Here is a 72,089-nt window from a genome sequence, read left to right as displayed (position 1 = left end):
AGGATCAGGACCATCTCCTTTGCTCCTTCCCTGTCCCACAAGCAGGCAGTGATCGACCTGAGCAGTGCTCATGTGCTGAAGCTGGGATGCGATCGTGGGGCTGGAATTCAGCCCTGCCCAGCCATGTCGTCCAGCCGTGCCCATCACAGGAGAGCCCGTGCGAGAACCTGCGCCCCACGCGCAGCGAAGGCTGCGAGGGCAGCACAAGATGTGGTGCCTGCCAGCAGCGTGTGTCGAGGGCTGCCTGCTTCAGGAGGGGTCTGCAGCAGCTCTGGACCTTGAACTCGCGTGTCCCCGTCTGCATTTGCACGCACACCTCATGCACCCAGCAGCTCCCCCTGCAGCCCGCTGCCATTCTCCTGCTGGCAGCTCCCCCTCCCTGCCCGCTTGCAGGGTCCCACATGACAGCACCGGCGGGTGACCCTGGCTCCAGCTGCAGCTGCCAACATCTGGTATCCCAAAGCAGCTCCAGCCCCAGACCCTCTTCCCACCCTGCAGGATGAGGACCAAGGGACTCACTGGGAGGAAGGGACGGAAGGGGATAACAGGCTTGGTTTGGGCAGCAGGATCCAACAGGATGCCGGGTGCAGGCTGCTCCCCGCAGTGACCTGAGCCTGGGCACGCTGTGATTCTGTGGTTCCATGACTGATTCCTTGTACGTGGCCGTGTTTCCCGCAGCTTGAGGAGCAGCCCGAGAAGCCTTGGTCAGCGCTGGCACAGGCTGTGCCCGATGGCAGCACCAGACCGGGTGCCCTGCAGCCACCGAGGGGTCAGAGGGAGCGCCCACACCTTTGGTCCCGAGCCCAAGCCCATCCCTGCCCACAGCTGCAGAGAGCCTGAAAGAGCCGCTCCGCCAGGGCAGGGAGCCCACGTGAGGACAGTTGGGGTGCCCCAGCACCCAGCACCAGCCCTCATGGCCCCTCCAGCTCTGCGAGCTCAGAGCAAGTGGGAACCACTTGTCTGCCAAAGCCACGTGTCATCACAGTAAAGACAAAGAGAGACTGGGTCAGGGAAACGTCAAGAAATGTATTTGCAAAACAAAAAAATGAAACAAAATAAACAACAAAGAACAACTGTTCTTGTCAAAAGTACAACTCTTCTACCTAAAACTACAACTATGCTACCTAAAAGTACAACTCTTATTCCTAAAACTACACCTATTCTACCTAAAACTACAACTCCTATGGAAAAAACAACCATCTTCTTAAAAAACAACAATCTTTGAAGGAAACAGGAACTCTCCTACAGAAAGCTTCAGGCTCCACGAAACTTCCCTCTCCACCAGCCCTGGAAACAAGCAGCACAAGGTCATTTCAGTGAGGCTGCTGATGGTCGTTGTGTTTGCCACACGCTGGGGACAGTAGGACTGACTGCCAGCAGTGGACGGGGGGCACATTCTGCCTTACCACTGCTCAGCCCAAATCCATCGCCTCCTCCTCCTCCACATCCACCTCCATCGCCTCCTCCTCCACCTGCACGTCCACCTCCATCGGTTCCCCATGCAGCCCCACTTGGGTCCTGCTGGCGGCCTCTTCCTGCAGCTGCTGCATGTGTTGGAAAAGCCTAAGGCAAAAGCCAAGCAGAAGAGCGCATTGGTGCTGCCCAGAGCAGCGGAGCGCAGCTGTGGGACAGGGCTCTGGGCACCCCGGTGCCCTCTCGCTGCCCGGGCAGAGCCGGGGGGCACTGGGGCCCCGGGCACGTCCCCAGCAGGAGCTGGCGGGAGGCCGGGGGCTCCTTGTCCAGCAGCACCCACCAGCTCTGGCAGGCTGGCTGGTGCAGCTGCAGGATCCTGCGCCGGCTGCGCTTCAGCGCCTTGCGGGGCGGTAAGGGCTTCAGGACCTGCAAGAGCAGAGAGGGCAGGGGTGAGCGGCCGTGCTCCCTGCCTGCGGGGCCAGGGCACAGACCCGGCCCCGCGCCTGCCCCGGCACCCACCGCCTCCTTACTCTGCGAAGGCAGCCCTTTGCATCCTCGCCTCCGCAAGGGCTGAGCTCGGCCACCAGCAGGACAAAGGTGGACTTCTTTTGGGGCTGCATTTCAGGTACCAAGATGGTATCCAACCAGCAGGCACCAAGGAAAGGGGACTGGGAACGAGTGGAAAGGGCTGGGAGTAGGGCAGAAGGGGGCAGACCAGGAAGAGGGCAGAAGGGACTGGCGTACACGGATGGGAGCAGAGGAAAAGCGTGGGTTCAGGGGCGAAGGTCTGTGCTGTTATCTGGGTGTGGGCAGTTGCCGTCGTAACGCGGGTTGTGACATCACCCCAGAGTTGCAGAACGGCTGCGAGCAGGGGATGGGGACGAGCCCTGAAGGGGCCGCAGCTCCATGGGGAACATTGGGCAATCGTTACGTGACCCCCTGAGGCGACAGAGACACACTTTATAGAATCAGAGAATAGGTAGGGTTGGAAAGGACTTTAAGATCATCTAGTTCCAACCGCCCTGCCATGGGCAGGGACACCTCACACTAAACCATGTCACCCAAGGCTCTGTCCAACCTGGCCTTGAACACTGCCAGGGATGGAGCATTCACAACTTCCCTGGGCAACCCAATTCCAGTGCCTCACCACCCTTACAGTACTTCCTCTTTATAGCCAATCTGAACTTCCCCTCTTTAAGTTTGAATCCGTTACCACTTGTCCTAACACTACAGTCCCTAATGAAGAGTCCCTCCCCAGCATCCCTATAGCCCCCCTTCAGATCCTGGGAGGCTGCTAGGAGGACTCCAAGCAGCCTTCTCTTCGCCAGGATGAACAGCCCCAACTTCCTCAGCCTCTCTTCATACGGGAGGTGCTCCAGTCCCCTGATCATCCTCGTGGCCCTCCTCTGGACATGTTCCAACAGTTCCATGTCCTTTTGATGTTGAGGACACCAAAACTGCACACAATACTCCAAGTGAGGTCTCACGAGAGCAGAGTAGAGGGGCAGCATCACCTCCTTCCACCTGCTGGTCACGCTCCTTTTGATGCAGCCCAGGATGCGGTTGGCTTTCTGGGCTGCGAGCGCACACTGAAGCCGGCTCATGTTCATTTTCTCATCGACCAACACCCCCACGTCCTTCTCCGCAGGACTGCTCTGAATCTCTTCTCTGCCCAACCTGTAGCTGTGCCTGGGATTGCTCCGACCCAGGTGTATGACCTTGCACTTGGCATGGTTTGATGAAGTCTAAACTCCCCCAGTAATTTCCCCTGGAGTTCAGAGCACTTGATCGTCCGAAAGGTAAAAAGTTTACAGGATAAAAATGTCTGTAGTATTAAAGAATTATCTAATAGAGAAACTGCAAAACAGACAATATTTAAAACTTTTTCTTTTAATAGTCTTTTAAAACTACCACTGAGTGGGCTAGCAATTCAAACACTAATACCTTGTGTCTTTGTCATCCCAGTCATCCTGTAGTCCATAACAGCTGATTCACAGTGAGCTGAAATGTAGAGAATAAAAATTTCAGATACCATAAACTACTAATGGATCAAAGTGGAAAAGAAATTATAACTTTTAATGGTAAACCCTTTAATGCATACTAAACACTTCCCTAATTTGACCATAACGGAGCTAGTTTTGAGACTGTTATGAAATTCCAGCAGATTCTAATCTTTCATTTACTGTACTATTTTTACAGTAATGTAGACAATATTTTATTACTAGATTTACATAGTTTATTTATGCACTATTTCCTTCAGGCTCCTGTGGAGCTTTTAGAGCCATTCTGTCATATACCATAGACATGACCAGTAGAACACAGGTCTTAAACCAATGTTATGTAAGTGAAGGAGGCATTGACTAGCGGAACCAGAGAGAAGGGTGTGCAAAATGTTGCCCCAAAGCAGCAAGGGTCATAGCCAAAGAATTACTCAGGTTGTTCATGTGTCTGTACCTGAACTGCTAGGCCATAGTGCTCCTGAGGGATGATTCACTCTTGTATTTCATGCTGGTAGCTTTGACACAGGTAGTCGTGTGTGAGAAAAGCTGCGTGCTAAATGAAATTGTCAGCCTTCTACTGAGTAGAAATTTAAAGGAAAAGCTACTGAAATTTATTTTAAAGCTTGGTCTCTTGTCTTAGATTGGTTCTGTAGGGATTAATTTTGCCTTTCTTATTCAAACCATGCAGTATTTGTAAATAACGGCCTCAGACATAGAAACAATGTGATTGTTTACTAAGTAAACTGTCATTGGCGAGAAAGAGTGATACAGTTAAGACTATATGAAAAAGGTATAGTTTTCATTTGTATGCTATTACAGGAACACTTTTCTGCTGTTTGCTTAATAATGAATTGACTAGATAAACCTTAAATGCACTTCTTCTCTGAGCACTTCCAGTTCTGAAGATGAGAAACACTGTTGGCCGTCTTGACAAAGTGGAAACGTGCAGTGTCGAAACATCACTCGCTCATCATCCATCCAAGGTGACCAATTAAAGCATTCTATCCATTCATTCAGCATACAGAAATCAGTCAAGTTATTTAATTAGTTAATGTTTTTATTAATGACATAATAAGCATCTATAATATATTAATTTCCATCTAAAGATGCAAAGGAAAGACACAATTCCTTCCTTGAAGCCCACAGTCTGAACCAGGAGAGTCCCACAGACTGCACCAATACATGTGGGCAGCCCCAGAGGAAGTTCCACCTTAACAGCAGTTGGGGAATTTGTTTTATTTATGTAATGGGTACTGTGGTGACACAGAATTTGAAAGAGTACTCAGGATGATTGATCATGTTGAAACCTGAATATATAAACTTACAAGGTTGGATGAGACCTGCCTTACAGCTGGTATGCTAAGGCGTCTGAAGGGAGGATGGAAGCAAAGGAGAATTTTCTCTATTAGCCAGAAGCTGGTAGAAATTTGCAGCTTTTAGAATACACTGTGACCTGTATTGCTTGTTTTTACCTGACAATATTTACACAAAGGAGTCAGGAGGCTCTCCTTTCTGTAGCAGAGGACAGAGATGTTTGAAGCTTCTAACTGATTTTACTTCAGCATATTCTCACACAGCAACTGCAAAATCTGTGTAAAAGTTCCCTTTCTTATTATATAGATTAATTTTTAGCTTAAGCATTGAAGGTGACAGGAGACTGTCACAGAAAGGACTCAGTCGGAGATCAATGTGATCAGACAAAAGCCATTTATTATAGAAAAATAACTCTTTATATACTATTGCTTAAAGTTGTTTACACTAACTTGGCCCATTGTGATTGGATACATATCTTTAAGGCCCTTAACAACTAACATATAATTGGTTAGCACAGGTGTGAGAACCTGACCTTCAAAGTTTTCCAACAGTCCTCAATTTAGCAACTCAGTAAATTCCAGCTCCTTCTTATCTTGCTGAGATTCTCACTCCCAGTGCCTCACTCCCATCCTCCTTCACCTTTAGTTGTCCCTTGGTTCATGTTGAACTCCACGTAGGCACTTGCTGATCTGGGTATGTGGCCGTTCTTTGCCAGAAAATCATCCACAGGAGACCATTTTGGTTTTAATTAAGTTGATTCTTTTCTATTCTCTTCAGAATCATATACCAGCATGCAATGAAAGTTTAGTGAGTGGTAGTATTTGAGATCTGTCTTAATTGAGGTTATGGTATGGAAAAATGAGAAATGGCCTCTAAATAAAAGGGAGTTGAGAGAATGTTGTGCTCAAAATAAATAATACAGACTTCGGTACAAGGCCAAATTGCCTGTAGAGTATTAGTAACTTTTACATTTGCTGCAGAGACAGCAGATCAGCAGTTAAAAGAAGCTACTCAAGTACTAGATCTACTGATTAAAGGAAAAAACATTCTTAAATACTGATGAAGAACCAAGAGCCTGAAACATTGCTTGGTTTTAATTGCTCTGTTTAAATCATAGTAAGCGGACATGGAGCCAAGTAACTGAAAGCACTGAATTAATTTAGGTCTGAGCCATACTAATGTTTTTTTGCCCTTTTAGCACCAAGTGGTATTGGACCAGCAGGAGGTCACAATGAGGTTTCATGCATGATGGTGACTACTACAGGATTTATGACTGTTACCTTGTTAACAACATAGGTGAATAACATTTACTGGAATTATGTCTGGGATTCTTACTTCTATGCATAAAGTTGAGATCTGGAAAAAAGAGCTTTCAACAGAGAAGTAAAGGTAATTACACTACAAAGAATATGGAAGATTCTTTTAAAATCCTTGAAGGAGACTTTCTAGTTCATAAACATGGTGAGATATTGTCACTGAGAGAAAAACTGGAGAAGCTGGTTAGTGCTTTTTACCGCCTTTTTAATTTCTCAGTAGTGAAGTCAAGAAAGGAAATCTCTCTTCTGTGATGAAAAGCCAAGATCTGTCTTCTCAAAGACTTTTCCTCTTCTCACAGAGTGTACTATATAAAAGTCATCAGTCTCATTTTAAAAGCTCAGTAACCTGGATGTCAGATCACTGTATTCAGGGGAGGGGCAGAGGGGTCCGTGACATTTTTCTCCAATAAGCTGTTCAACATCTGTGTAACCTGCTCTAGATGGCCCTGCCATGGCAGGGGGGTTGGAGTAAATGATCTTCAGAGGTCACTTCCAACCCTAGTGATTCTGTGATTCTGTGGTCTGACTGTAAATGTAAAGGTTTGATGACAGTCAGCTCTCTGCTTGGGCTAACAAGGGGCAAGGGTCCACTGAATAAATAAAAAACCTGGAAAATTTAAGTAAGGTCAGATGCACAGGCACCATACTAATTAATTAGAATCAATTAGGAACCTTTAGTATTAAGAAATACTGCTCCATGCCATGCTTGAGGCAGCTACCTCGCTTCCGTTGGTGGTCCTCTGGGACTGAACGTGCTGAGCAGTACTGAGTTATGAGCAGTTACCACTGAGTCCATAGCACACTTAGTGAATAATCCAGCTAACAGGTGTAGGAGTGATTGAGTTATAGCTGAAATACAAGAGCAGAACTGAAAATATTCTTTACCAATTTCCTTATAACTCCCAACTCTCAATGCAGCAGTACTCATTTCAGTACAAAGATGGTTTTCCCTACTGTGGACTCCTCAGGCTTACTGAATATCCAAATTGTCCTGGTCTCCACCAACCAACCTCGTATTTTAGAATCATATAATCATAGAATAGTTAGGGTTGGAAAGGACCTTGAGATCATCTAGTTCCAACCCGCCTGCCATGGGCAGGGACACCTCACACTAAACCATGTCACCCAAGGCCTCATCCAACCTGGCCTTGAACACCGCCAAGGATGGAGCATTCACAGCCTCCCTCGGCAACCCATTCCAGTGCCTCACCACCCTCTCAGTAAACAATTTCTTCCTTATATCCAATCTAAACTTCCCCTGTTTAAGTTTGAACCCGTTACCCCTTGTCCTGTCACTACAGTCCCTGATGAATAGCCCCTCCCCAGCATCCTTGTAGGCTGCCCTCTACTTTCTGTATTCTCTCCAGTCTCTACAATTTTCCTTTTAACATTATCCACCGCTTCCCCAGCTGTTCAAAATGAGGTTACACAATGCGAACACACAACCTAATTTGCTTGGTTCTCAGCTGTCTATCATCTGTCCTACTTTGCTTTCTGATTGTCCTGGGTTCAGCAGCAGCAGTCACTTTTTCTCCTTCTTAGTAGCTGGTGCAGTGCTGTTTTTTACTTTCGGCCTGGGGATAGTACTGATAAAACTGATGTTTTCAGTTGCTGGTCAGAATGTTTACTCTGACCAAGGACTTTGTGAGTCTCATGCTCTGCCAGGGAGGAGGGGAAGCCGGGAGGAAGCAGGGACAGGACACCTGACCCAAATTAACCAAAGAGGTATTCCATACCACAGCACGTCATGCCCGGGGATGTAAGTGGGAGTTACCCAGAAGGGCACGCTCTGCTCAGTTGGATTCATTTCCGGTGGGTGGTATCGTATTCTCTTTCCTTGTTATTTCTCTTATCATTATTATGATTGGTGGTAGCAGTAGTGATTTGTGTTATACTTTAGTTACTGGACTAAATAAACAGAAAGTTTATTTAGAGAACTGCATGTTTAATTCTGCTCCAAGAACTTCCAGGAAGACATATTAAACTGCCTTATGAATACAACCTGGTCCTTAGATCACCCCTTTAGCCAGTGGCTGCAACACCTTACAACGAATGTTAAAGGAAAGGTGGATTCTGTGGAAAAATGAATCTATGAAAATACAACAGGCAAAGGTAGATATAAAATTTAAGCATAATAATGCATGTGCATGAGGAGGGTGAATTAAAGATTTACCAGTATCTCATAACTGTGACCCTTTAACAAACAGTTTTGCTGATCCCATTCGTGTTAGCTCAACTAAGTATTCTACATCTTCCTTTATAATTTTTTTGTTTGGTGAATTTTTAGGTGCTTTTTTCTATGTCTGCCAAGCGTTAGGAAAAAAAAAAAGAAAATCCCGACAATCTCACTTCCTTATTGTACATTTTTTTCTGCCATATATTACAGTAGAGTTATGCCACAAGAGAAAACTATGAAAATAATAATTATATCTAAACCACAAAATATCTTCAGAAAAAATCTGTAACTTGATTTTGTTTCTGATTTAAGACATATGGGTAGCTTCTCTTCCCAGCACTGAAAACTCAAAAAGAGAAATGAAGACCAAATCAAATACTCAAATCTTTTTATTTTGCATAGCATGTTGCACTTCATGCAGAAGGATCCAATTAAAATTCAAAATAGCAATTCAGACTTAATCACCTTCCATACTGCATAGAGTGTGCTCACATTTGTGCTTATCTAAGGAGCAGTTATATACATGGGAATGAAGAAGTATTTGACACTTATTAATACAAACTAATACCCATGTGAGTCACACAAGACTACAGCCAAATAAAAAAGCTTCTAGCATTTAGGGTTATGTTCTGTCTACAGGGACACCAAATTTCTACTCATGTGTGAGCGTTTCTGAAGAGATAACATTCCCCTATTTCACAGAACTTATGCTGGCTGGTAATGTACAGGACAATGGACTTGTTGAACTGTGTGCAGCTAGACTTTTGTATTCAAGATACTCTTAATAGACACAAATGAGAGGAAAATTAGTCTGCAAACACAATGAAGGGATAGAGCTGTTGTTTAATTTTACTGATTTAGTCATCATATTGGATCAAGTAACTGAAAGGGTCAAAGTCCGTCTTCAAAGGAAACCCTAATGGATACTATGGATCCCCTGGATGAAAAATTGTTTGGACTAGCTTTGTGATGTTAAGTATCGGCTGAGCATGTTAAGGGACAGGCTCTGACACCTTTATGTGGTATGCATTTGAAAAAGAATCTGACCAGTTCATAACAATCATCCATATACTTTTGTACATAATATTAGATTCTATAAATAGGAGCACATTAATACATTTCTTTGCCAGCAAAAGATTGTTGTATGTGCAGTACTCAATAGAATTTAATCCGATCTAGATTAGATGTCCAACTGATGAAAAAATAGATAATTCTGCCACTTCAAATATCTGGGCATTTTCCAAAATGTCTACTGGGGCTTTGTTAAGTTCTTTTCAATGCCTAGTTTTCAATAATTCAACAATGAATTGCATTTTCTCATAGACTTATTAAAAGGTTGGAGGAAAGTGTCTCTTTTATACCATGCCTTATTGAAAGGCAAATATTATCTTGGTCTTCTTACAGAAGTCATATCTGAACTTTCTGAAATTATTGTTAACTCATTAGAGATAAGAGTATTTTTTAATATGCTATATTCGCTACTTTATACTTTCTAATAGAAAATGTAAATGCTCATTCCTTATCAGAAGTGTAATTCATAACATTTATATTTAATTTTTATGCCAATTAATTCTATTCTTCTGAAAGATTTAATATATGCAGTAATAATTTTCAGTCTTGATGCAATCATTCTAAGCACAAAGTGAAAAGAACTTTAGCTAAGATTTTCATACATCTGTACATCTTTCTCTCACTCTGTGCATTCTGCAGGTCCTGAGTGGATTCAAGGTGATAAGCCCTTGAGAAAACCATAATGTGATTATCTTGCAGAGAAGTGGTAGAATAAATAAGATTATCCCTAACAAGCTTAGCTACCGATGAGTTCAAGCTGTATTGATACAGAAAGTCCTGACACAATTGTAAGGTAATAACAGAAAAAGTACATGTTTGCAAAGGAGAGAATATTGCTTGAACTGTGAAACCTCCCATGATTAATACAAACTCACCTACAACATTTTACATACAAGCTTTACTGAATTTTCCACACTTCTCTCATAGACTATTCTAGGGTGGGCTGTAAGTCTCCTTACACATACCAAAATTGATAATATTTAAAGTGTGGAAAATTTTAGCTAAATTTACTTTTTTTTTTTTTTTTAATTGACTTTAAGAGTTTTACAACATTTCTTTGAATTTGGAGTTATCCTTGGTCTTGAGGGATTTTTGAGAGGGAACGGCTTTGATAAATCATGTAGATCATAAAAATAGACCAAAGTATGTAGGGCTGTCCTTCTAGACTCTCCTAGTCATCCACTCTCATGTTACATCAAGGACAGATGACATTATGTTTGATTTGTTTGCATTCTTTAGGTAACATCAATTTTGACTGTTTCTTGCTTTCATCTGTCTTTGCAACAGTTCACACATTTATTGCTCTTCTTTTCTCTTAATTACTCCACCTCCATTGAAATGAGTGGAAAAACTATTGCTGTGAAAGATAGTCTAATCTGCAGTACTTAATTTAGCCTTTTGGTTAAAAAGGAACATATGTAACTGTTCTATCTCGTATATTATTATCAAGTAACATTTTATTATGATTAGATTTCTAATAGTATTGATGTGAGGAGAGAAAACCCCAAGCATATACAGAAATTAAATTTATTTCAATATGAAAAAAAAATATAAGCCAAGGTTTTCAAATATTGATAACATACTCAGCTTGCAACACCTTGGTTTCCAGAAGCTTAGTTTATATGGGTTTTTAAAGACCATTGTTATTTTGTCATGTCATAATGTAGGAAGTTGGAGGCAGGAGGCATTTTTGGCTAAAGGATCCAGTTTTAGATAATCAGTTTAGAGCCTGAGAAAATCCTCCAGATTATGATAAAATCCGTTTTTCTAACTGATATCTAAGGTGAGGGATGTTTCCTGAGATGCTTTTTCCTTGAGCTATCCGCTGCCTTGTGCCAAGGAAAGAAAATATTTTAATTAAAAGCAACTGTGGCTTTAAGGCTCAGTTGTAAGGAGATAACCTACATTAGATGTATGTTTATTATTAATACAGAAAAAGTAAAATGCATACCTTTTCTAACTCTGCAGTTGAAGTGTCTGAAATAAATATCTGTAAAAAAGGTACAAGATGCAAGTAACAAAAGCAAGACATACAAAATAAAATGATCAACTGTTCTATAGAATATATTTCTTAAAAAAAGAATGTATAAAGAAGCCAACATCTATCTGGACAGAAAGGAGAACCTAATGGTACTGCATTGCAGGTTTTATGTCCTAGAGCTTCATCCTATTATAAAATAGTGGAGGCAATGTCTAAACTTTACAGGTAATTCGTCACAGGTTGCTTAGCACACAGCTAGAATTTTTTCATTGATGTCGTATAATTTAAGTAGGGATCATTTTGATTTCAGGCATCTGAAAGCCAGAACTAAAGCAGTCCTAATAACAGGGTTTACCAACCATATTATTCCAGGAGTAAAAAGAAGCGGGTTTTTATAGATTAGATTTTTTTTTTTTTTTTTTTTTACATAGAATTTGTTAGTAGTAGTGTCTAATGTGCATATATTAAAAAATACTGATCCTAAAGAGCTGTACCTTTTTGCATAACTATGGAATTAAAATTCATAATGCTATGTTTCTTATGTAAATCAAAGCTAGTTTGTTTGGGTTTTGTTTGTTTTTTTCTTTTTGTGAGAGAAGAACAGCATATGAATTCCTCTAGCAGCCAGCAGACACATAGGGCTAACCTCTGTTGTTCCTGCTTTTTTCTGTCCATCTGAAATTCTCTCTTCCAATCAAATGAGAATGAATAATATTAAGATAAAATTATTGCAGAAGGGAAGGACATGTAAAGGAACATTCATTTTTTGCTATATTGCTTTATGAACCAGGAACTGAAACAATTCATTTCTCAAGTAGTAAGTAAAAGCCTTTAAACAATTTCTAGTAGAAACAGAACATAATATGTTCACATATGTATATATTCTTTGTTGTTGTTGTTTAAAAGATATGCTGGAAGCGGAATGACACAGTGATATCTTTCCAGTTAATTTTAGTGTGAGGTGAGACTCAGACTCCTCTTGTTCAAAGGAACTAACAAGTTGCTGTTAGCAGACCACTGCAGAGGCTTTGGACATTGAATGCCATTCATTAGTGTCTGTAGAGAAATATGTGGCCATATAGACAATCGGCATCCATGGTGAGGTTACATAGCTGCCACCTGCTACTCTAATGAGATGGAAAGCAATTATAAATAATTACCACTGCAAACTCATTAAAATTCTACAGGTTTGTTCAAGTCATAATTGCTGCAGAACATTTTCGTGCATCTCAAGAATTACAGTGAAACTCAGCATTTCAAATCAGGAATTGGGAGAGAGTATGAAGCACAGGTTCATTTCAAGGCAGACACTTAACGGCTACAAAGCATTATGGTACAGTATTGAGAAAGCATTTTGGTATTATTGGAATGCCAGGGATTTCAATATCTAACCATATTTAAAAGTCTTTCTGTATATTATTCTGAGGTTATCATTTTTGGATATGCATGTACACACATGGGGCCTGAGTCCTTTGAAAAGTACAATTATCAGGATCTTTTTAAGTTTTTGAGACAATATAACAGGCAATGTAATGCAAATTGCCGAGGTGAGTAGCTCGAGAGAGGACACCTCCAACACGTGAGCAGGGGGGAGATCAGTTCCAGGAGCCTCAACTCAGAGCAGCCAGAGCCACCGAGGGAGCCTCAAGTCCTCGGCAGGCCTTGCCCAGGAGCCGGCAGCTCAGCTGACGCGAGCAGGGACTCACAGGGGGCGGAGCCAGGGGGAGCTGCACCAGTCCTGACTGGTTAAAAACCTGCCCCTGGGAGCGCGAGCCACTAGGGCGGGTTGAGGCAGTTTGCACAGCAGCTCGCGCTGGCAGGCGTGCGGGATGGTGAGTACCCGTCATATGACCAGGGCCCGGTCTGGGAGCTCTTCTCTGACTGCTCCGGTGCTGGCCAGCGTAGGCACCCAGACAGAGCTGATGAGAGGGGAGGCTGCAGTGCAGAGCTCGGAGTGTAGAGAGTGCCTGCGCTTGTCTTGTGAGGGAACGGTGCACAATGGACAGGACTGCACTCGGTGCTCCCTGGTGGAGGTCCTCCTGCAGCAGGGGCTGAGCTGCGGGATGCTATTAATAGACTGTAAGATGTCAGGGAAGCTGAGAGGAAGCAGGACTGCTTGTTCCAGGCGCAAACTGTGCAGGGGTCTCAAGTGTCCCCTGTAGCTCATGGAGGAAAGAAGGAGGCTGTCAACCCAGGAAGCTGGGAAATAGTAACAAGAAAAAAAAAAAAAAAAAAAAAAAAGGGGAGGAAGAGAACAATTCAAAGCAAGGGGCCTCCTCCTAAACCTGTTGTCCCCACCCAGAACTGCTTTGCTGTCCTGCAGGACACTGATGAGGAAACAGACTCGCACCAGAAACAACCAGATGATACGCTGGTAAAGAAGATCTCTACTGGTGCTGCGAGTTAAAAGTGGTGGGTTGTAATAGTAGGCGACTCTACTTTAAAAGGGACAGAAGCACTCATCTGTCGGCCTGACAGAGTCTGAAAGGGACGTGGTGTTGCCTACCTGGGGCACAGATCAGGGATGTTGCAGAGAGGCTGCCTGCTCTAGTGAGTCCCACAGACTATTACCCACTTCTAGTGATCCATGTGGGTGCTAGTGATGTTGATAGCAGTAGCCTGGAGAACATAAAGAAGGACTACAGAGCCCTGGGAGAGGTGGTTAGGGGCTCTGGAGCTCAGATTGTCTTTTCATCAATTCTCCAGGATACAGGGGAGGACCTTAAAGAAGCTAGGAGGATTGGCCAGGCTAATAAATGGTTAAAAGAGTGGTGTCATAGTCAGGGGTTTGGGTGTCTTGAACATGGGACCCAAGTTTGTAGGCCAGGTCTACTGGGGCTGGTGAAGCTGCTCTGATAAAGAAAGGAAGAGTGGTTTTGGTAGGAGGTTTGCCAGACTGGTCAAAGATGCTTTAAACTAGATGTGTTGGGGGAGCGGGACATCACTGCATTCCAACACACCCAGTCAGTTGCCAGCACCTATAATAAATGTTCAGAGCAATGTAGAGATATTCCAGCTGCTCCAGCCAATGAGCCGGCTTCATTGGGAGCTCGGCTCAGATGCCTCTCTACAAACGCCTGTAGCATGGGGAACAAACAAGAGGAATTAGAGATGTGTGCATGTCTACGGGGGTATGATATAATAGGCATCACAGAAACATGGTGGGATGGCTCCTATGACTGGAGTGTTGGAATGAAAGGTTACAGGCTCTTTACAAAAGACAGGCCTGGCAGGCGGGGAGGGGGAGTTGCTATTTATGTTAGGGATAAGATGGAGAGTATGGAACGCTGTCTGGGGACAGGTGAGCAGTCAACAGAGAGTTTGTGGGTCAGGGTTAAAGGGAGAACAGCGATGGGAGACATTACTGTGGGGATCTGTTACAGACCGCCTGATCAAGAGGACTCTGTGGATGAAGCGCTCTATAGACAGATAGGAACAGCCTCATACTCACAGGCCCTTGTTCTCATGGGAGACTTCAACCACCCTGACATCTGCTGGAGCAACGGTACGGCCTGGCACAAGCAACCCAGGAGGTTCCTCAATTGTGTGGAAGACAACTTCCTTCTGCAAGTAATAGAGGAGCTGACAAGGAGAGGTGCCATGCTTGACCTCGTGCTCACCAACAGGGAAGGGCTCGTTGGAAATGTGATGCTCCAGGGCAGCCTTGGATGCAGTGATCATGAGATTGTCATGAGGATCTCAGAATTTGACTGTGAGAAGAGCGTGCAGCAAGTTCACTGCCCTGGACTTCAAGAGAGCAGACTTTGGCCTCTTCAGGCACCTGCTTAATAAGGTTCCATGGGATACAGCCCTAGAGGGCAGGAGGGCCCAAGACTGTTGGTTGATATTCAAGGATCACCTACTACAAGCAAAGGAGTGTTGCATCCCAACTAGAAAGCAGTGCAGCAGGAGGGCAAGGAGACCTCCTTGGATGCATAAGGAGCTGCTGAGGAAAATTAGAAGGAAAAAAAAGGCTTATAGAAGGTGGAAGCAAGGACAGGTGGCCTGGCAAGAATACAGGGATGCTGTCCGGGAAGCTAGGGACCAGGTTAGGAAAGCTAAGGCCCAGCTAGAATTAAACTTGGCTAAGGATAACAGGAAGGGATTCTATATGTATGAACCGAATAAAAGAGACTAGGGACAACGTAGGCCCCTTCCGGAAGCTATCAGGAGAACTGGCTACCCTGGATCTGAAGAAGGCTGAGGTTCTTAATGACTTCTTTGCCTCAGTCTTCACTGGCAAAGGCTCTGACCGCACCGCCCAAGTCTTGGAAGGCGGACGCAGGGACCGTGAGAATGAAGACCCTAGGCCCACTGTAGGAGGGGATCAGGGTCGAGACCATCTTCAGAACCTGAACGTGCACAAGTCCATGGGACCTGATGAAATCCATCTGCAAGTCCTGAAGGAGCTGGCCAATGAAGTTGCTAAGCCACTGGCCATCATATTTGAAAAATCATGGCAGTCAGGTGAAGTTCCCGATGACTGGAAAAAGGGAAAGATAAGCCCCATTTTCAAGAAGGGGAAAATGGATGACCCAGGGAATTACAGACCAGTCAGTCTCACCTCCGTGCCTGGCAAAATCTTGGAGCAGATTCTCCTGGAAGGCATGTTAAGGCACATGAAAAACAACAAGGTGCCTGGTGACAGCCAGCATGGCTTCACTAAGGGGAAATCCTACCTGACCCATTTGATGGCCTTCTATGATGGGGCTATGGAACTGATGGACAGCGGTAGAGCAGCTGACATCGTCTACCTGGACTTGTGCAAAGCGTTCGACGCTGTCCCACGCAACATCCTTGTCTCTAAATTGGAGAGACATCAATTTGATGGGTGGACCACTCAATGGATAAAGAACTGGCTGGATGGCCGCATGCAAAGAGTTGTGGTCAATGGCTCGATGTCCGGCTACAGACCAGGAACGTGTGGTGTCCTTCAGGGATCAGTGTTGGGATCGGTCTTGTTCAACATCTTGGTCGGTGACATGGACAGTGGGGTTGAGTGCGCCCTCAGCATGTTTGCTGATAACACCAAGCTGTGTGGTTCGGTTGATACGCCGGAGGGAATGGATGCCATCCAGAGGGACCTTGACAGGCATGTGAGGTGGGCTGATGCCAACCTTATGAAGTTTAACCATGCCAAGTGCAAGGTCCTACACCTGGGTTGGAGCAATCCCAGGCACAGCTACAGGTTGGGCAGAGAAGAGATTCAGAGCAGCCCTGCAGAGAAGGACTTGGGGGTGTTGGTTGATGAGAAAATGAACATGAGCCGGCTTCAGTGTGTGATCGCAGCCCAGAAAGCCAACCGCATCCTGGGCTGCATCAAAAGGAGCATGACCAGCAGATTGAAGAAGGTGATGCTGCCCCTCTACTCTGCTCTCGTGAGACCTTACCTGGAGTATTGTGTGCAGTTTTGGTGTCCTCAACATCAAAAGGACATGGAACTGTTGGAACAAGTCCGGAGGAGGGCCACGAGGGTGATCAGGGGACTGGAGCACCTCCCGTATGAAGAGAGGCTGAGAAAGTTGGGGCTGTTCATCCTGGCGAAGAGAAGGCTGCATGGAGACCTCCTAGCAGCCTTCCAGGATCTGAAGGGGGGCTATAGGGATGCTGGGGAGGGACTCTTCATTAGGGACTGTAGTGTTAGGACAAGTGGTAACGGATTCAAACTTAAAGAGGGGAAGTTCAGATTGGCTATAAAGAGGAAGTACAGTAAGGGTGGTGAGGCACTGGAACGGGTTGCCCAAGGAGGTTGTGAATGCTCCATCCTTGGCGGTGTTCAAGGCCAGGTTGGATGAGGCCTTGGGTGACATGGTTTAGTGTGAGGTGTCCCTGCCCATGGCAGGGCGGTTGGAACTAGATGATCTTAAAGTCCTTTCCAAATCTATCTATTCTATGATTCTATTCTAAATGTTGAAAAGGAAGAAAAAGCAAAATACTTGCCGTGCAATAGGTTCTTTAGAGTTACTCCTAGTGGTGTCATAAGAGACTTCATAACACTGTGACATTTGTGGGAGGCCTCTGATTTCAGTGTCAATGGGGTAAAATAGTCTTTCCAGGTAGGAAAGCAGTAAAGCAGTAGGTGAAGCCACTTACATGACAAGAGCTCTTGAAGTTTGCTGCATCTTCTTTGAGGGATCGGGTTTAGGCCCTTTAGCAAACAATGCACTGGTAAATTCATAAGCTTGTTATTGTTAGGACTGTTTAAAAAGGTCGTTCACCCTAGCACATGAAGACATTACAGGGTCCCACTTCTAGCAGTCATAGTCAATCCCATATCCTGTGCCAAGCCTATAGTAAGGAAGTTGGGTGTCATTAACAAGATATCAGTAACATGGAAATTAAATGCCTATTTTGATTTTTTTTCTGTGTTCTTAATCTAAAAATTTTAGCTGGAGAGAAGATAGAGTACAGTATACTTTATACAATATACATATACCACAGACTGCATACCATCTGAGCCAGAACTGAGAATCTAGCTCATAGATACAAATCTTGTAATACTTACACAGATGCAATTTTGAAAACACGAGTGAGTTACAAAAGAAACCACAAACTCTTCCTCAGTGTTAATAATGAAATCAGCTTTAAGAACTAGAACATTTTGATGCTCTACAGTAATCTGAAGTTTTGTGGCACCTTCTGGGAGGTACCTCATTCCTGAGATACAGCTTTCCAGAGAGCTGTCACTTTCTGACAGGTTAAGGAACATTTGTCCAAGGGAGGCAAAGAACCAAGATCAAAGAGATTGGAGGGGCAGGAATGGGAGTTTTGCCAACACTAAAGAGGGAGAAGGCTGGCTTCCAAGTTGGGCTTCAGTCTAGGTACACACTTCTTGCATCGCCTTACACAGGATGTTGAACTTCCGGCCTTTGGTTTTCTAAAGATAAAATGCAGATGCAGTAATAGCCAACTGGAATGTGAGATAAACTGAAAAAGCTTCAGGTACAGTTCACATAATTCATCCTTTATGCTAGTAGAGTTACACTTCTGTATATGATCATAACTGAGGCAGTTACAACTGGGCTGGGTACAGGATTCCATACCAGAAATATCAGGTTTTGCTGAAATTAAGTCTAGTTGCATATCTTTATTTCACATTACCTGAGAAATGTTATGCAGCTTTGTGAAGAAATGCTGTATCTTAAACAAGAAGTATAGCAGCATTCAATATTTTCAGATTTTAATTCTTCATTGTCTTAATAATAAGTTTCTTTTATGAAATAAATTAAGTCAAAGCGTATGCCAGAGGACTGATATTTTTGTAAAGGCACTCATCTAATTTTCTTCTTATTTCAGACTTGAACGTTAATGATGGCGCTATCCTTTTGCTTTTCTTACAAATGTGTTAGTCTCCATACCAGCAGACAAGTCATACTGCAAAAGTGTGCTGTCATAGAATAGTAAGGGTTGGAAAGGACCCCAAGATCATCCAGTTCTAGCCCCGCTGCCATGGGCAGCGACACCCCACACTAAACTATGTCACTCAAGGCTCTGTCCAACCTGGCCCCGAACACCGCCAGTCATTTGTCATTACAGAAGACAATAGCTACATACCATAACTGCATGTTTTGGCATTAGTTTATAGGCATTGAGTATGTAATCCCATGCTATGTTATGGCAGCCAGGAAAGACAATACAGCACATCAGCAAGAGAATGAAAATGGTCTTCAGCAGTATGTGCAAATTCAAAGAGTGAAATATTACTATCTGTGGGTCTTTTGTATTTGTATTCAAAGTGTTGCTGCACAATAATAGTTGAAAGCAGTTTCAGAGATCTAATGAATTAGATTTTTCCTTGGCTCTGTTCAAAACACTGCGTTCAGCAGTTTCCACAATGGCAAGCCATATCATTAAATTAAGTGCCTTAGCCACTATTGCTAACACCACTTCAAAAGGCTTATGTACGAAAGTTTTGGGATATTGCTTATCTGGCACATGTCCCAAAGTGATGATTGTATGTGTTTTAGAGAACTACCATCAGATGCAGTAAATACTTGAGGGTCACCAAAGGTGGGCAGCAGGTTTCTGCACTGAGATGAAGAAGGATGAAAAATGTGAAGAGTTTTCTAGATTTGTCCCTAGAATATTTTTATACATCTATCAAAGATATTTGTTCAGTTAATATAGGGCCACATTTCATTTATTCCTCTTGAGATATAGTAACATTGGCTTAAGTGGTTTTTCTCCTGCAGCAATGCTCTTCCCTGTTGCTACAAAGGGAGGAATCCATCTTTATATTCTCTCCAGTACAATTATGTTTGGAAATGCAGACCCAAACCTATTTCACAACTAATCTCATGGTTTTCAATTGGATGAGCTGTAAGGCAGGGCATTGTTGGGAAAAACCTGCCTGGGTGTGAGGGGTGAGGGGAACCAGGTGAGAAACAGCCCTGTGAGCCCTGAGGGGAGAGGAGGAGAAGGTGATGCAGGCATCTGAGCAGGGATTCCCCTGCAGCCCCTAGAGAGGATCAGAGTGGAGCAGGCATTTCCCTGCAGCCCATGGAGGAGCCCACACTGAAGCAAGTGGATGTGCTCTGAAGGAAGCTGCATCCTGTGGAAGGCACCATGCAGGAGCAGGGTCCTGGCAGAAGGTGCATCCCATAGAAAGGGTCCCATGCAAGAACAAGTTTTCTGGCAGGGCCTGTGGCTCATGGGGGATCCATGCTGAAGTAGTGTGCTCCTGAAGGACTGCAGCCCATGGTGCAGTGGGAAGGACCTACACTGAAGAACTTCATGGAGGACACTCTTATGGGGAAGCCCCCACTCTGGAGCACAGGAAGACCATAAGGAGGAAAGAGAAGCAAGAGACAAAGCATTATGAACTGACCTCAAACTCAACATCATAGAATTCTTTAGAAATCAGAGCAAGTACTTACAGGTTAAGAATTATGTCAGTTTCAAAGGTTCTTGAGCCATTTTATACCACTCAGCTGAAGATCTAGGGAGCTATAACCTCAAGCCTAATAAGGTCACTTTGTCCTCGCTTCTGTGAGAGTTAAAGGCAGTTGTTCTCTTGAACCCAACATTCAATAGCCTACTGGCAAAAAAACTAGGTAAACCAGTTGATGCCAAATGACTCGTGCATTGCAGTTAAACTGCGCTAAATAGTACATCCAAGCACACTCAAAAGTTTTTACGTGTATTATCCTTCTTTAGGATTTATCAAAATAGGAACTCAACTATAAGTACTGTCAAGGCATCAGCAAATTTTCAGTATTAAAAGGAGAAATCTTTGAAGCATACTAATTATGCTTTAAGTCTTGTCATTTTACTCTTAAAAAACCATAGCAGATATACTGCTTGTTTCACCTACAGACACATGCTACTTGATTAAATTTTAGTCAGTAGTGGCCAGGCAGTTGGACTAGATGATCATTGTAGGTCTCTTCCAACTGAACTGTCCTGTCCTATCTTATCCTATTCCATATAAAAAGTATGATAGATTTTGACAAGTCTACAAAAAAATCTCCTTGCAAATCTCTCCCCAAAGATATTTTTAATATTAATAAATTGCTGTTACAGCTTTCAATTATACTACTGGATTTTAAATCATAAAATGAAGGTTACAGTGTTCTCAAATACATGCAAGTCAAGTACGTTTAATGGCTTTAGAGAACTCTAGGAGAGTAATATATGAAGACATGCTGTAAGGTGCTGGGCTGCTTTTTTGAAGTCAGGAAACAGTCACTGATTTGTCTTCTCTGTAAGGCAAAATAGCCAAACCTTCAGAAAGTATGTCATTAAGAGTTTTGGATAAACAGCCAAAATTTAATTTGAGCATTTAACTAAGAAAAATCCATCTTTGAAAAGATTCCTGAATCAAGATCTACTTTTTCTCTGCTTTGCATTATTCACCAATTCAATGGGCTTGTAGCTGAACTCAGGTTTCCAGCTTAGCTTCTGTATCCCCTTTCCACAAAAGGACATTGGCATTTCACATTCAGATCTACCCAATCTCTCCTTCCCTGCTCTGGTTCATGGGATCTGACATTAAATTGTGAATTATTAATTTTTACTACTTACTATGAGAACTTGCAGCAATAAAACTTCTTTGTCTGAGACCTCAGACATGTTACTGTGGGGTAAGAAGTCACTGTGTTCTGGCAGATCCACAATAAATATCTATTTGAGTGGTCTTAGCCTGCAGCAAATGCAAACTTAATTTAAGTTAGCATGAAAGAAGGCTAAGCAAACTCAATTTATTTTGCATTTGCCATGGGCTAAAAGAATTGACAGTGGACAGTTGTAGATCAGCTGCTGTGTTTGTGAAATGTTTCTTTTGTCAGATTGGTGTGAAATCAAGGAACAATGAGGACAGAGATCTGTAGTTCTGGCATTGAATAATGTCAGTATCCAGGTAGTTTATTAAATCTTCCATCCCTCAGTGTGAAATAGTAGACCAAGTGAATTTGGTGTAAAGAAAAAGAGATCTGGGGGTATGTTGTTTGGGGTGGACATTGTTTGCTTTTTAACTGATGTCAGATTTTCTCTTGAGTAGTTTTTATATCACCAAGCAAACAGAAGAAAAAGGAAAGAAAATGCAGAGACATTACTTTTGACTTTTCAAGTAAAATTACAGATTTATAAGTGTAATGAATGGGATTGTGTAAAACATCAACTTTTTCTTCCTGGAAGTCAATGAAAACATGTCAACAATATCACTGTAAGCAAGGTGTTCTCCTGCTCAGTGTCTTTTTCATGGCTCCTCTCAGTTTTGCTCAGCGCTTCATAGTTGATGGTGTTGAATCTGCTGTTGAAATTGTAGCTTCTTAGAGTGGAAATTGGGCAGTTATTGCTTTTCTTGCTCTCATGGAAACACATTCTTAACAATGAATGTATTAGAATATACTACAGAAAAATTCTACAATGTGAGACAGTGTAATTTTGTTAGGGTCAAAAGTAAAACAGGAAAAAAAGATAATTTCTGGCTTCATTGAAACTAATGGCTAATTTTTAGTGGCTTCATCAGGGAAAGAACGTGTCCCTCAATTTTTACATAAAAATTGTATTTTCACAACGTTTTCTAGTGCAAGCATAGTGCAGGGGCCACCTTGGAGCATTCAACAGTTGGTGCCATTGTGGGATATCAGATTGTGAGTTCATAATCGTGCTTTTCACTCTTAACATCCAGTAATCAATAAGGTCATTAAAGATTTTCTAAGCTGTGCATTATGTAGTTGAGAAGTAGCATGACGTGTGGCATATAACATGTCATGCTGAAGAAGCAAGGCAGAGACATATTTCTTTGCTGACTGCTATGTAATTCTGTAGCCGTTCTGCTTCCCATTTGCACAGGCTATCAGAACTACATCTCCTTTGGCCCTGCCTGCAGAATATCATGACACTGAAAGTTCTTTGTTTGTATGGTGGGCACAGTCTTACCCTGCTTAGACTTTAAGATGATCAGATTTGAGACTTTTCTTCTCTAGAAGACAGAATGGCATTATTAATCAAAAATTACAAGACACACTAGTGTGCATAAGATATTGTCTCAGACTCATTTTTATGTGATTTTTTCACTCATTTTAGCTGGCTGACCCAGAAAATGGAAAGAAGCACCTGCACTTCTTCAGTGTACAGGCAGAGAGAGGCCGCTGAAGGAGCTGCCTGCAAAGGCTATACAGACACGCTGTGATAATTTGAGAGATGTCTGAAATTATGGCCAGCGTAGTCAATGTCTTCTTGTTAAGACTGAAATTAGGCTTTTCTTGCCTATTAACTGCTGACTTGTGAACTTTGAGTTTTGGACTTCACTGTTGGTTGCAGACTTTCCAGGCACCTGAGATGTCTGGGTCAAGGCTGTAAGCCCCTCTGGAGAAGAGCAAGAGAAGAAACAGTTTGAAATTATGGTTTAAATTTGTCTATTATTCCTAGAGGAATACTCAGCTCTACTTCAGGCTTCAAACAGAAAATATAAATGTGATTTGAACAAAGGAAAAGATGGAGTGGTTAAAAAGTTGGAAAAATGTTGAAAAATTGAGAAGATGCAATCTCTGAAGGGTTCTGATTTCCTCATGTATTTCTAAGCAGTAATGTAGATGCAGCCTTGGTTGAATATGCAGAAGAAATCACTCAGCTGGCGGTATCTTGAACATGGGAGGTTACTAATGAAACTAGGATGTATCCTCAGGAATCTCTTAAATTTTACCCAGAAGATACATGGTTTGTTTTGGATGCAAATAAAGCAACAAAACATGTGGGATAGTCTCAAAACTTTTAACTTACGAGTCCCTGTACTTCCACTTCCATCTCTTTCTGAAATACTGTAAGGATGTGTCACATCACTCTGCTTTGATATTTAGGTTTCTTTGGCATGTTACATCTCTTCTTTTTTACTACAGCTGTATTTCAGCTATAACTATCTTCATAGATGTTAAAAGCTACCCTATCAGAATCTTTTGGCTTTGCAACCTGTAACAAATCACATATCAGACTCTAGAAATTGAGTGTATTGTGCAACAATATGTTTTTTGACTTCTTGGCTGCTCACAAGACTATATATGAAGCAAAATATTTCATGCTGATAGTTTTTTCATCTCCTTTCTCTACTGTGTTCACTGTTCAGGTTTATCATACTTAAACATGATCATCTATCAGAGCAGGCACATGCAACCGTTAGGTGTCAGACGCTGCTCCATATATATTGTGTAAAGAGCACCAAAAATTAAAGATTTTAAATACAAAGAACAAAAAGCTGATAAGGGTTGAGAGAGACAGCGGGATTAAGAGCATGAGAGATGCTCCCCACCTTCTAAAAAGCTGATATGCAACTTACTAAGGCACCACCACACTAATGTGTGTAAATTATGTTTAGATCAAAGGTGGCTCAATATCAGCCAGCTCAGAGAGTGGACAAAACTAGTTCAGTCGTCTCCATCTAAGCCTTGGATCTACAGTATGCTTCTGATCTCTCTGCCTTTCAGCTTCCTCATCTGTATAAAACTGCATTAAAAAGTCCTGAATATTTGCTATGAAAGAGCAAAATGTTCATTATAAAATATATCCTATCAAAGAAAAAGAAGGTAACCTCTAGGCTGTAGAGTAACAGTCATTTTTCTGTCTTTTTCTGCAGTTATTAAGTTCATTGTTCAGTGTGTGACAACTTCAGCAGGACGTAAGCAGTTCCCTCAACTGGAACATCCATAAATTAATATTTAGGGTACTTTCCTGGATACAAAGGTTATCCTCAAGAAAGAAGAAATTATGACTGAGATACCTACCTCCTGATGTGAGGAAATAAGCTATTTGTCATTTAAAGTGAAAGACCGGTTGGGAACATAATGCTACAACAGGGTTGGGAAATGCCTCACTACAATTAAATTACAACTCCAGAGAGCAGGAAAAAATGAAGTTAATTTCCCCATTCCAGATTTTCTGTTGGAGACCAGGAATCTGTTTTCACTTACTAGAGGTTGGCATAGTGGACTATATTTACTGACCTCAAATGCAGCCTCAGAGCACAGATTAAGACTTCAGAGAAAATTAAAATATAAATATTGACATTCCCTGTTTCAGAAGCCCACCTTAATTAGAGACTAATTTTGTTTCTTTTTTCCTATGTAAGTTTTCACATTTATTCAGCTTAATTTTTTATTCATACTGTCACCAGAGTTACATAGAAGTAGATTTGAGTAGCTGATAATTACAAATTAATTAGCAACCTCAACAATGTATAGATGTAATAAGCTACTTAGAGTATCAGGTACTTACTGGATAGATGTATGCACTGAATTGTATACATGAAAATGATGTATTATATAGTATCACTGAGAAAACCTCTTCCTGGTAAAGGTTTTATGTCATGCTCCCATATGTTTATGCTAACTCATTGAAATCAGACATAACTATTATCCTGATGCTAACCTAATGCAGTTAGAACGTCTAAATAAATGTTGTTCACCTATCTTTAAACATATGGAAAGCTATGTGTCCCCAGTCTAAGAAATCCTATGATCAAAGTGTCAGAAGAACAATACCCTTGCTTTCTTTAAAAGGGAGGGTAACATTTGTATTCAATTCACAACACAGAAAAAACCCAACTATAAAGTGTTAATGTGCGTAAATACATGACTGTCAGAAAAAGAGCTAAGTTACAAAATGAGTAGGCATATATGTGGAAGTTAAATACCAATAGTGTTAGCTTGAGAGCCATTTAACAAATGTAAATTCATGATGAATGGTACATATCTGTATTTGGGTTTTTCAGACATTCAAATGCTGCTTCATGAAAAAAGGCTGGTTTTGCATGCGTGAGTGCTGGGTTTAAGAAAGTAAAAATCCAAACTACAGCTATCCCATAAGACACTATATTGCTTATACCGTTATCACTCGTAATACTTGTGCTCCTTGTGGCTCATGTCACATGGTCAATGAGAATCTAACTGAGCTTAGTATTCTACAGAAACATGCACTTCAAACAGAAATTTTTTGTATCATTATTGAATTATTTTGTATTTTAGGTTTGGAGGCTAAGGGAGATAGCACGTGACAGCAGCTGTTCCCAGAGCTTCACCAATAGAAAAAGTTCTGTAATGCCTGAGAGAGTTTGAGGTGTTGAGTGACTTTATCATCCCAGAAAAGTGATAAGGTGGCTAGATTTTGTTACTTGAAAATGCCTTGTCCTCACATCTCCCACACTTAATTTTTCATTTAGTTGCTGACACTTGACCAAGCTATGTTTTAATTTAAATAGCTACTATGAATAATTATGTTCTTTTTTTTCAGAGCAGAGGCTTCTCATGGTATCAAGCAAATTAAAATGTAGTTCCTGCCCATAGCATTTTTCTTCTCTCTGTCTCTTTTGGCATAGACATCTGGATCATCCTGGCTCATAAGTTCTCATGTTTTGTGAAAGATGAGGGAGCTTTATAGCTAATTAATTAATACAAATTCCAGTAGCATGAGAAAATAGTTATTTTAAATCTAGTTTCATGGACATAGTTCTGTATACATAACCATACATACATTTAGAAGTACGGATTCACATGAATATGTAAGTGGATGCATATTAATTTTTCACAGCTACACTTATATACTTTTTAAATTAATATGTCAGTATGTTAAAATTATTAAAATATTTGTTCTTACAATGCCCTTGAGAAGCAGTGAAATAGGAAAACACTAATATAATCTTTAAGAAATGGTAAAAAGTGTTGATTGTGGAGGAGAAAACATCCTTAGGTTATATCAGTAGTCAATGGAAAGGATACTCTTTAAGGTCTGTCTTAAGATACACATAGCGTGCTTTGCTCAAACATGGGCCTGGAGGGCTGTTCTCCTGAGAAAAGGGAGCCTTAATTTTCTTAGATGTGTTTAACCGTGGTGAACACTTCCTGAAAGTGCTTGCACAGAGGAAAAGCTATAGGCAAAGAAGCACTTTTTGATCTGGTTATCAAGTAAGGATTGCAGTCACTGGACCATCTGTAGCTGTAATACCTAAATAACTGTAATGAAATATCATAACTAACGGCTGTCAGGTGAAATAGCCAGAATTGCTCATATCAAATAGCATTAGTCTAATCTCCATTACTACTGCCTGTCGTTGCTGATGGTTTGCTGTGGAAGAGTTAGCACATAGCTTTTTTTGGCTGCAGGCGCTGCTTCCTGATAATCTGCACATAAGGCAGTGCTACCTTTTCCAGATAGTGGCTTTAAAATTGAGCCATTGCTTGACTCTTAGGCCAACTGACTGCAGGCCCACTACCCTGCTAAAAATCTGGTCCAGCTAAGCTTGGACTTAGCTAAGTTTTCATAAATTTCTTTTGTCTTATGGAGCCTATTTTGAAGCCATGGGGCATTGTCTGGCTTTCTGGCAAAGGTAATGGCTTTGAACCACTGCAACCCCTGAGAGCTGTAGAGGAGCTCTCAGCTCCTCTCCCCCCTGCTGGGGCACCCACACCTTGTGGCTGTTGAGGGAGACCCCACTCAGGCACCTCCAGACATGCTTGTCCCCTGCCATGCTGCTTTCCCCTGCCATCTGCAATCCCTCAGCTCTGCTCACCTGCTTTGTGCCCTTCTTCCTCATCAAAGAAGCTCTGGCCTTGATGCCTAACACCTACCTCATCTTTCTCTGCATGCAGGAAGAGTGAGGGACTTATTTGTCCAGGGAAGTACAGCTTTCTATGCCTTTTAGTTTTGGTCTTTTATTGTGACAATTGAGTAGTCAAATCTGCTTGGAATTAGAGACCCAAACCAAATAACTCAGAAACAGAAAGTGAGGCAACATCTGAGAGGTTAGCTTGATTTACTAAATAGTAGAAATAAACACACCCCCCATCATCATAGTATTGATAAATTACACATAAAGTATTTTCTCAGTTGCTCACATTCCTGTTGACAAGTTTGCACATGAAATTAAATTTTATGTCAAGGAGTCAAGGATTACATTTTTTTGGGTTTTTTTTAAGTACTAAGCAGATGGTATGCATATAAATGTAAGAACCTCTCAGAGGTATATTTGTACTACTCATAAGTGAGAAATAGGATGGAATAGTAATATGCTGAGAGAAAACATTCATACAGTGACCTCTAAACATTCACACTGGTCTATCTTAGATCTCCCTTTGGGTACTGTGAGGTAATTCACTATGGAAAACAGTTGCTTGAATTCAGCATTTAGCAAGATCTCACTGGAACATGTATTCACTCTGATATGCATAGAACGGCTCACATAACATGCTTGCATTTGTAAAGTAAGTCCATTCTACTCCTGGATATTACCTTCCCTGTAGGCACCTGGAATTCTCAAGCCATAAATTTTCCTTAGGCAAGTCATTGCATTAAAAGCTTGATTCTGGACATGCCATGGGGTACCTCTCCTTTGGTAACGCTAAACACCTTTCCCACTGTTTAGCTTTCTATAATAGGCAAGGTTTTCTGTCCAGAAACCATCCTAGGGGCCCTAGGGGAGGTAAGGTTTGGCAAGTCCACTTGCAACTCCAGAACTGGAATACACAGCAGTCTCACAAAGCTCTAAAAGATATAGGTGGGTCTGAGTGTCCACTTCTGAAAATCGGACTGAGCTGCCCCATACCTTAGCTATTACAGTGTGGCCCATTAGGCCTACCTGTTACTTGTCAAAATTAAGTCTTTACTGATTTTTGAGATTCATACATAACCACAGCTATCTGACAAAATGGAAATGTTCTGTCTGATTTTCTTTCTCACACAAGTCATGTCTGAAGGGACCAGTAAAACTGATGAGGAGATTCTTCTTACTCTGCTTACTAAACACAGCACAAAGAATGCTGTACTAATCAGTGGACTATAGCTTTCCTCAAGTTCATGGATTATTTTGCTTCCAGACATTGGTATCCTTTTGAATCTGGAGGTAAAACATCCTGGAGAAAAGGCAAGTTGTAGATCAGTTCTCTAGAGCATAATAAGAGCATGCTAGTCCTAGCGAATCTGTACCCTCATGATGGGCCATATTTGTAGAATCTTTGATTTTTTTTTTATGTTTTCTGTTTTAATCTGTTTTGTTCCTTTATTATTTTGGTCTCAGGTCTACTGATTCCCTTTTGCATAGACTATGTGAAGGAAGAGCTGTAAGGACAGTTCTGTCAATTTTATCAAACTGATGTGGTGGTGAACTTGTTCCTCTACCTGCACATACCAGCAACCTAATCCATGCTGCCACTACTGGGTAACATCAATTGCTTTTGATAAACAAAGGTGATTGAAATCTCCCATTTGCTTGCCTCCAATCAGTCTTCCCAATGATTTAAACAAGCATTAGCCCAGGATTTCATGGGCTACAGGTGGCAAATGGGAGAGAGATCTGCAGGGATGTTGAGAGGTTGAGGTGTGTTGGTACTGATCAGGCAGGGGAAATCCACAGATCTGAGGTCAGGCAGGCATCAGGGATGGACTTGTTTTCATCAGTGTTTCCCTAGACACGGCTGCAGAATCTGTTCAGTAAAAGAGAGCAGCTGCTGCCACAGCAAGATCCACAGTTACTGTCCAGGCAGCTCATTAAATCATTCCAGATGATGCCAGTGATTACAGATGTATCTCCGGCAACTTGAGAGTCCTACAGCATTTAAGTTCATGTCTTTGCAAACTTTAGGACATATAATAACATGTAACACCAACAGACACTCCCAGGATTTCTCCACTTCAATATCAGTGATTTCTGAGTCTTCAGACTTCCTTGGTTTTCTGACTAGAATCCTTCTAGAGGCTTACCCATTTGCCTCTGACAGACAGGGCTTGTACAGATAGAGCATGCTGATGCTTTTCTATGGTGGAAGGAAATTATGTTATTCTTTAAAAAAACTCTGGAACGTAGGAATATATATGTCTTCAATGGCTCAGTCTATCCTGCTGAAAATACTTCATGCCTTAGCATATTTATGAGGCTTTCTTCCATAAAATTTTTTTGAATGACCTCTGAATGATCTTTGAAACACCTTTAGCACAAGTAAATAATTCAAGACACACATTAATCAATTTGTTATACTGCAGAAGTGGAAGTTGATTTTAAACAGATAAACTTTTGACTTGAGCCAGACTGTTTAATTGAAGGCAGCTTTCAGTAACCATTATTATTGTTGTGAGTCTTTCTTTGTAACAGTGATAAAGTCAGATCAGGACCATAAAGTGAGCAGTTAGTTAAGGAAACTTAAACCCCATGTAGAGATATAACATATATGATTATGTATAATGTTACTTTCAGGTTCCAGTGTTGATAATAAGGATCCCATCTGCAAATGATTTGTACATCTCTGAGTAGGCCCGATTAAGAGATGACCTGTATACGATTCATTTTGGCTGCCATCTAATTATGCACTTTAAACACAATCTTATAGTCTGTTACCTCTAAATAAGATAAATCAATTTTGAAATACATAAATTAATAAATATGTGGATAGTGGGAAGATAAACATTCATAACAGAAATCTTTTCTTCATCCAATGTAGTTGGAAACAGAAGTTCTTTTGTTTCTGCACAGAATGCAGGGTTTTACACAGGCAGCAGGAGCCAGATTTTATTTCACTCTTGGTATATTTTAAAAGAAATGGTTCTAAAATCTCTACTATTTCCTTAGCAGTCTGCTCAGCAGAAATTATTCTTGCTGATGCTGCATGCCATTTTAATAAATTATGGTGGTGCTGAATTTAATCTGAAATTCATTTCTACAGTTATTTATGTGTACTTTCATTTTTTGCAGAACACAAACTACTAATCCTACTAACCTGATGTAAACTTTCTTTCCTTTTCTTACAGCAAAGAGAGAGAGGAAATCACTCAGAGATACCTTGATTTTTTGTGTCATATTGCTTGACATAAAAAAAATCATTAAAACGTGCTTGAAACTGAAAAGTCAGTGAATACTAGAGCCAACACAGATATCTATCTCACTGGCACGTCTATAGAGAACATTCATCAAAACTTAGAATGTCTACCAGAGTGTAATCACTCAGGTATTTATATCTGTCTAGAGTTACCTCAGTGAACACTTGCTTTACAGTGAGACTACCTGTGTTAAAGAAGCTTGTATATTTGTGTAATGCTTTGGACATGCTTACATGGATAACTTCTAGTGCTTCAATAAGCAGTACATCATGGTCCCAGACTATTAGTTCTTGTTATGCTAAGCTTCATTTCCCTTCAACTGTGAACTTGTGAACTGACAATGCTCTTTTCTCAGGAAACACCGAAATTTCCCATTGAATACTGCAGAATCCAGTATATTTCATTAGGAAAATACAGAGGGTCAGAAATACTGGGCTCTGGCATATGATTGACATGTAAAATTTCAGCAATGCAAGGAGTCTTTTCCTGGTTCACTGAAGGTAGAGACATGTAGAATGATTTACTTATTAAAAGGATTAGATTTTCTGAGCAAAAGCTCATACAAACCTAATCCTCTCATTTTCTAAACTCTGGTGAGAATAGCTCTTTCTAGATAACTTTGAATATTGTAGAAGTCACATAGAGACTGCTTGTGTAAAGATCACTTCCTATAGATACTAGCTGAAAATTTTGGCAATGACTTTGAGACTTGCTAACTTTAGTGCATTTTTGTAGCTCAATATGGAAAATCATTTTTTGAGACAATGCTGTATTTAGTAAGAAATGAGTCATTTGTACAGTATGTAGAACAACAGTGTGTTCAATAGAGGATGAAAGAATTTGATTAAGATGTATTACTTTAATTAACAAAATGTCCCCAAGAACAGAAACAGAACTGTTATAAATCCCCTTCTGATTTACAGTCTGGGGGGGGTTGATAACATCTTCCAATAAAAGGTATAGAGTGCTTTAGAAAGTGTCTCTAACTGTCTTTTGTTTGTGTATTTCAGTATCAGTGAATGACTGCTGGCTATTTTAGCATGCGCCTGAGTGTATTTGGTCACGGACTTAGGGAAGACATGTTAAGAACTGGATTTACGACATGTATCTATTTCAATATAGTTCAATGCTACTGGCAGATCTGAGTTCTTTTCTTTGCCACTATGCTGTTTTGCAGTGGCCAGCTTGGAGTAATATGTGAGTATTTCACCTTTGAGTTTTAACATCCCAGCACAATTAGTTAATAAGTATAAATGAGTGCAGCTATTACTTTAGTGTATAAGCTGTTGGCAGTCTGGATGAGTGCCAGGATGCTGTCACATTTCAGGATTGCAATGATTTCAGTATTAGAGATAATGCATTGTTTGCACAATTCCTATTTGTGTTTTTGTTTCAGTTGTGAAAACTTTTTTAACGATAGGGAGGAGGCTGTAGCTTGAACATTCCCTGCGCAGAATCCTCCATGGACTAGTGACTGTAGGCAGGGAAATTATTCTTCATGAATACAGCCTTTCTGTCCTCTGTCCTTCATCAGATCATAACCATAGCTTACATGTAACCCAAACTGAATACTCAAGTGAACGTAAAATATTATTTTTCCTTCCAAAGGTGATACACACTTACCAAGGTACTGCTCTATTTTCAGTAGGGTTGTAAGAGTAACTGGGCCCCTGAGAGCCCTAAGCTGAAATGTCAGTCCCTTTAAGACCACATTTTCAGTTAAGAGTACCTGAGAGTCCTGGTCAAAGTATATTAGCAACTTGATTAAATTACTCGCTGTTTCTCTCAGACAATGCCCCTAACTGCTTCTGTTGGTTTACTGTATTAAAGGCTCATCTATTATGGCTCCTGACTTAGTATTAATCACCACTGGAGAGCACCACAGGGGTACTACAATCATGACACCAACACACTTCTGCCGCCTTGTCTTAAGAAGAAAGTCAGAATTGCCACAATTGCATTGGTGTTTGTAGGACAGCAGTTCTACTCTAAGGTTTTAAAGGGCCAAGGACGTGACACGACTAACTCGATATGCAGTGACTGTCTCAACCTTCCTTGCAGGACTTCTCATTTTAAGTTATGTATATGTTTTTAAGATACCTTCATGTGGTTTATGAGCAGTAGTAATATCACAGGTCTGTTAGGCTGTTAAGAGAGTGACCTCATTATTAACTATATGCATTTAATTTTTTTCATTTCATTCATACTTAAATTGGTAGAGTCTTATCCACTGGTACAGTGGTAGGTAAAAAGTGGGGAGACTTCACCTGCTTGATATTACATGGGTGAATAATTGCCCAGATTGGACATGCATGAATTCTATTTAGTTCCCGAACCTTCAGCTGCAGCAATATAAAATGAACGTGAAAGCAGATCCATGAATTCTAATTATAAATAACATAACATAGCATAACATAACATAACTTAACATAACATAACATTAGAACATAACATAACATAACAGCATCAAACAGATGTCTCTGATTAGATAGTAGATGTGCTTTGGCTTTTTATAAAAGGTATATCTCATTCTGAAAACAGATAATTATTATTTGCTCTACCTGTTTTAAATTGTAAATGTATCTATATAAAAAGTATTTATAAGCCTTCAGGAAAGAGATATGGTAAACAAGTTTATACTTATTGGATTACTTGGTAAAATGTTTAGTCTTGCATTTTTAGATTGTAAGTGCTTATTACAGTGGAAACCAAAGCATTTTTCCTTATCTTTTCCATTCCTTCCTTTGTTGTTTAACTGTATGGAGTCATATAATTGTTTTTAATGATTAATCATTTGGTATGAACCAAAGCGATTTGTTTAATGAGCAGTAGCACTGTTACATGTTTTACTTTTTGATGCTAGGTAATTATTTATTTATTATTTGCTCTCATAATAAAGGGTTCAGAAGAGATGTTTGTCAGAACCATTAGTGACCCTAGGGTTCTTTTGACTAGGAAAGCAAGCCAAAACAAAATTATAACATCCCAGCATGCCTTCGATCAGCTGCAGCACACTCTCTGTGGGCTCAGAGAACATGTTTCTTTGCCAGGAACATCTGGCTTTTGAAAAGCTGATAATAAGTTTGGGATTCCTCTAACAAAAACAGAAAAGAATTGCAAACCCAGGAGTAACTTAAATAGTTTTTTTCAAGGTGGAAGCAGTTTCATTTTCCTTAGAGATGAAGCCCAGAATGAGAAGGACTTGCCAGTAAAGCTGGTCTAAACAAATTATTCAGTAGATGCACACTGCTGCAGCTCACAGACAAGTTGATTGGACACATAGCTGTCCATTAGCTTACTCCATAACACTGGCAAAGGCACAGAAAGCCTAGTAAATAGAGGTAGAAAGAGTTCTACAAACACCAGGAGTTTCTATTTTAACCACTATTTACTAAATATGTTGGTATCTATACAGTACAGTCATGAAGCAACAAGAGAGGTTTTTTAAAGCATCATTCTGAAAGGATTGCATCTTGTTCTGGAATTGGAATAACTAGGTAAGAAGACTCAATTTGCAGTTTAAGTACCTGTCAAATTTCGAAGGTATGATTAGTTTCATAGAGGCTTTATTTATATGGTTTAACTACTGCATGTGCTAAATTGCTGGATCAGGGTTGATGTCCTGTGCATACAAGAATATCCATAATGGTTCTGTCTGTGATACAAGCATTACAGGTAAGAGATCTTTTAAATTATTCCACAGTGCATCAGTGCATTATGTCAGCACCATAATTTAAGGCATTAATACATATTTTTTATTTTTCTTGTAACTTTGATTTTTAGACCATTATCAAGTGCAGAAGTAGTTTGTCAGTAAAAGAGTCTTAATAAATCATCTGTGCATACAGATGAGTGATTCTGTAGTGCAAAGAACTGTGCTAAGAAGTAGTAAAAGCCTTCTAAAGTGGGTATATAGGTTTGTCCTTGCTAGAAGATGCATTCTTCTGCCATACAGCACATAGTTATTTGGATACTAGTTAGAAGGCTGACTGGAGTTGGGTCTTGTTGGGTCTTGTGTGCAGCAGGAAAACTGTGATTTTGCTCTTCAGCCCCAGAAGGCTTTTAGGTCAGCAGTGGCAGTCCGGGGGGAGGAGGGTACACAATGACAGGAGAACCAAGGCAGATATGATTAAACGCATTATCACTTACATAGCAGGACTCCATCTCTTACTTGTGTGGTGTTAAAACCTCAAAGACCTCACTGAATTTTGTAGTCAAGTAACTGTTGTAAATTAGCAATAGCTTGTGAATATGGATCTGAATTTTGTTCATTGTGAATGTACTTAATAAGCATATTCATCTGAAACAAATTAGCTGTTAGCTGTTTCCAGAAATTAGGTGCATCTTGCATTTGGGAGAATGCTTAAGTTTGTTAGTTTTTCACCAAGTGATAAACGTAGCCTATGCCAAGAAGATTTATTTAGGATCCAGAAGTAGTTTTCTTACTGTTTCTTTGCTTGTTTTTTTGCTTACTCTCTTCTCCCAGCTACACAATATAATTCTTTGTGGGTTTGTCCCCACAGAATGAAAGTCAGTAAGATGCCTCCTTTTTGGAGAACTGTATATTCTTCCTTTACATACAAGTGAACTATGGGTTATAGCATTTCAATAGGAAAAGACCTTATAAAATATTTACATTTTCAGAGAATTGAAAAATTACAAACCAACCTCTAATTAATTCTCATAAGAAGAATTATATTCTGTGAAGAGCTAACATCAAGTTCCTTAATGGTACATTCCCAGTATAATTATTATCATTGACTATTTTCATCTCATTGCCTTTTTTCTGTTTTTCATTTCTACTTTGATCATTCATCTTGATGAAGCCTGAGTTCAGCATAGCACTGGATTATCTCATTCACCAGTTTCACTTCAACTCATGCTAGCAGCCCCTGGTTCGGGAATATACACAAATACTCAATGTTTTCCTAATCATGATGGAATGATGGGCTCAATGTCCTTAACAGAAACCTTTCATTAGGCCCTGCTAAGGAATCTAACCAGATTTGATGTTTGAAGTACTGACCTGGGTCATCAGAAACCCATGGAGAAATAGAATTCATAACAAGGTAATAGCCAGTAATACAGATTGAAAAAACACCTCAGCAAAGCATGAAACATGGTGTGATTCTCCAAGATAAATTCTATTAAAACTCTGAAATTTTTTTCAGAGAGAATATATCAGACCTTCAATTAATTCCTAAGGAAACCATTCTTTAGGTGATGGTCTCATGACCTACTGACATTAGCAGCAGTACTGACTCATGAAATTAAAGCCTCTGAAGGTATTTTTGGTAACTGCATGTTTGTTTCTTTCTTATGATATGGTGAAAAGGAACATTCTGAAAGAGGGTAATATGAAATATTCCCAAAACACTGTCACGTGATTATGAATGATTTAGTAAAACAGTAAGTTGCACGTGATGTGCTTGTTTTGACTTCACTCCTATCATACAAACTGGGAACAGTTTCACTGCAGTAAAAACAGCCCAGAAAAGTAAAGGCATGTAACATGCAAATATGCTAGTAAGGTAATGAACCTACACCAGCTGAGCATCTAGGGAGTGCAGAAAAGCAAATGTGATTTACATGCAGAACAAGCAGTAGCAAGAAGCAAGCAATAGTATGATTATACTATTCAAAGGAACTACATACCTCACAGTTAGAAACCTTTTCAACCCCAATTCCTTCTTCAGAGTTACGAATATTTGCTGCTCTATACGAACTGAGTAACAATTATACATGGGTGCACTATTTTTTCCGAGCCTGTAGATGATACTAGCACATGCATGTAATTTCTGCCAGATTAAACCCCACTCTTTTACACAGACCAACACAGCCTAGAAGTGGTATTTTTCCTAGTGTTTTCTGAGATAACTGACTGTAAACTTCTAATTGATAGAGATACAATTAATCAAGAAGTTTTAGTAGCATGAGCTATATTGTTTGAAATAGTCTGTTGAACTGTAGCTTGAGATTAACCTGAAAAAAGAAATGCAGTTTCATAGAGGGATTATTTCTAAAGGAAATGGTTGTACTTAAAACAAACATCAAGATAACGTTTGAATTTCTATACTGATAAATTGTGGAAACAAATTTAGCTGTTTTGCAATAAGAAATGAGTAGCCAAGTTTTTTGTTCTTTATAATGAATATACACATAATACCACCCACTTTGGCCTTTTCTTCAGGCTTTTCTTATATATCCTGGTAAAGAGTCCCTGAAAAAAATATTTCTGTATTTATTTAGACAAAATAGGCACACAAAGACTGTTCCTGTAGATCTGAAGACAACAGTTTAAAGAGCAGCTCTGTCTTAGGCAATCTAATAATCTGTTGAACTGCTAGGTCTTTTTGTCTTGGCTTTTATTCACCTTCCAGAGTTGACACTGTGGCTTCTTTTTGTTGTAAGTAGTATGCGCATTAATTGTTGTTTTGTTTTTTTTTCACAAGCACTGCTTTAGGAAGAAGGAGACACATTGTGTCTATTTCAGGCATCCTTGCTGTCTGTGTATGCCACACCTGGAAAATTCACCCATCATCATGGCTGCATGCTCCAGGACAGCCACAAAAATTACTTTTTTTCATCAGTGGAAACCTGGACAAAATGAAAAGCTTTCCAAGGCAAGGAAGCTGAACTGGTAACTCTGGGCAGTGTGTGATGCATCCATTTAGTCAAGACACAAGCAACAGTATTTCCTTTGAAAGCATTTTAGCAGGAACAGTTGAAAGACAATGGACCTAAAGCTCATATTTATCTTTCCAGGTCTTAGTAGGCTCTTAAGCTGTTACCACTGGCTTCAGTTTTAAAACTACTCAGGGTGATCCTCAGATTTTGGCTTTGGTTGCAGCATGGCCTCTTTAAACTGACTGGGCTCTTTTTGTTATCTTGGCTGAAAGTTTGGTTTTCTACTCAGACCACTGCTCAGAAAAAAATTATTTTGAACTGTCCATTAAAGTTAAACGGACTCCATGACCCTCACTTCCATAGTAATCCGTCAGGTTTTGGATTTTCTGTCAGTTTTTCTAAAGCTCAGCGTGTTCTTACAATTAGCACAACTCTGTCAAGAGATAGTAGCAATAAAATATCTGCTTGTCTCTAGATGGCTGAAGTCCTCATCACTGTATTTTCAGAGACAGTAAAGAAGAGATGAAAGTGGAAACACCAAGGCACAGACAACTCCTGCCCTGAACAGTGGCACAAAACACCAGTGCCGCATGATGTGATTGGAGGCTGTGTGCTGACAGCTTCTACCCTGCACATCTGGGAAATCCTGCACATAATGACATACAGAGACATACCAGAACTGCTGCACCTGTACAGGGGAAGTAGCCAGCACGTACACAGTGAACCTGACACATCCTGGTTGTAGATTGACTTTACAAATAATCTTCTGTGAAACTGAAAGGGCTCGAGGGGCTCCAGTGCATTACACACAGAGCTAGCTCCCTGCTGCACAAGGTGTGCATGGCAGGACGGGAGCACTCAGGCACATTTCTGCACACACAGTAGACCTTTAAGCTCTGCCATCTGTTTAGGACATAAGGGCTTTGAGCAGTCTGACTGGGTCTCTGAACATCTGTATATTTGGAACGGAAGGGCTAAAGTGGATGATGCTAATAACTAAAAACTATACGACCCTTAGTCTTTGCCTCAATATGCAGAATTCTGTGTCTCCACACAGGAAAAAAATGCTCTGCTCATAAATGATTCCTGAAGCATGAGATAAAAAAAAAAAAAAAAAGGTTTTTTTTGCTTGTAAATGAGTAGAATGAAGATTTTTTGACAGCTTCCAGCATTTCAAAGATCATGTCACTTCAAACCCATGGTTGTTTTATAATTTATGAAGCATTACATCTCATTATTTCCTAATAAGATGCTTGAAGAACCCAGATCCTCTGAATAAATTCTGCAGTTGAAGCTAAAAGGATTAATTTTTTTCATGGGTAACCTGACCTTAGAAATTCCTTAGAAAGCCCCCTAAGAAATAGAGGTCTATATTCATTATCAGAAAATTTTCAAGACTATGTATAGTTCCAAATATTTAGTTTCCTTTTCTGACCTAACATCCTCGATATTTTCAGTCTACGTCATGGGGAACATAGAAAATTTACGCAATAGTGAAAGAAGTCGGAGTAGAGGGATAAGAAGAGAAATCTTGACTGCAATACAGGCTCAGCAAGGAGGTGGCTTGGTATATCCATATCCATGCTGCAGAAGATCCATAATGGAAGTGTATGGCTAAAAAATTGCCAGATAGACCTGGGACAGCCTGACCTTGTATGAAATAAGAGCCTCAGACCATGTTTCCTGACCTGTATGAACTGCTTATAATATGAACTATCTCACTAAAGGATAAGAAGTCAACAACTTCATTCAAATTACCCATCAAATCTAAAAAATATTTGAAAAGTCTAGATATTGAATCTACACAGTCATCAGGTTTTTAAAGCACAATTAATTTTTTACACTTGCAATATAAAGGTCGTCTGCTTGGGGTTTTTTTCCAAGTCTGTTTTATTAGCTGATTCTACAGTCAGGAATATAGAGAATGGGAATGTAAGCATAAACATCTGAAATTTAGTAGATCAGTTACAGCTCTTAATTATCCTTCTACTTATCTTTTGGAAATTCCTCTGACTTGTCAGGAGTTTGGTATTCTTTAAAGGATTTTAAGCACTAGAATTTAAAAAGAAGTGTCTTTTTTCTGTTATCAAATCCAACTAGATATTTGGAAGTAAATCAAGCAGCACTAAATTACAGAAATTTCAGTAGAATGCTTATAACTTCAAGAGGTTTTCTGTCCATTTCTTCAATTTATATATTAAAGATTTTTTCTCTAATCACTCAAAATAGTGATAATTGATTGCAATATACCTGATAGTAGGCTCAGAAACTTTAATATAAATGTAAAGGACAAGTTCCTTTCCATTAGATGCTTTTCCATCAGATTCCACAATAGTCATACTGTATATGGGAAAGAATGGGTAAGATCTGTGCATATCTGTCCTGGGTTCAGCAGTAGCAGTCATTTTTTCTCCTTAGTAGCTGGTGCAGCACTGTGTTTTTGACTTTTGGCCTGGAAACAGCACTGATAATACCGATGCTTTTAGTTGCTGGTCAAATGTTTAGTCTGACCAAGGACTTTGTGAGTCTCATGCTCTGCCAGGGAGGAGGGGAAACTGGGAGGAAGCAGAGACAGGACACCTGACCCAAACTAGCCAAAGAGGTATTCCATACCACAGCACAGGATGTAACTGGGAGTTACCTGGAAGGGCTGGTTCACTGCTCAGTCGGGCTGGGTATTATTGGTCGGCAGGTGGTATTGTATTCTCTTCCCTTGTTATTTCCCTTATCATTATTATTATTGGCGGTAGCAGTAGTGGTTTGTGTTATACCTTAGTTATGGACTGTTTTTATCTCAGCCAGTGGGAGTTACATTCTTTCGGTTCTCTTTCCCATCCCTCCGGGAGCTGGGGAGAGAGAAGGAGGTGGGGAGAGAGTGAGCGAGACTGCATGGCTGACAGAGTTTAAACCATGACAATATCGTATTATCTATTTATCAGCTGAACAATAGTGAAGGAAATTAGTAAAGAAATAAGATTATTTTTTTAACTAACTCTTTCATTTACATGGAATTATGTATAAGCTGTCACTTTGAGGAAAGAGAAACCACAGAAATTGGCCATCGTGGAATAGCTCCTCTTTGAGGTTTGTTTCAGATTTTCAGTCCATAAAGCAGCTCTAAAGTCAGTTGAAATCTGGCATAGCTCACTGACTTGGTAGCACTGCTGTACTGTCTCCATTTGCTGGTTTGATATCCACAGATGACCCATAAAACTTGCCTGAATTTTCATGTGGAAATTTGGCCTGCAATTTCCTCCTGAGGTCTTACTGGTAAACAAGCATATGCAGCTTCCTTCCTTCCAGCCAGCTGGCTCACCTGGCAATTACGTGCTAAGATGGTCTCAGGGACTTGCTGGAAGTGTATGCTAGAAACCGACCCTGTAAAGTGAGGAGAAGACCAGGGTCACGTCTTTCTTTTTCATAGCACATAATGGATCGCCTCTGCTGGAGAGGACTGCTCTCAAGGTCAGAAATCCAGTTTGACCTGTGTATTAAAAAAATGAACTCCAAGACTTGCCAGTGATAAGGAGGTTTTTATAGCAAAGCACACCTTGAAACTTTAAAGAAATGAGTACCATTAACAGAAATAAATAGCTGTAAGCACGAAACTTTTTACAGATGAACTAGATACAAGAAGGATGAATGTCTAACATTTCTCTGGACTTGAGTATGACAATAAATATGTTTGATTATGAAACAGAGGAACTAGTATTAGATTGCTTTTTCAACAATAGAATTCAATGAAGCAGATTTTTCTGTGGGGAAAACAGACAACACACAGATTGTAAATTATTTCAGTATCTCTCAGAAAATTGGTCTGTTATAAAAGAAACAAAATAAAAGAAAACGCACACAAAAAAACCCTGTTTAAAAGACTGCTCTCTAGAGACAGGCACATTTAAAACTCAGCTGAGAGGGATTAAGAATCACCAAAGCCCTGAAATGTATTTAATCAATTTTCTATCTCCTGCTGGCTGCTATAAACAGACATGACTCATTCCTAAAGGTAGTTCACATCAGGTTTTCAGGGACTAAGGGAGAATCTTTTTATCCATACATTTCAATATTCTCAGACATCCTTAAAAGCATTTCTTTAATTTAATTAAGATAATAAAATTCTGCTTGGTAGTTGTAGGAAAGAAACAAAAAAAACCTGACACATTCCTGAGGTATGCATTCATATGCTATGCAATAATTTCATTATATAGTTATTTTAATTAAATAGTGTGCATATTTATTTCTTTGCATCTAACTTGAGGGGTTTTTTATGTTTTAGATTGAAAATCTTTGTAGAGTAAATGGTACAGCAGTATCATTCCAGTACTGACAGAATGCCTTGTCTTTTATATCTTTGTCTTGTTTTGTTTATAAAAGTAAAGTTCATACCAGTAAAACATTCCTTGTTTTCCAGTATTGGGAGAGGTAAAACATTATTTCCGGTATTGAAATTTCCCACCACAGAATACCTGACATTTAAAATATAAGTTAAGCTATGTTTACTTCAAACTGTGTCTATATGCAATGCACTCACATAAATGTTTTATAAGAAGAAAACTATTTATTACATATGTTTAAATATACATGCCAGACCTGGGCTTTTTATGCTGCCACACCTGGAACAGCTTTTCAGCATTACAAAGTTCTCACTCTAAAGTGACAAGAATCAGATCAGTTAAAAATTATGAGCAATATAATGATACTGACTTTCAGTGAAAAATAAACAGTTCAATAGCATAGAATGGTGCTGCGTTAAAAAAATGCTTTATGATATTTCTTGTATATAAAAGCAGACAAAGAAGATTTATTTCTTCTGGGTTTTGTTTTGGTTTTGTTTCTGTTTAATTATTGATCTTTATTCTTTGCATTTCTTCAAGCATGAAGTATGGGAATGAGAAAGGCACCACTGGTGTTTCAAATAAAATCTGGGGATGTCCTCAGCCTTATTATCCTGCTTTCAGTGAAACTGGTAGAGGTGTAAACCTAGGAGCTTCTGGAGGGGAAATTATTTTGATAATCATTTGACATTTCTATATGAGACAATGACAGTGAACATTTTAGGTACAGGAGCACAGCACATATCAATTCTAAACTGCCCTGAAAATGCCTTTTTTTCTTACAAAATACTTTACCAGATTTGAAAGTATCTTGAAGGTATCTCAATGTTTTTAATGTTAAAATCATCTTAGTGTCTTGTGAACCAAGAAGTAATTAAGACATTAAACTTTAATAAAGAAAGAGAAAAATGGATTGATGCTAATTAAAAGCACATAAAACCTCATTATTAATATATGTATATATTTACATGGTTTTTAAAATAAGAATTATCTCTTCACCCTGAAGTTTACCTGAACTTTGGATTCACCCATTCTTTGGGCTCATCTGTACATCAGATGAATATGAAGAATTTCTACAGAATGATTTTGAACTTTGACCTGATGTAAAGGACGTTATTGTCTTTTTCCATATGACAAACAGGATCTATGGTATGGCATAAAATAGAGACTATAAAGATTAATTATCAAAGTATATTTAAAATTAAATTTCTATAAATTTTTGTTACCAACCATAAGTAACATTTGCATGCAATAGATGAGTTAATTATGACCATCCATTTAGTAAACGTAGTCCTATGGATCTAAAATCAATGGGCTAATGAAATTCCTCTCCCATAGAAACATACTTATATATACATGCAAACACACATACAAATAGTCTTTCAAAAACATTTGTAATTAAAGCAGATATGGATATAAAATAGATTTCAAGAATTAGTTTTTTCAAAAGCTAGATTTGTAGGTGTAGAAATGATTCACAATAGTTCTATTCACAAGTCATCATGTTGATCTGGCTTTCTAGTACTTTGATGGATTTGCTCATCAATTGCCTATGTCATTTTTCTAAAAAGATGTTAAAAAGCATGTAAGAAGAATGCATTGATTTAGAAAAAAGCAATACATAATCCAAATAAAATAACATTTTGAAATCACAAAGTGCAGATATGAGAAAAGGAATGTGGGAAAAGACAGGGACCACAATTCACAATTTTGTGTTGGAAAAGGATGTGTTAGACACTGTCAGTCCTAACCTTGCCAAGTATAAATATAGCTAACTCCACAGGCAGTAATGGAACTGTTCCAGTCTGTCACAGCTAAAGAACTAGCTCTAAATATTTTCAAGCAGATTTTCCACTTTCAAATTTGTGCTGTATGAGCACTTTTAAATATGACCATTTGAGCAAAGTAATTTCTCAAACACAATAGGTTTTAATTATGACAGCTTAAATTAATTGTTCACATAACTTAAAGACTTTGTTTAATTCCAAATAGTTTCTTGACTTAGAACCAGTTCTACTGGATTTGAGAAATCCTTTGCATAGAGCTTTGGTGACATTTTAGGTTTTTGTTTGTCATCATTAACTAGCTCTCCACAGCATTGCATAAACTGTCCTCTTACTTGTTATACACAGAAGCCTAAAGTATTAATCTTGCGCTTATCATCTAGAAAGGGACTTTGACAAATGGATTCCAGAGCATCTTGCTCCAGCAGCATAGGGCGAATACATAGCAGTCTGCTCCACTTGAGATTACAATGCTGGTGGCAGAACTGCTAAGAGAGACTTTCTCCACTCGGCTCACCTGCTTCTATGAGCAGTCTGTGAACTTATTCTATAATAATATTTTGACATCCAATATAAATAAGTTACAGTAAATGATGAAGCACACAGCAAGCCACTTGTCATTAGTGCCAAGTGCATACAGTCTTCCAAGTGAAAAGATGGGGCTGGGGTTATGAAGAAACCTTTAAATTCAGTGTTTGAAGGGACTTGCTACAAAATGGAAGAAGAGAGACTGTTTTGTGCATGACTGGAAAACACAAACAGCAGAGGAGAGGAGAAATTATGAACATACATAAAATCTAGAATGAGAGGGTAGAGGTTGTGGAATAGTCATAAAAAAAAAAAAATTATAAGAGCTACTAAATTTGATGCTTTAAAATTAAAATTTAAAAGATAATAGGGAAAGGAAAAAATGGAAACTGCTAGAAAGAGAACTCTGATTCCTTAATCCTGAGGCTATCTGAGCTTCATTTATGCATCTTAACAACAGTCACCTAGTCTGATGTAAATTACATTGATAGCAACAGCTCCCAGAAGACAAGAGTTATGCTCCTTGCATTGCAAAGCTGACAAGAGGAGCAACAAAAGATTTTGAAATGAATGTTAGGTTCACCTAATTTAATTCAAATAGATTAGCCATTTGAGAAATGGTTCACTCTCTCAAGGAGACTGGAAGTACTAGAACAAATTTCTGCTTTAATGTCACTACCCTCAATAGAGTTGTACAAGTTCAATAGAGTTGTATCTAGTTCAAACTTGCACCAGAGAGAGCGAGCAGTTATGTCACAGATTGCTCTGTGATGGATCAGTGCTAATTTGCTCAGGCCTTTACTGGATTAAAGGTTATTTTCACTTTTCAACTTATGTGAAAGGATTTTATATTTTCTTTTGTCATTTTCTCATTCTGTTCTCTGAAGAATTGCTTGCAGAAGTTTTGTCAGAACCTAGGAAAGTTTGCAGAAATCCAGCCAAAAATGAACAGTTACGTTCACATCTGTTGCTTCTCAGAGGGCCACCCCTGCTCTGTAGCAGCTTTGTAGCGCATTCAGTCTGTGTGTACCTTTCCATTTAGTGGGCTGAATGAATAGGTGGTACAGTTTCCGAAGAAATCATGATGAGTTATAGTGTTTCACTGCTTCCCTAGAATAGCTTGCAGAGGAAATTTGGTTGTTGTTGGAAGACAGTACAATTTACCATACTTAAATTTTCGGAAGGCATAATATAGATTACAGTGAAAAATCAGTAAAAGATATCAAACAGCCTTTATTACAGCAGAACTTGTTTTCGCCAAAACCAGAACATGATTTCCTTTGAAAGACTGCTTTATAAATATGTGTGGACCCAGAAAATTCACTAAAAATTGCCAATATTTTTCAAAAACGTTATTTTCAAGAGTGTAGTGCATCGACATAGAAGAATTGAGAGGACAAAAGAAAGATGACTAGAGGCTTAAAGAAAAGGTCAAATTTTCTGGTGGATTTGCAGAACTGGTAAAAAGTTCAGGGCAAAATAAGTTTTTAATGTTTATAAATATGTGCTGCTTGAATAAAAATGATGGAAAATTCTCCACTTGGTTGGCAGTACCAGCCAAAGCAAGTGCATCTTTTAAGAAGATAAGAGATCCAATGAGATTCTGGTGGTTTAATAAACATGTAAAGACTCTGTTAAATGCAGATAAGTGGAGAATATCTTTCTATGTCACTTAGAAGTCAAAAAGATGATCAAATTATTATTTTTTTGGAACATACTGATACTTTAAGTAGCAAAAATTGACGTTAAGTAGTATCATATGCACAATGATCCTATTTATTTAGTTGGTCAAATTAATGGATCAAAGTTCTAATCAAGTATAAAGTTTATAGCACATATGAATAACAAATAAGACTATCTCAAACATAAATCACAGAGGTCAACTCTGAGTAGTTCACACTATCAATACCAAGAAATGGGAGAAAGAATGAGATGTGGAAATAGGTAGAAAAAAAACTAAGGGCGGAAAATACTCAGATATTCTTGGTATTTTCAAATGGTACTATTTAACTAAATTACATATTAATAATCTGTATTTTAGAGAAATGATAAAATTATCTAAAGCATGAATACTAAGAGATCTTAGGCATTCTGAAAGACTGGAAAATTGAAACTGTATGCTGTTTTATTTTAAAGGGAGAAAGTAAGATGATCAGAATTCTATTTTTCTCATCTTCAATTTCCAGTAAATTCAAGTAAATTAATCACATAGATGGTACCTAAGATATGAATATGCCCCAATAAAAAATTATTGAAAATCAAATGGAAATGCATTATGTTGAATCTGTCTAGTTTCTTTCTGTAGTAACTTGTAAGAGTGGAGCGTTATGTATCTTGACTTCAGTAAGGCTATTGCAGATTGTATTAATCAGCAAGATAAGAAAATGCAAGCAAATTGAAAGTACTGAATAGCTGTAAAAACACACTCAAGGCACACTTAGTACTGTGCATTATCAAACTGGAGAAATATATCAATAATTCTTTAAAAGTCTGTTCTGAGCCTTGTTTCATTCTTTTTGTTTTTTCTTTTTAATGAGCTGACCAAAAGAATTGTCATAGTCGTCTAACAACCACCACTCATTTTGGAAAGGTGACAGCCCTCTAGAATATGAGGTCAAATGTGAAACAATCCTGACAGACTGGAAAAAGAAGTCAAAAATAATAACACATGGTTCAATTTTAAAAATGTCTCCACTTGCACAGGCATATAATGAATTCACACAGTATCACAGTATCACAGTATGTTAGAGATTGGAAGGGACCTCAAAAGATCATCTAGTCCAATCCCCCCGCCGGAGCAGGAACACCTAGATAAGGTTACACAGGAATGTGTCCAGGCGGGTTTTGAATGTCTCCAGAGAAGGAGACTCCACAACCTCCCTGGGCAGCCTGTTCCAGTTTTCCGTCACCCTCACTGAGAAGAAGTTTCTTCTCAAGTTTAAGTGGAACCTCTTGTGTTCCAGTTTATACCCATTACCCCTTGTCCTATCATTGTTTGCCATTGAGAAGAGCCTGGCTCCATCCTCATGACACTCCCCCTTTATATATTTATATACACTAATAAGGTCCCCCCGCAGTCTCCTCTTCTCCAAACTATAGAGACCCAGCTCCCTCAGCCTTTCCTCATAAGGGAGATGCTCCACTCCCTTAATCATCTTAGTTGCCCTGCGCTGGACTTTCTCCAGCAGGTCCCTGTCCTTCTTGAACTGAGGGGCCCAGAACTGGACACAATATTCCAGATGTGGTCTCACCAGGGCAGAGTAGAGGGGAAGGAGGACCTCTCTCGACCTACTGACCACCCCCCTTCTAATACACCCCAGGATGCCATTGGCCTTCTGGGCCACAAGGGCACAGTGTTGGCTCATGGTCATCCTGCCATCCACTAGGACCCCCAGGTCCCTCTCCCCTACACTACTCTCTAACAGGTCGTTCCCCAACCTAGACTGGAACCTGGGGTTGTTCCTGCCCAGATGCAGGACTCTACACTTTCCCTTGTTATATTTCATCAAGTTTCTCCCTGCCCAACTCTCCAGCCTGTCCAGGTCTCGCTGGATGGCAGCACAGCCTTCTGGCGTGTCAGCCACTCCTCCCAGCTTAGTGTCATCAGCAAACTTGCTGACAGTACACTCAATTCCCTCATCTAAATCATTGATGAATATATTAAATAATACTGGTCCCAGTACTGACCCTTGAGGCACTCCACTAGATACAGGCCTCCAACTAGACTCCGCCCCATAGACTACAACTCTCTGGCTTCTCTCCTTCAGCCAGTTCACAGTCCACCTCACTACCTGATCATCCAGACCACACTTCCTCAGTTTAGCTATGAGGATGCTGTGGGAGACTGTGTCAAATGCTTTGCTGAAGTCAAGGTAGACCACATCCACCGCTCTGCCATCATCCATCCACAATGTTATTTCCTCATAAAAGGCTATGAGGTTGGTCAAGCATGACTTCCCCTTGGTAAAGCCATGTTGACTGCCCCTCAAAACCCTCTTATCCTTGACATGCCTTAAGATGGCATCAAGGATAAGGTGTTCCATCACTTTCCCAGGGATGGAGGTGAGGCTGACCGGTCTATAATTACCCGGGTCCTCCTTCTTGCCCTTTTTGAAGACTGGAGTGACATTTGCTTTCCTCCAGTCCTCAGGCACCTCTCCTGTTTCCCAAGACTTGGTAAAGATGATGGAGAGTGGTCTAGCAATGACTTCCACCAGTTCCCTCAGCACCCGCGGGTGCATCCCATCTGGACCCATGGATTTATGGATGTCCAGATTGTTCAACTGGTCTCTAACCCATTCCTCATCGACTAAGGCAAACTGCTCCCTTGACCTGACTTCATCTGAGGTCTCAGGGGTACAGGGCTCTTCAGGACTGCCTCTGGCAGAGTAGACAGAGACAAAGAAGGCATTCAATAACTCTGCCTTCTCTGTATGTTCTGTCATCAGGGCACCCATCCCGTTCACCGGTGGGCCAACCTTGCCTCTGGTGTTAGTTTTATCAGCCATGTATTTGAAAAAGCTCTTTCTGCTGTCCTTGACCCCTCTTACCAGATTTAATTCTAAGGAGGCCTTAGCCATCCTAGCTGCCTTCCTACATCCTCTAGCAGCAGCCTTATATTCCTCCTGAGTGGCCAGCCCCTCCTTCCATGACCTGTAAACTCTGCTCTTCCACTTGAGCATACCCAGAAGTTCCTTATTTAGCTACGCAGGTCTCCTGGCCCTCTTCCTTGACTTCCTACGTGTCGGGATGCTCTGCTCCTGAGCTCGGAATAAGCAATCCTTGAATGCCAACCAACTATCTTGGGCCCCTTTACCTTCAAGCAGCCTTGCCCATGGGATTTCCCCTAGCAATTGCTTGAAAAGGCCAAAGTTTGCCCTGCTAAAGTCCAGGGTTGCAATTCTGCTTGCTATTGTACTGGTCCTACCACACAAGATCCTGAATTCCACCATCTCGTGGTCGCTGCAACCAAGGCAGCCCTCAACCTTTACTGCTTCGACCAGACCCTCCTTGTTAGTGAGGATGAGATCCAGCAGCGCTCCTCTCCTGGTTGGCTCATCCACCATTTGCATGAGGAAGTTATCATCGCAGGGCAACTAAGATGATTAAAGGAGTGGAGCATCTCCCTTATGAGGAAAGGCTGAGGGAGCTGGGTCTCTATAGTTTGGAGAAGAGGAGACTGCGGGGGGACCTTATTAGTGTATATAAATATATAAAGGGGGAGTGTCATGAGGATGGAGCCAGGCTCTTCTCAATGGCAAACAATGATAGGACAAGGGGTAATGGGTATAAACTGGAACACAAGAGGTTCCACTTAAACTTGAGAAGAAACTTCTTCTCAGTGAGGGTGACGGAAAACTGGAACAGGCTGCCCAGGGAGGTTGTGGAGTCTCCTTCTCTGGAGACATTCAAAACCCGCCTGGACACATTCCTGTGTAACCTTATCTAGGTATTCCTGCTCCGGCGGGGGGATTGGACTAGATGATCTTTTGAGGTCCCTTCCAATCTCTAACATACTGTGATACTGTGATACTGTGATCATCCATACACTGGAGGAACCTCCTGGACTGTGGCTGGGTTGCTGAGTAGTGCTTCCAGCAAACATCAGGGAAGTTAAAATCCCCCACGACGACCACGGCCTGTGACTGTGAGGCCGCTCTCAGCTGCCTGTAGAAGGCCTCGTCAACTTCCTCACCCTGATCTGGTGGCCTGTAACAGACACCCACAACAGTATCGCCCCTGCCAGCCTGCCCCTTAATTCTCACCCACAGACTCTCAACTCGCTCATCCCCTGTCCCTGGACAGAACTCAGTACATTGCAGCTGCTCTCGCACATAAAGAGCAACCCCACCACCCTGCCTGGCTGGCCTGTCTTTCCTGAAAAGGACATAGCCCTCCATGAGTATATTCCAGTCATGTGAGCTGTCCCACCACGTCTCTGTAATTGCCACCAGATCATAATCTCCTGACTTAACACAGGTCTCCAACTCCTCCTGCTTATTTCCCATGCTGCATGCATTGGTGTACAGGCATTTCCAGGAGGGAGCTGAGCTCACCGATTTCACCCTAGGATTATAGGAGGCCTCCCAGTCTTCATCAATCCTAGAGTGCTGCCCCACTGGGGCAAGCCCAGTTACAACCCTGTCCCCCTTCGAATCTAGTTTAAAGCTCTCCAAATGAGCCCTGCTAATTCATGCCCCAGCATCCTTTTGCCTCTGTGAGATAAACCTTTCCCACGTGCCATCATCCGGTCTGGAGCCTTATAAAACCAGCTGTTATCAAAGAATCCAAAGCCCTGCCTGAAGCACCAGTCTCGTAGCCAATTGTTTATGGACTGAATTTTCCCATTCCATCCCACATCATCACTGGAAGATGGAAGAACTGAGGAGAAGATCACTTGAGCCCCAGACTCTTTCACCATCTACCCCAAGGCCCTGTAGTCTTTCTTCATCCCCCTCAGACTGCGGGAAGCAGCTTACATTGTGAATGGGCACCACCTCAAAATTACTGCTGTGCAGAAAAGAACTCTAAGAAGGGAATGTACTGAAAACTCAGTGTGACAACGTCATGTTGTTTTTAGAAAGACTGACATGCTACTGGGATGCAGAAGCAACTTTGTCAGTAAAACATGTGGCATAACCTTTCCACCACACTATGTAAGTAGTCTGTCCAGCCCTGGGACTACATTTGAATAAATATTTGGACCTGTCAGACAGTGAATAGCAAAAAGACTGATCAGTGATCAAGAAAATAGGGCTTAAAATGTAATACTGAAGGTTTTGGAGTTGTTAGACAGAAAAAGGAGGCCTGAGAAAGGAATTAGTCTTCATTTATGGAAATGTTACCAGGAAGGAATAAGCTGTTCTGTAGTCCTGTCTGCGAGTTAATATTTCATATATGAATTAGTAATAGTATGAGTGCTATTAGTACTATTTCTGACATTTGTCAGAAAGTGGCATTTGTCACCACAAAGGTCCTAAAAGATGTCTTATGTTGAAAACATGGTATGTACTATACATAATAAGTACTTGCCTATTCTTGGAAATCTTAAAAATATTAACTTCAAATAATCCCCTTTTTAGCAGCTATAGGAATGAGGGGAATGTAAAAAAAGTTAGAAAAATGCATGCAGTCCTGGGTTCAGCAGTAGCAGCCATTTTTCTCCTTCTTAATAGCTGGTGCAGTGCTGTGGTTTTGACTTTCAGCCTGGGAACAGTGCTGATAACACCGATGTTTTTAGTTGCTGGTCAGAATGTTTACTCTGACCAAGGACTTTCTTGAGTCTCATGCTCTGCCAGGGAGGAGGGGAAGCAGAGACAGGACACCTGACCCAAACTAGCCAAAGAGGTATTCCATACCACAGCACATCATGCCCAGGATGTAAACTGGAGGCAGTTACCCAGAAGGGCTACATCACTGCCAGGGTCAGGCTGGGTATCGGTCAGCGGGTGGTGAGCAGTTGTATTCTCTTCCCTTGTTATTTCCCTTATCATTATTATTATTGGTGGTAGCAGTAGTGGTTTGTGTTATACCTTAGTTACTGGACTGTTCTTATCTCAACCCGTGGGAGTCACATTCTTTCGATTCTCCTCTCTATCCCTTCAGGAGTGGGAGGGAGGAAGGGGGGGAGTGAGAAAGACACTGGGGGCTGAGTTTAAACCACGACACATGTTTTAAAATACTTATAAGGTACAAATTGAATTACATTTATTGAAACTACACAAATTAACCTAAGAAAATGGTCAGTTAGTTAGAACTTTTCTGCTGAAATAACATTGTATTAACGAGTACAAGTGCATGCCGTTGAACTATTCCCTTCAAAGCTATCAGAACTTGGACAACAATTTTAAGTGCCTACTTACAAATCTAATCATGGACAAAACCTCTAAACTGGAAGGATAGTTTAGTGATAAAAGGTGCTAAGAAGAAAAAGCAAAGTTGTTATTCCTATGAGGAGAAAATGAACAGTAAAAAACCTAGAAGAGATGCAGACCAGAAGGTGGCAGGTAGTAAAGAATGTTAGGAGGAAATATAGGAGCAGAATGGGCAATTTGAATTTCTTTGCTGAAGAATGATACTTGTTTTGTAGTAACCAGCAGTCCTGTAACTCTTCAGAACCTCAGAAACTTGGAGAACTGTGTATTTTGTCCAGCTTCTTCCAAACTGAGGGATTGAACTGGTCATCAAACCCTCACTTCCTTTCTAGACAGCATTATTATTCCTCCTCAAGCAAGCAGTCAAGCCTCTATTTGCGAATCTGGAAGAAAGTGGCCCAAGAATCCTTTGAATGATAAAATTCACTTTTCTGGGATAATGCTGGACTTAAGATATCTACAAAAGATAAAAGTACACACACATAACATAGACAGGTAGGTACGCCATTTCTCAAAACAGACCAAATTATGCAAATGGATGATGCACACACAGTCTCCTTCCCTAAAGTCAGAGGAGATGTGGCCAAACAAGAATTTCCAGGATGAGTATTCTGTACACCATTCCCTCAGCAGTAACTGTAGCACACAAAGCACAGAGACCTACCACAATTCATAGTGTCTCAGCTATTTGTAGTTCTTGGACCTTGTTACAATTCAGAAAAACTTAACTCTGAACCCTTTTGGCTAATCTAATTTAGAGGACTTCTTGAAGTACCATATTTTAAAAGAGCTCCTCAGTAGAAAGAAAATTTATACACTATTTTAAGTGTGTTTACATCTTCTAAAAGCAATAAGGTAGAATTACATATTTAATTTTAAAATACAGTAAGAATAACAAGAAGAAAATTAGCAGTAGAGACGTAAGAAAAAATCTTGTCAAAACTTAGAAACTTGTGTTCTGATAACTTCCGTCACAGCAGCATAGATCAAGATCTGCTCCACTCAAGTCAGTGGAATTAGATTGAAGTATAAAATCAGAAAAAATTATATTTGATTATGCCCCAAGTTTTTGACTATTCTCTAAAATGAGAGTAAGTAAGATGTGAACAGTCTTTTGCACCTGCTAATCGAAGAATTCTCTATTATCTCAGGGCCTTCTTGAAAATCACTGAAGGTAATTATAATCTTCCCAAGAGCTTTAGTGCACCTGGAATTATGTTTTCAGGAAGGAGATGCCTGAAAGATTAAAGAATATACAGAAAAGTCGGAGTACTTATACTGTGAGGGAAACCTGGCTCTTACATGTTTTCCAGACTCTCTTCCTGGCATTTGCATTATAATGCATGTATTTCATCAATGTGCAATTGTAAATATACCCTTCAGAAAAATAACCTATTGGTAGGTTCCCCAGAAAACCTCTGCTGACTATAATGTGTAATTTAATTTCAATTTCTATCTGAAATTAATTATAAGCCCTGTGAGACATCATAGAAAATTACATTTTCTGTTTTGCTCTCTTATTTTTTTTTTTTTATTAGTGGCAATAAATTCATGCTGATTCTTTTTGAATTATGTTTATGGCTTTACTGATATGAATTTTTAACTGATAACACTAGTGAGGCAGCAGTAAGCAATGTGAAATATACATGAATGCACTTATTTGTGGTTTATGATTAACCGTAAAAAACACTAGGTTTTTGAAGAGCTTATCTTTTTCTAATGTCCTTTATTGTGCTCCAAGGCTTGGTATTTTATATATTAGGTAAAATATATGCTACTTTTACCATGAATAGAAATTAAAACTACAATTTATTTATGGGACATTTTTATAGCCATATATGTGTGTACTGCTGGTCATAATCCTGTATGAGACTGAATGAAAATGATTTGACTGTAAAATATGTTGCCCCAGATATCACATGGTTTGCTATAATACTGCATAGAATGCATAAAAACCAGTCACCTCCAATGCCCATGATATTTCTAATATATAGAGTAATACATTTTCCATCTGTATAACCTTTTCCTTACTGTCTCTTTTACAAGCTTTATCAAGCTTTATGTTAAGAACTTAAATTTCAGAATATAAAATGTAATATTTTACCAGTTTTTTAAATAGCTTTTGTTGCAGCTCCATCTAATCTCAGAGCTTTCGTTTTCACTTTCATATAGCCCTAGGCAGAATGAAGAGTCCAGGGTCAGGCTCTTCTCTTAGATTGAGTAGCTTGACTTTACATCCAATATCAGATATACTTCAACACTAGAGAAGATCCAAGCTCCTTGGCTTTGAAGTTCTGTAATACTTGAAAGAAAGCCTTAAGGCAAATACCAGAGTCAAAGAAGTTAAATCTGTTCTGGATAGGTGAAGGAATATCCCATAGCTATCAAGGGAGATTTAATTAATAAAAAGATTCCTGTGGTTCTGCATCAGAATATCCTCTCATGATCTCCATCAAGAAAGTTAACAACAGTTCAAAGTAAATTTTTTATTCCAGATATGACTTCTGTTTAGAAAACCAGTTTGGGTACTTTTGGACTCAATAACAGTCATCCAATGGAGAGAGAAAGCAGCTGAATGTCTAAAAGCCCCATCGGATTCCAGAAGGAGAGATATAAATCAAATAAAAACCTGCCCCTTTACAAAGCATATTGTTACTCTGCTTAGCCTCTTCAAGTCAATGGTCCATGAAGTCTAATGTAGTTTCCAATTTCTTGTAGAAATTGCTGAATTTCTACTTATCCATGGCAAAAGTCTGCTCTTGGGGAAAATAAATAAATAAATAACATTAAATTTATCCACATGGATAATATTGGAATGGTGTCAATGATCCAAAAAGAAACTTCATCTGAAATATGTCCATTAAGCACTTCTGCATCTTAGTGGCCAAAGCACCTCTGTTTTTGCACACAAGTCCATACAGAAAACTATCAAAATGTGAAAACAATAGCAGTCAGATTTTAATTTTTTCGTGCTCTCCAACTTCTTTACTGACTCTAATTTTATTCTCCTCCCTGAAACTGTTCTTTTCTTCTGCCTTTGTCTTCTCATTTTATTAGGTAATTTCATAATCTGTTTAGTTTTGCTTGTTTATTCTCCTTCCTCTCAACTCTTTGTCACTCTTTCCTCTCTGAGAGTCTTTCAGGAACCATACAATCAAATACATTTCATCACATTATACCACTGACTGAAATTTATGGAATATAACTGTAGCAAAAGACATTTTTTCTTATTCTAGGAGCATCATTTTGCTTGGTTTGCTAAAGATGCACATGCAGAAATACAAATTTCGAACATTCTGCCTTTACCGTTATTTTTTTACCCAGATAAATACATACACTTTCAGCTCATATCCATAACAACTTCAACACTGGACATTTCTTTGGGGTTAATGACCCTTTCCCAGGGTTGTGGATCACTGGCTCCCAGGAGGTTGTTAATTCTCAGAAAAAGGCCTGTTCCTCTGCTTTTATTGCTTAAATATATTGTGTGTAGAATTGCTCACCACCATATAACATAAATACTGGAGAGAAAAAAATAAGGCAAGTTACCAGCTGAGCAGAAACCGATATGGCTCAAATTGACTTTATCTTATGCTAGATGACAGTTCAGTATTAGCAAGCATATCCACTGCTCATCCTTATTTTAATAAAATAAGGATGAAAGACTGCCATTTACTTTTCCCTTATAAAGGACCAGAAGATGAATTGCCTTGAGAACATCGTTTGCACTTTTGAATCATAAAATAAAGTCTAACAGCTTATATATAATGATTTCTTCTAATTTGTACCTCCCAAAAAAATATATTTTGGCATTTTGAACTAAGAGTAGATCTACAGTTTCAACTAGGCACTGATTAAATTGAGTTATTAACTCCTCAATAACAGTATTTATAATGAAAATATAGACTGGACATTAAGTGTAATGCCTATTAAGAGCAAGATTTAGAATGTATTATTGGGGGGGTTGTGATTATTTTAACACAGTGTTATTTTTCTTTTGTTTTAATTCATAGGCATCTCTGTCAGTCTCGTGTTTTGGAATAGAACAGTCAGAATTAAACCATTGATTTATTATAGACCTGAGCTGGGTTTGGCTATCAGTTTCTCCTTTCTTTTGAGTTGCTTTTGCAATGATAAGGAAATTACTGAGAAAGGGCATCAATGTCTTTGCTGTTTAGATCACCAAGTCATTAACATACAGCTCATAAAACAAGATTCAGGGCTGAGGGAAAATAAGAAAACAGCATAATTACACTTTCAAATGTGCCAAACCCCACTTTTTCCTGTATCAAAATCTCTGGCATACCCTGTTGTCCTGGGTTCAGCAGTAGCCGCCATTTTTCTCCTTCTTAGTAGCTGACGTAGTGCTGTGATTTTGACTTTCAGCCTGGGAATAGCGCTGATAACACCGATGTTTTTAGTTGCTGCTTAGTAACATTTAGTCTGACCAAATAGTTTCTGAGTCTCATGCTCTGCCAGGGAGGAGGGCAAGCCAGGAGGAAGCAGGGACAGGACACCTGACCCAAACTAGCCAAAGAGGTATTCCATACCACAGCACATCATGCCCAGGATGTAAACTGGAGGCAGTTACCCAGAAGGGCTGGATCACTGCTCAGGTTGGGCTGGGTATCGGTTGGTGGGTGGTGAGCGGTTGTGTTTTCTTCCCTTGTTATTTCCCTTATCATTATTATTATTGGTGGTAGCAGTAGTGATTTGTGTTATACCTTAGTTACTGGACTGCTCTTATCACAACCCGTGAGAGTTACATTCTTTCTATTCTCTTCCCCATCCCTTTGGGAGCAGGGGAAGAAGTGGTTGGGGAATGAGCGAGCAGCTGCGTGGTTCTGGGTTGCCGGCTGGGCTTAAACCATGACACCTGTAGAGCTCTGGGCAGGAAAAACTGTTTTGTCAATTACCTTTTGTTCCTTTTAGGTTTTGTTACTGTAAGCTCAGCTGTGTTTTACCAGCTTTTGTCTTGTCATGTTTTCATTAGCTTGGATATAAGCTCTTACTTAGTTTTGTAAAGTGAAGAAGCTGAAATTAAATTCTACTGGAAAACAGGATGCAAAGTGAAAGGTTACAGTAATTTATTTTCATCTAGATTAGCGTGTTCTATGCTAAATTTTGATCAGTTTGATTGCCTTTTGGACTGTTGCTTCACTTGATAAAGCATGATAATATATGCAGACAAGTCATCATCTAGACTTAAGCTAATGTACCATTTGGTAGCTGCATAACTAACCAGATTTGCTTTTCAAAGCTGACTGAAGTGGATTGCTCAGGTACACAGAGAAGATGGATATGAAGCCTCCAGAGCTAGGTATTCCACAGAAATTACCATTCTACAGTTCCACATATCACTATGAACCACACTGAAGATATAGAGAAATGCAAAGTTAGACCAGGTAAAGTATCAGTTCTGAAAATACATAACTGTCGTGGTTTAAGCCCAGGCCATAATTAGAACCACGCAGTCTACTTCCCCCCCAACCCTTTCTTCCCCCTCCTGGAGAGATGGGGAGGAGAATCGAAAGAATGCAATTCTCATGGGTTAAGAACAGTTTAATAACTAAGGTATAACACAAATCACTACTGCTACCACCAATAATAATAATGATAAAGGAAATAACAAAGGAAGAGAATACAGCACCTCACCAACTGATACCTCGACCCCACCCCGCAGCGTTCTAGCCCTTCTGGGTACTCTCAGTTCTACATCCTGGGCATGACATGCTGTGGTATGGAATACCTCTTTGGCTAGTTTGGGTCAGGTGTCCTGTCCCTGCTTCCTCCCTGCTTCTTCTCCCCCCTGACAGAGCATGAGACTCACGAAGTCCTTGGTCAGGCTAACCATCAGTGTTATCAGCTCTGTTCCCAGGCCGAAAGTCAAAACCACAGAGCTGCACCAGCTACTAAGGAGAAAAAATGACTGCTACTGCTAAACCAGGACAGTAACATAAACAGAAATCTTTCCTGATGGTCATGAGATCTGCAGCACTGCATCACACATAATCAGATGTTCATATCCTATCATACGTATGTTTATACTGTATCAAACAATTGGTTACATGCTTATGTAGCGCATAAGTAGATTGATGCCATGCAAAACCTTAAAGCACCTGGTGTCTGACTTGGGGCTTGCTTGGATGCCTTAGAAGCACAAGCTTTTCAGCCGCTCTGTGTTCTGTTTCTGGGTGCATGTGTGACTTCTAAACCCGAAGTCCTCCAAGCAAGTAAATATCTAAGCCTTGTTGGGAAACTTAATCAAGGTCCCCCCACTTTTGCTTCTCCCAAAATGTTCAATCCTATAGACTTGAATATATCCAACAGATTTGAGGTCCCATAATTCACAACAAATTCACTGCAAAGACTTTATCAAAAAACCCAGCTCAACTTGATCTCCAGCAATTCTTCCACTCTGTCCAACTTAAAAAAAAATAATATTTATTCCTGGATTTTTATTTTTTATTTTAAATATGTAATCTCTTTAAAACCAAATTCTTTTTTTTTTGTGAAAATGGTATCTCAGCTTTGCTTTGGATTAAAAAATTACCATATTCTAGATTCTGGTAATTACCAAATTACCAATTTTTTTTCCTCAGTGAATACATTTTTTCCTGAAATATTTGCTAACTCAGGGTTTATTGCCACACATTAAAATTATAGTCTTAAGAGTATATAAAAACAGACCCTCCTGTTAGCATTATTGAAATGTTCACAATTTTTATTCCGAAGAAAATGTCACATTTTTAACAAGTACAATTTCCAAGTAAGTAATATTTATAGCCTTTGTTGCAATATTAAAAGGGTTTAATCCTTTTGGTGAACTGAATCATAGCATTGAACACAAGATCTTGTTTTTTTCACATACTCACAAAGCTTTCCAGACAAGTCCAAAATATAATTTGGCTGTCTCTTATAACAGCAAAGAAACATTTTGCTCAGCAATGAAAAATACTTCTGACCCAAAGAAAACTCGTGGCTTTTCTGGTTTCCTGCAATTTACTGCTTTTGCCAGGATTTTTTCCTCTGCAATATTCTTCATTCTTTGTTTAAAAAATCTAATTCCTCTTAGGAAAGTTGCCCAATTAAAAGTAATCCTTATTGCAGACATGAAAAGGAGTTTTTCTATAGCTACCCTTTGCCTTGCTGCCACAAAGAATATAATGATGTACATTATATATTTAGCTCATATGACTAGTGACAGAAACATTAATCCCAAGCACATTTTTATTCCAGCCACTTATTTGCACCCCATTAATGCATGAACAGTAATATTTCTGTGGACTTATGGTGACATCAAGTGGCTAGCTAAACGATCCCTGCAAATATAATAATATCAATATATACTCTAGAAGTTGGAGTAGAAGCCAATAAAGGGAACTATCAGCAGTTAATATCTTACCCCTTTGATATATGAATGAACTTCCACTTCCATATGATTGTTGAAGATCTAAATTTTAGATGTATTATCAGTGTGTGTATCATTAAATGCAATTATCGAAAACCAAACCATCATATTTCTTTCTTGAGGGAGAGTTCAAATGCAAGGGACTGACACTGCGGTGAAAAGAGGTGCTCAATATCAAATCATCTGAGCTACTCTCTTTTACCTTGTTCTAAAACATACCTGGTTTATTCAGTTAGCTTGTGTGCATTCATTAGGAAAATGAAGAAAATAATTATCTTCTGATAGAATTTTTCCGACTGAGTTAGCAAGTTAATATCTACAACTTTAATTGCATGCTCTGCTTCATGAAGGTAACAAATAAAGTCCAATTTGTTCTACAGTAGGCTGATTTCTTTAAAATTCCCTGCTGCCAAAATTTACACTTCCAACACTTTCCAGCCCATGAGTGATTCATGAGTATGAAGGTATGCAGTTTAAGAGTCTCTAGTGAGTGCATTTTCTTCACCAGCTTGATTTTCACTCACTTTCTTAATGGGATGACTTTTCCATCACCTCTTCTGTAGTCAGATCTTTCTTCCGTTTGCTATCCTCAGGCTCTTAGAACTAGTTCAATGACTTTGATCACTTACCATCCTCCTTCAGTGTCACGTCAGAGCTTCCTGCTTCAAGGCTTGCTTAAGCCCACTTGTTTGGATGGCCTCAGAGAAAGGTTAGCTGGGGAATAAAAACTCAATATGAAATCAATAAAAGATATGATATCTGCAGACCAAAATGGAACTTCAGAATTCAGACTTGTCAGAATATTACCAAAACCATAGCTAAAGAAGCACAGAGGGCTATTGGCTAGAGTTTGAATTTATTTGTACTGATAGAAAAATTACAAATAAAATTCCAGTTTGATACAGTGACAGTATAATACGGTAGCTATATTATACTGACCTAAGTCATAGGAAACTTATCAGCTTCTTTCTTCAGTTTGATGAAAGCCTTTAGCATTTAATATCTTCCTTGACTAGTCCACATTTGTTAATATACACTAATGACTTCACCTTTGTGGGTGAATATTCACCTGAAAGGATTTTGTACATATAGAGACAGTTGTTGTTTTTCTTGTTGTTAAGCAATTCTCAGAATACACATGGTTAGCTCTAGTGCACCAAGCCTTATCTGCAACTTTAATATGCAAATACAATTTTAGGAAATAAAGAAAAATTCTGACATGAACAGTATACTCTTCAGTGGGAACTCTCATAAAAATATTATGTATGAGAAGCAATACGAGACAAAAATCACATGTCTGCATTGCTTTGGAAGGTACACAGAATAAAGAGCATTAATCAGTCTGCTCACAAGACTATTTAAACCAGAAATCCCATTAAGTGCTTAAATTGATTTACTCTTCCTTTCCCCAAAATAATAAAATAAAATACCTCAAGTGTCTTTTAAATCAGACAATAAATAAAGGTAGGTAGGTAAAATCCTTGGGGAAAGGAGGGACCTAAAGGCCATCTGATTCATATTTCATGCCTCTTCCATTTCTCCGTCTTTTTTTTAATCCTTGTTGAAATTCATACATACACAATGTCATATGCTAGTGTTGGTTTAGATTCAATTTATTTTATAAAAAAAAAATAATAACAAAAAAAAACCCTAAACCCAATTCATGTGAACTGAGGCCAAAATAGTCTAGTGAAATAATGTGGTTTTTCATTTATATTCACTGCCATCTCCCTCCACTGAAGTTAATGCATTTTCCCTGAAAGGTAATTCATTTCAATTTAAATCAATACAGTATCTTTGAACTAATGCCTTCCAGAGATGCTGTATTTGAACAAACAGTGGTGTATTTGTGTAAATTACAAATTTTATTTGTAATCTCACAAAAAAAGTATTCAGGAAAAAAACTTTTGCTTCCAAACAATGCAGAGCATGAACACAAATAAGCCAGATACTGTTTTGATTTGGTATTGGGTTTTATGGGCTTTGAGATAGTGGAGGGAATGAAAAACTATACGCATATCTAAATACATCTAGGTATAATCGCCAAAGAAATGAAACAATAGTTTCATGAAGGAAATGACTAGTTTTTTATGAGGTTTTTTTCTCCATATATTTCAGCATACCAGGAAAGACTGGCCCAGACTGGTGATACAGGGAACCTCAGAATAAACATTGCTTTAAATCTGCACTTCCTAACTGCCCATAACCTCTCACGTAATACTTCATGGGGGGTACAGGGATGGGAAGAGGGTGTTTCTAATTTGTTCCTTCTTGTTTAGCACAAGCCAGTAATGTGTCCAGTCAAAGAGGAGACAGGAGAGCCCTGATTTATAATATATTTGACTGTCATTCTCAAGTTCCTCTTGGAAATAATCTGAAAAATTTTTCTTTTAAGCAGTGTTTTTCAATCTGAAAATTATCATCCCCTTTGAGGGATCAAAAGAATTTTAAAACACTGGAAAAAGACATATCAGTTGCCAGTAGTTCAGTTCCTTCAAGAGAGCTGAGGAAAGCACTGACTGTGTTAGCTGTCTGAAGATGCTTGCTCCAGCTGGGGAACCAGTAACTGCCTTCAGTTGCTGGTGGTAGCTTAGCCTCTATATGACAGGGGACAGAGATGGTTTGCAGTTTCTTTTGCCAGATTTGGAGCATTAAGTCATCAGTTGAGTGTAATAATGTGTATATCTTCATACTCATAATCACTTGGATGTACAGGATGAAAACACCTCGCAGCCATTTAACTTTTTCAGAAGCTTTAATATCCAGAGTTCATCCTGACTGGGAAGCAAAATAGACAACTTTACTGTTAATAATATTTTTGAATTAGAATAGGAACTGCAACTTTTAGATTAAGGTTTGTTTTGTTTTCTTCTTGTCTCCTTCATTTGTAATTCTCTAACAATAATGTATGAGCTGTGGGTTGGGTTTTGAAACCTGATCTAGCAAGCCCCTATTCATAGGTTACTCAGTGTTACTTTGGAATTATTTGCAAATGGAAATTTCCACGTGTGGATTTAAGGGAAGAGACTATTGGAAATGCAGTTTTGCCCTGCCACTCTGTTTTCTTTCTCCTGCTTCTCTAGAGTATCACTGATTCTGTCTTGTGATTCATGCTAGGAAACTGCAAAGATAAAAGTTATAATCATTTTTCCTTTACTCATTCTGGGTTTGCATCATAGTATCGATTTTTATTATTTCTTTTTTATTTAGCCCCAAAGTTAACCCCTTCTTCATACACTGAAAAACAAAAGCCTACATAATAAGTACAGTTTAGAGTCCAGATGCCATCATGTCAACATCTAGACCTGTTAGAGCAGGATTAGTCACTGGAAAAGAAAAACCATTTTAATTTATACCTATACAATTCAGACCTGAGCAGAAATATCCCAACTAGTTCTAAGTAGCTAGGCTGAGAGCCAGTAACAAGAACCTGGCATTAGCTGTGAAAGTTAATTCATCCCCTGTTTCTATACAATGTTTATACTACGTATTTCTAGTCTTAGAGATTCACAGTTGCAGGAAAAATGTGGGTGGGTTAAAAAAATGTTACTTGCTTTGGTTCTAGTCTTGGAAATGCAAAAGAACCTTCAAATGTAGCATATATAGAAGTATTAGGATCAGATTCTCTCCAAAAGTTGGTTGTTCATGATTGGTTTGTTTTTCTCTTGAGTTAAAACACTCAAATGTAAAACATTTTTTTTAAGACCAGTGGAATCTTCGAAGAAATTTTCCCAGCAACCAGTCTTAGTATATAAAAAGTACAAGAGTCCATCCAAGGACAAGAGAAGACACCTATATCAGAAATAGTTGCTTTCTATAAGACCAGAAGGGGAAAAGAATATGAAGCTAGTCTTAATAATCACAGCTTAGTAAACAGCATTGCACAGAGTAGCTGGCAGTGACATTGACATTTTCTGAGATACTTAGATGAGGGTAAAAGGACTATAATAGGCATGTTGCCTATGTAACAGTGTATTCTACCATATATTTGGTGCCAGTAATCATACAACCTCTCCATGACAGTATTGTTCAAAATGATGGAGTGACCCAACTTTATTTACCTGAGATGTTTTGAAATATCACCCAGTCAAATGTTATGATGTTAGCTGATCGACTCATCAGATATGGCAGTCACCCAAAGCCTTGAGTATATGCTTCATCCTCCTTTTTTTGTACTGTTATCTCCTTTAACCCATCATAAGATCATCATCCTTTCCTGACAGAGAACAAAAGGGTGTTGATGTGAGATATGTTTAAGAATTTCACTGTATTTTTTTTCCGTTACTTTGCTTTTTCCTATCACTCTATTTTTCTGTGTCCAAGTCACTGTATGGTTGTGTATTGATCTTTAAATACAATAACTCTAAATCTTTCTCTATGCTTCTGACAGCTGTCTTATTTATAAATTTTACTTTTTTTCAGAAGCCAGGAACACTTAACACAGTTCTTCCTTGAGATATCATTAAAATACACTAACTAAGGTAAATACATAAGAGAGAATGCAGACTTTTCTAAAGGTTATGATCTGTGACAACACTTCTTAGCTTTACAGTTAATTTAATTGAGTTAATTGTAGCATTGAAGAAACTGAAGAACAAAGACAGCTCTGACTCTGAATGCATTAATGGGAGCTACTTGACCTTTTCAATACGTTAGATTTTGATTGGCATTCTATCAGAGCCCTCTTAATAATAATTTTTTTTTTCCCCATTAAAAATAAGGTAGGTGTGTCAAAAAAACCAAAGTACAGCTGAGATAATTGGGAAGATCTAAGTCAAGAAGTATGCAAGTATATGTGTACACATTCTTCCATAATTCAAAGGACATTAGCAATGGCTGTTTCATTTTGTTGGCAAAGTTTTTAACAAAAATAAAAAGCTAGACCAAGTTAAACCTATATTTTCATATTAGAATGCTAATTTTAGTCTTATTTTGGTTTGCAGAATCTTACAGAGGCCTTTCTTCAAAAGGGTTTTTCTTTGATGGAAATTATTTCCTGCTATATAAAAAATATTTGTAATGTCATTCAGGTTCTTTATTGATATATGTCTGAAAAGGGGAAGTACCTTTTAAAATTTGTTTTCCCTTAGGATATTTTTTAGTTTGGTAGGTTTTAATACATTTTTTCAAAAAAAGCAGCAGGAATTTCACGTCACAATATTTACCCAATGATATAAACTTTTCTTCTACATTCTCTTTCACCTTCATAACTGGGTTCGTGCTGTTCCTGGTTTAGTCTTGCATTTCACTGTGTGCAGTCTCTTCAGCTCCATGACTCTGCATTTATATGTTACTCACTCCACAGTGCCTTGATGTTTTCAGTTCTCTTGCTCCTCATGGTTTGAGGCAAGGTTAGACAGAGCCTTGGGTGACATGGTCTAGTGAGAGGTGTTCCTGCTCATGGCAGGAGGGTTGGAACTAGATGACCTTAAGGTCCTTTCCAACACAAACCATTCTATGATTCTATGATTAAGTGCATTATGTATTAAAACTTAGGTAAATGGTCCTTCACCAGCCTAGGAGAGTTCGTGTTTTCTCCCTTAGAGTTTATAGAGCCTTGATACAGTCTGAAGACTTCAGGAATGGCTTCCACAATATGGCATAACTGCAAAGGGGAAAAAAATCCAGGTCGCAAACTGTCTCTTTAGCCTATGAACTGCTTCCTGTATTTAACTTTTACTGGAAAACTTTATTACTAATTTTTTTCCATATTGTTCTTGTTAAACGAAAATGAAATGAAAGCAGGTAATGTGAGAGTTCCTGATGTCTACTGATTTATTGAAAATACTCAATTTTGCTTTACATGCAAATCTTCCCTAAACCCTCAGAGGTTAGGGAAGCTTTATTTATACACCACCAGTATCTCTTTCTATAGTGCTGTAATTCTATGCAAACCAAAACAGAAATTGTTTTTTTCTTACACAGCTTAAAGAGTGCTTGAGGCAAAAATCTGAGCTTGTTTTCAGCTGATGAGAAATTTGTTTGTAGGCTACATAAGCACCATATTTCTGGGCTTCTGCTGCATCTCTTTAGCCTCCCTGTAAATTGTTTAGAACAAAATACTCAGATTTTCAGCTTTGATATCTGAACGGTATATTCCCCATGAGAAGTTAAAAGGTCAGTAAGTGTTTTGAGATGGTTCAACTTAATTTATTGATACTTCATTTCAAATTGTTGAAACATTCACAAAAAACCTCAAAACCTGCCTTTGCCTGTGTAGGAAGAATAAATATATTGTAAATCACTTTCAAACCTCATTTTAAATGGCTGTCTTCTGGACTTTGGTTTTTTAAACAGGAAAACACGTCACATTCAGCACATCACCAGATCACTATAACTTCTTTGAAAATGCATTTCAGAAGCCTTGATGGATCTCTTGCTCAGCAGTTGGCCTTGAGAAAGTATACTCTTTATGGTAAGCTAAGTGCCATATGCAGTAATCTGTCAGAAAGTGAACAGCAGATGTAATGGAAGGTTGAAACAGATCATTTAGCACTGTGACATTATTTGTGAGTTTGGCACTAGGAGGGAGATTTTTGTAATGCATACGGTGGATGTTGATCTGAGGTTATGAACATGACTGACCATATCCGCAGTGTCTGAAGACTTTTAAAGCATAACAACCTGGAGTTATCTCTGCGTCTCTCTGCAGCCTTTTGAAAAGACTGGGACTGATAACATCTCCCATGTAAGGTACATCACTGAAGTGAAGCGGAATGGTTACCATGTTTTTACAATTGCCTACAAAGCAATTTGGAAGGAGCCTAGCTTCACTTTTATTAACCCCAAAGGTCTCTCCATTTGTTTGGCTTTTCCAGTCTGTATCTTCCTTTCACTGTCCAGCTAAATTGACAGAGCATAGAGTTCTGTTCCACATAGCATGAGTCTTTGTAGGAATCCCTTTAAAAGCTTTAACACTTAAGAAAAATCAATAGTGCTTATGATGTCTTGCAGACCTTCCTTCTCCTGCATTTCTGGTCAGCCCGTTATTAGCTTGCTTTGAGTTACTGTTGGAAAAAGAAAGTAAACATTGCATCTTGAAAGCACTTTCGTGGCATTGCACTTGAATAATGTTGTCTATCATTCCTTAATGAATTTAGTGGAACTGTGTTGTTGGTGTGTTTAGAAAGAGAAAGAAGAGTTGTGTAAAATGGATTGCAAGCATAGAGCCAAGTATATCTATTATGTGTAAATCCAGTGTGTTCACTGAAATAAAACAAGGCCAAAGTAATAGTGATATTTTAAATAATTCTTTAAAATATAAATGGTCATGAAGAAAATAAACTATATTTTTTCCCAAACATACTTCAAATTAAAAAAAAAAAAAATCTGTGGAAGATTAACCTGTGATTTATTGGGTAAAAGAAAATGTAGAGATAAAAAGGCAGTGAAAACTGAAGAAAAAATTGTGCAACCAATCTACACTAAGACAGGTATCTATCAAACAATGCCACGGAATGTAGGAACACCGAAATATCAAACATCTAGTCCCCAAGTATTATCTTATGATTCCTAGGCCTGTGGAGAGTTACATTGTCTTAGAAAGGGATCTAGGAGAATTTAATTTTGACTGTGTTCCTGTATGACAGGAGCAAAAAACAGAGGATCTTACATCAGAATAGTGTTATTCACAGTTCAGTCTCTTCACTTGTTTGTCATGCACAAACTCTGCATTTCTATAAGGATTATAAACGCAGTTTGGGGTTTTTTAAACAGAAAGATTGAGTGTGCCTTCAGCAAGTTTGCCGATGACACCAAGCTGTGTGGTGCAGTTGACACACTGGATGGAAAGTGTTCAGATCTTCTTTAGCCAATATGAATGAGGGACAGTTAAAATTCATTGGACTTAAATGCAAGGCTTCAGTGACTTAAAAGAACAATTTTATAGTATTCAAAGGAGCGCTTTGGTGGGAGAATTATACATTGGAAAATAAATAAAGTGGATTGGAATCTCTTAAACCATAGTTCACTGTGACCAATGAAGACAACAAAATCTGTCAGACAGAGAAAAACTAATTTCTTAGACATCAAAATCCCAGTATATGCTTAAAATTCATGTCCCGCTGTAGTGAATTGGATACTTTCTTTTGATACCAAAAAGACTTAGGTTTTCATCCCAGAAGTATGTCAGATGAGAAAAGAATAGACATCTCTCAAATTTTGCCTGAAATTTTCACTGCTTATGACTACAGTTTCATTACTTCTAACTCCAAGTTTTCAGCACAGTCCTCCTAGCCTCAAAACCTCTAATTTTCCAAGAGCTGTTGGAAAAGTCTGACTTGCCTCAGGTCAGACTATGTAACTGAAAAAAAAAGTCTTGCTCTTCTTCCATATCATCACATCATGTTTATGTCATCTAAACATATTTATTTTTTTATTCTTCTTTCACTGTTAGTGTTTTAGGGACTATTATAATGTAAGTATTTCTTCAGAATTCATCTTCTGTGTGTAAAAGAATCATAACCACTCTGTCAGTGTGCTATGAAAAGATCTTTTTATGATGTATAGGTAAATGGCTCTCCAGATACTCAACTATTCATCCCCCTTGAAACAGCTTCTCCAAATTTGCTTTAAATCAAAACACAGAATAGGTTTGTTTTGCTCAGATTTATACCCAGCATCCATATCAACAAACAATTTAACATGATGAGTAGTCTTTGTTTAGAGGAAACTGCAGTATATAGCTGAAGAATATCAGCAAAGATATTTGAGGTAATTCACCAGTGAATTAATTCACCAATGTCCAGTAACATCAACACATTTTTCATAGTTTTATGAAAGTAATAGAGAAAAAAATAATGTCAGAAAAAAAACCAAGAAGAAGCTGCTTCTTCGTGTTCTGTTTTTGTTGCATTCAGTGCATATATTTTTTAAGTTCAAAGACTGTCAGTTCAAATTTTGTGCAAACTCAAAAACTGATTTAAAAACAAGATTACTTTCAAATCTGACAAGCAGACAGAAGATAACCTAATGCACTACTGGAGAACATCACAAATTGTGACAGGACATTGTGTGAAGGGGGGGGTCATGTATAATTTCCCTTGATGTTGTGGTGTAATATAAACAATTTACAAAAATACCTATCGGTCATTTTAGTGCTACTGGAACAAGCTGGCCTCTATTGTTTCTGATATAGAAGATATGAATTCTCAAAATGGCTTTTCAGAAAGTTGCATTATATATATTAATATACTGTTCTGCAGGAATGTCAACTTATGTCTTCACGACGGACACTACATTTCCTTTACAAATGCTTAGGTTAAACAGATGTTATTAACCTTTATTCATCCACAAATCTTCTAATCTGATTAAAAACTGACTAAAAAATCCCACCCCAAACCAAAAACCAAAACAAAACCAAAACAAAAACAAAACAAAAACAGGAAAAGTCCCAAAAAATGCACAGCAGACAGGGAAATGAAATCCATTGGGAAAACCTTGTTTGTCATCATCTGCCACTGTTCTGCCCACTCTGACGGATAATCATTTTGCACGGTTTCTCCAGCTATCTTTTGCCCTGTGGGAGAGATGACAGTGCTTTTCATCCAGTCTCCAAAGTAGGAAAAATTGTGGTCAAATATTCACAACTGCCAACTTCAAAGCAATTTTTCCATGGCAACCATACCTCAAAAGCCTGGAGTTGCAGAACTTGCCAATTAGCAACTCCAAAGGGGGCCATTAGTTCTTTCAAAAACGTAGGGGACACTGTCTTTAATCACCGGTTGTTTTCAGCCTTACAGCAAGCACTACATGAACATTAACCATGCAAGCGCAAGGCTGAATATTTAGAGAGAAGTTGATGTTGCATGAAAAGAACAACACCTATCAAACTCCATTTTTTAATAAAGAATAATTATCCTCACTAAATCACCACTTCTAATTTATTGTTGTTTAATTAAAACAAGTTGTGTTTTATCATTATTGCCAGTGGCAAACCATGCATAACATCCACTGAATTTGCTTTCAGTAGGAGTCCTCAGTTATACTGCTGCTTGCGAGTGAACAAGTACCACAAAGCAAGGAGTGTCTGCACAAATATGGACCTGTAGAAGAGACTGCCTAGCTGTCTAAGGCTTCTGTTCATAGAGAGAAGACAGACTGGAGAAAGTAAATGTGTAAGAGACAGAAAGCACAGAAATCAAGTACACTAGCTCCTTAGCTTGTAAAATGTTTCTGACTCTTTTGAATTCTATGGGAAGTTATGTCATTTTTAGCCATGAAGCCTTGACCTATATTTATTTAAGATTTTCTTATAAAAAAAGGAAAAAACCTTTGTAACTAAAAAAAACCCATTAGCTGTTTTAAAGTGATTATTTCTTTATTTACATAAATGATGTGCCATGTCCTTTAGAGGTCACATATATTTTGGCAATAGTAGTAAGAAAAACATGAACTTTACTCATTTATTTAAGTAGTATGTCATTTGTGAAGCCAAATTATTCCCGTTACCATTTACATTGTAACACTGCTAACTAATTTATCACTTATCATCCTGTCATAAACCCACAGTCATCCAGTGCTGGCTATGTTCATGCCAGTTTGACATCTGGTGCATTTGAGAGGAATAGCTGTGCAAAGTTTGAATATGTAATCAACTTAGAGACCTCTCCATGCAGCAGAGAGGCATTTTCTTTTACGTAAAGTTGTGGTCATTTTTGGAACAAATAAGGCACTCAGGATGTTGTAGGAAACCTGCCTGAATGCTGATCTGTAAGCTGGCTCCTGGCTGGATGTCTCCCACAGAAAGCACTAGGTGGCACAGGGCATCACATGCTATGATGTTATACAGTGTCACTGAGCTGTTACTGCCCCATGAATCTCTATAAAACAGCCCAGACTTCTTGTCAAAAGCATGAGAGAAGGTTTCAAGAGCATAGCTAGGCAAAAGGCTATGTAACCAGGGCCAACTGAGGAAACCCCCAAATCAGAGCATGAGTCTTAACAGATCAGGAGAACAATGGGAGCACAGTAAAATCATATTTCAGAAATTTAAAGACATATTGTCCTCTCTCCAGTAAAGGCCTAATAAATGCATAGCTGTATTTGCCAGGAATGCTGGCAATTGAAGTTTCTAGTATACATATTTGAATAATTCCAGTCTCTCAAAAAGACGTTCAGTGGTTCTGAAATGCAGCTGAGGATCAAACCCAAATAAATAATGTTTCTTTTATTATCATTTCTAAGTAAGCCAGGAAATTTGGGGTTACGAGCACCTCTAAGACGTTATTATGTTTGCATCTGCTTGCCAGTGCCAACCAAACAAAGCTTGGTTTATAATATTAAAATCAGCTACATGCTCAACAGGCAGGTTTAGTTGTGAAATACCGGTCGTTGTTTGAACATACATACACACACTCTACAAGGAAGCTGATGAAATTTCATGGCATTTCAGTTGGATAGGCGGTGTAAATTTTCTTGTGTATTCCTTACTGACATTTCACTGTTAGCTGCCTAGCTTCACAGAGGAAGAGATATTACTGCTAGTCCAGATCATGGGGGCTTTAACTACATTTCGTATAAGACAAGCCTGATGATTTGCCCTTTCTCTGAAGCTGACATCTGGTGCTGAGGTCAACAACTATGAGCAGGGAAAGGATGGATATCATAGCAGTACACAGGCTGGAAACTGAAGCCTCAGCTCTAGGAAAAAGCCCAACTTAATGGGAAGCATTCTCTGCCACAGAAACAGAATACATTTGACTTCTAATTACGATTTTTCCAGAGCCCCGGCTTAACTGCACTTTGTGATAGTACTGTACAGTAGGATGAAGACAAACTTAAGGAAAAGGTAAAGGTCACCTCACAAAAGCTTCCTCTTAAATAAAGTTCCTAACTCATGTGAGCTAGTCACTCTGAGAGAAGATTAAAGAAATGATCAATAAAAGAGAATAAATAGGTTAGTTACATTTTTCTCTTCACTTCTCCTTTCTCTTTTTTTTTTAATATTTTTTTAAATGTTCTTTCTTTGAAAGAAAGGGTGGAAAAAGACAGAGTAGTAAAATCTTTAAACAAAGAAAATACCATGTCATGTTCTGTTTTACACATACAAGATACTTTGAAAAGTAGCAGTCACAGGAAAAAAAAAACCAAAAAACTCTTACAAAAACAATGCCAAATTAGTAAAAGATCGTAACTTTTTGTTGTTGTTTTTTTCTTCACACTTTATGAAAATCCACAGCAAAACTATTTTCCCAAAGGTGCGCTGCTTACATGAGATGTTACAAGTGATGCTTACAAGCGATGGTTACAGATACCTCTGCAGTCCAGTTCTGTGCTGCCTTTGTAGCTCTGTTTTATACATGATGCTGCTTCTCCTCTCCTCATTGGTGTCCTTCATATTTCATGGGAGCACTTGGCAAATGGGTCCTGAGTAACTGTGGAACAACTTCCTCATAGACTGCAAATATGTAGCTAGATAAGAAGAAATCTCTATTTACCACTCCACTGTCCTCTGCTGATAACAGCTCTGCTCCAGACCCAACCTTATCTTCTGTCTGTATAATGAGATAGAAACAAAGAAAAATGACATATAACTTGAGAGTGGTAATTTTGCCAAATGTACGTCCTCAAAGAAAAGTTATGTCCAACTATTAACAATGTCATATCAACGCAGATAGGCATGGACGTATGTGTGCCTTCATCAGTGGTTCTTAGGAAACCAGGTCCTGCCTTGAAACTCTGTCAATGTTTCTACTATGAGGCTTAACCTTGACTAACAGGCCCCAACAAATTCAAGGTGTTTTTCCATTAAATATTTAAACATTTGCTGGAACACGACTGATAGTTAAGTGTGTTAAGTATCTCAACTTATGAACGACCCAGATCCAATCTCCCTGTCCTTTCTTTCACAATGTCTGCTCAAGTCATTTGTACAAACTGGAATGGTCTTCTCCAGTGACATGCATCTACAATCTGATCCCTGCTGAAACAGTTACCTATTAGTCACACAGCCCTTGGTGGAGGT

The sequence above is a fragment of the Psittacula echo genome, assembly GCF_963264785.1.
Source record: "Psittacula echo genome assembly, chromosome: 3".
Taxonomy (NCBI): domain Eukaryota; kingdom Metazoa; phylum Chordata; class Aves; order Psittaciformes; family Psittacidae; genus Psittacula; species Psittacula echo.
Note: the sequence above shows the minus strand (reverse complement) of the source record.